Genomic DNA, 68036 nt, shown 5'->3' with positions numbered 1-68036 from the left:
AAATTGATTGAAATTGACCTCAGGACACTTTAAGCCTTTAACATTTATTTAGGGAAGTCAATCAATGTGCTAATGCACTTACCAACTTGGGTTCTATGCAATTCTAATATTATTATTTTGTATGATATTTTACTGCCAATGATGATTAACTCATTATCTTTTGACAAAGTTGAGGACTCTTTTAAAGTAGAACAACATATGTTTAATATTATTCCTTGCTTTCATCAATATATATATTATTCCTCTCGTTACCCCCCCCCCCCCCCCCAAAAAAAAAAAAAACATTGATTGAAATGAAGAGTCATAGTGCGATAAGATGTTTAGTAAGTGTCCTATAAAAAATAGAAAGATATATAGTAACATTTATAACTGAAATGAGGAGTCATTGTGTGATGAGATATAGTAACTTAGTCTAAGTGGTATGGCTAAGATATATGGTAAATTAGAAAGTGGTATGGCAAGTGGTAGTAATGCCCTATCGTGAGTTAATATCATATTTTGACTCTCTTTTTTAAACAATAAAATTTGGAATTCGGAGTATCTATTGTACAATTGCAATGTCTTGTTCTTTATATTAAAAAAAGCAAGATTTGAAATTTTGAATACATTACCTACATTGCCTTATTATTTTTTATATATATTTTTTTTCCTATTAAGATACAATAGAATTTAAAACCCATGACGCACATTTCTTAATTATTACTAAATTTATTATCGGATTAAGATGCCAATAAGTTTTTTTTAGGTATAAATGTGTTACGTAATTTATACTCCGGTTGTGCCAATTAACTAAATCATTAAACCAAGATTATTTAATCTAATTATCAATATGGCTATGGTTAAACAACAAAAACTATTGTTTAAACAACACAACCAAACAGGCCAACCTTTCCAAGTACAAACTCTCACCTAAATGCCTGTGGCCCTTTTGATAAAATTAATGGAAAGTAACTTTGGCTAAAATTGACCTCAAGACGCTTTAAGCCTTTAACATCTATTTAGGGAAGTCAATCAATGTGCTAATGCACTTACCAACTTGGGTTCTATGCAATTCTAATATTATTATTTTGTATGATATTTTACTGCCAATGGTGACTAACTCATTATCTTTTGACAAAGTTGAGAACTCTTTTATATTAGAACAACATATGTTTAATATTATTCCTCCCCCCCCCCCCCCCCCCAAAAAAAAACATTGATTGAAATGATGAGTCATAGTGCAATAAGATGTTTAGTAAGTGTCCTATAAAAAAATAGAAAGATATATAGTAACATTTATAACTGAAATGAGGAGTCATTATGCGATGAGATATAGTAACTTAGTCTAAGTGGTATGGCTAAGATATATAGTAACTTAGAAAGTGGTATGGCAAGTGGTAGTAATGCCTTATCGTGAGTTTTTTTTTTTGAGATTCTTGTTCTTATTTTTAGAGAGAGTTTCAACCTATGGCGTCCGCTCCTGATGATAGCTCTTTATCATCAGACCAAGACACCAATCAATTTTTGGTATAGGCGGGGATCGAACCCCAGATCTCTTATACAACCATCAGAGACTTTACCAGTTGAGCTAACTGGAACCCACTGCCTTATCGTGAGTTAATATCATATTTTGACTCTCTTTTTTAAACAATAAAATTTGGAATTTGGAGCATCTATTGTACAATTGCAATGTCTTGTTCTTTATATTAAAAAAAGCAAGATTTGAAATTTTAAATACGTTATCTACATTGCCTTATTATTTTTTATATATATATTTTTTTCCTATTAAGATACAATAGAATTTAAAACCCATGATGCACATTTCTTAATTATTACTAAATTTATTATCAGATTAAGATGCCAATAAGTTTTTTTTAGGTATAAATGTGTTACGTAATTTATACTCTGGTTGTGCCAATTAACTAAATCACTAAACCTAGATTATTTAATCTAATTATCAATATGGCTATGGTTAAACAACAAAAAATGTTGTTTAAACAACACAACCAAACAGGCCAACCTTTCCAAGTACAAACTCTCACCTAAATGCCTGTGGCCCTTTTGATAAAATTAATGGAAAATAACATTGGCCGAAATTGACCTCAGGATGCTTTAAGCCTTTAACATCTATTTAGGGAAGTCAATCAATGTGCTAATTCACTTACCAACTTGGGTTCTATGCAATTCTAATATTATTATTTTGTATGATATTTTACTGCCAATGGTGACTAACTCATTATCTTTTGACAAAGTTGAGAAGTCTTTTATAGTAGAACAACATATGTTTAATATTATTCCTCTCCCCCCCCCCCCCCCCCAAAAAAAAACATTGATTGAAATGATGAGTCATAGTGCAATAAGATGTTTAGTAAGTGTCCTATAAAAAAAATAGAAAGATATATAGTAACATTTATAACTGAAACGAGGAGTCATTGTGTGATGAGATATAGTAACTTAGTCTAAGTGGTATGGCTAAGATATATGGTAACTTAGAAAGTGGTAGTAATGCCCTATCGTGGGTTAATATCATATTTTGACTCTCTTTTTTAAATAATAAAATTTGGAATTCGGAGCATCTATTGTACAATTGCAATGTCTTGTACTTTATATTAAAAAAAGCAAGATTTGAAATTAAAATACATTATCTACATTGGTTTATTTTATATATATATATATATATATATATATATGTGTGTGTGTGTGTGTGTGTGTGTATATATATATATTTTCCTATTAAGATACAATAGAATTTAAAACCTATGACACACATTTCTTAATTATTACTAAATTTATTATTAGATTAAGATGCTAATAAGTTTTTTTAGGTATAAATGTATTAGGTAATTTATACTCAGGTTGTGCCAATTAACTAAATCATTAAACCTAGATTATTTAATCTAATTATCAATATGGCTATGGCTAATGCTGTCAAACACAAAATTGCATAATTAAATAACAACGTAAATAAAATTACACGCAATATGGTAGCGCTGGAAAAACCAATTGGAAAAATTCTGATTTAAAACTCTTATGAGGGCTTAACCACCGACTAAAAGGAAAACATATCCATTATATAGAATTGGAGTTTACAAATAGAAGAATTCTATTTTAATTTGCTACTTCATATAGAACTTACTGACAGTAGCTCCTAATCCATGAACTCCTTTATAAGGTTGTGTTTGAATTATCATTATTTTTAAACCTTCTACATCGCCAATTGACAAGATGATGACTAGATATCTTCCATCATAGCCAACTAAAAAAATGTCTTGTCAACTAAAATGTTCTAGAGAGAGAGAGCTCCAAACACGAGTTTTTTCACAACATTCAAAATCTCAAACTAAAAAATTGGTTTGAAGTTCTTCACAGCTAAAAAGTTCTATATCAAGATAAACAAATAAAGTATATGTGTCTTTTAAATAACATCTAAAAGAACAATCTAACACTCGAGATTATAACTAATGGGGGAGTCCTCTGCATCTAGTCTTTATCGTCATCATTTGAAGGACTTTTTAAATACTTAAAAGTCCTCTGCACTTCCATGTATTAGCTTTTTAATTATTTTGAATATTTCAAGCCAAGTGAGTCTAGACACCTTTGAAACCACTACATGTATCTCTTTACTAGAAGGTTGTGATTGCTCTTGATTTTTCTTAGCTGTGAAGTAATTTTTTAGAGAATAACTAATATTTGCAATAACTTCAATTACTAGATCTTTGCAGAACTTGTTAATTCCAAATGTTGACATAGTTGTTATGCAATAGGAGAATTCATCTCATTTTTGTCTCTGTTTATTTTTAAAACACAAACAATAAAAATCTATAGCTAATTAAAAAACTCATGAACGTAATATCACTCTAAAAACTCAGAAACTAATCAATTTAACCGAATAATAACATGGATAACTAAGAAGCAATCCTGATTAGCACATATTAATTTGTACATAAAAATATCCGGCTTTATCAACTAAAACAATGTAATATTGGTAAATGCATGGCAATGTGCTTCGTAAATCTACAATGTGTTGCCAATAGAGTGGTCCCTGCACCATCCCAATGTTCCATGCAACTTTAAATGCCAAGGACTGGCTAATCACATTTTACTTATCAAAAGAGTAAGATTTCTAAATCCAATGTGAGATAAGGGCCAAAAAAAAAAAACAGTTAATCAATCATTGGACTTTATGACCAAGATAACAAACAGTTTGAAAATTGTTTCCAGAATGACTTTTAGATATATAGAGAAGAACCCCAATTGAGCTTTGCAATGAAAAATGAGAATTGACCACAAAAACCACAAAGATGTATCATTAAAAGATATGCCCAAAATGGTTCCAGAGACTATCTCTTGCTAAAAGGAAAGCAAAATTCTACTTTCTATAGAACTTTGAATTACAGAATTTCCACTATTAGAACATAATTTACACTATTAGAGAATCCAAAAAAACACTAACTTCCACTTAGGCCACTTTACAATAAAGATGGCATTCTATTTTCCTCCGAATATCTTAGAAAGAGTGACAATAATTCAATCCACTAATAATAGGGACAACTAAGCTCAAAGATTACGCTATCCTTTTATCCAAAAATTAGAATAAATGTCATTCATTAGCTAGAAGGCACACTTCTATTCAGCAAATGTCAAATGCCATAGACAAAAGGCACACTTGAGTAAATTATTAAAGTTTAGATTTTTTTTCATTCTTTTACTTCTAAAGTGGAAAAACTATACATGTCCGCTCGCGCACGCGTGCACACATATATGTTAAACAACTTCACTGCGTGAACAAGCTAAAAAGTACTTTGATAAGTTTGATTTACTTTTAGAGGCTGAAAAAAAAAATCCTAATCTCTTGATTTTATTTGTTCAAAAAACGTATTATTCTATGTGAAAAAATAGTGGTCTGATAATGTTATACTAGGGCTGCATGTAATCACCAAATTTCAAGGATGATTAGATTAGAATGCACTTTTGTGAAGATTGCATCTTGTTATGATTGATCCAAATGGGTTTAAAATTTCAAACCCTGTGGTGGCTCCAGAAATTCTTTTCAGGGTGGTCATTAAAAAAAATTAATAATAATAAAACTTGAATATATTAACATTACAAAATAAAAACATATGCAAATATATAAAGTTTTAAAATTTCATTTCACAAGTTTTCATATTTTTAAATCATTGTGTGATATGATAGTTTCACTATTAATGTTATCAGCTACATCTTTTTCAATGTACACAACCAAGAAATTATTAAGTTATTGACCTCTCATTCAATTACTAATATGTTGCCTAAATAAGTACTAATATAAACAAAATGAATTATCTTTTTGAAAATATATATCACATAAATCCAACATATTCGACTAAAGACAAAAATGAGCACTAAAAAACTAGCTATTTAAAAATTGTGCATTTTTTATATATAAAAATTTAGCGATTTTAAAATATGTCATTTAAAAACACAATTTTAAAAATCACAATTAAACATTTGATTTGAGATTTTAGGCTAATTTGTTTGTTTGGACAATTTTTGAGAAATGCTATGTCCACAACATTTTTACAACACTTTCATAACAAAGCTTAGGTGGTAAGTTTTTACTGGTTCTAATTTGAACTTACCATTGAAATCATTTTTTTTACCAATAATAACCTGTTATTTAGGATTTGTTACAAAAATATTGTGAACATTGCATTTTTTGCAATTTTTTTGTTCAACATTCAATGGACCAAAATTTTAGAGAGGTTGAATTTTATTTTTGATGGGCTCAATTTTTATTAAAGGTGTTCAAGTTTTTTTTTTTTTTTTTTTTTTTTTTTTTTTTTTTTTTTTTTTTTTTTTTTTAAGGATAGTCAAGTTTTTTTCTAGGGTGGTTAAAAATCCATATTAATTTAAAACTCAAAATTTTTTAAGGTATATTAAAATAAAATAAAATTGGTTCTGTGACTACCCTTATTAGAGCATTCTCATCAACACTCTCAAATGCAATGAATGCTAAATTTTAGTATCAAAAGATCAAAAAGCATACTCCATCAAAGCTCCTAAATCCTATTTATTTTGCAATCCAGCTATAGTGGGCTGCTAAAAAAATTATTTGTTTAATAAAGAGAGAGACAGAGGAGAGAGAGAGGAAAAATAAAAAATGAATAAAAAATAATAAAGAAAGAATATTTAAATGGAGTGTTAAAAAAAATAGAAGTTTTGATGGAAGGATATTGTTGAAAGTTCAATAAGTGTATAAAACACCTTGAACGTTTAGACTCTCAATTTACAAATTACCAATTCAAGCTTAATATCAAACAATTAATGTGCGGAAAATGAATGTAAGCTTAATACAGAATTGATAAACAATCTAAACCACATAAATTCACATCCATAGCAGAAATTAAATAGAAAAGATTAAGGGAAGAGAGATGCAAACACAAGGACAACACTTGATGTGTTATCGAAGAGGAAACCGAAGCCCTCGGCGTAAAACCTCTCCGCCGCCCTCCAAGTGGTAAACAATCCACTAAAGAATGTAGTTGGAATACATAAACAGCAGAAGACCCTCCAAGCCTAATCTACCCAATGTACCTAAACCCTCCAAGCTCCTATTCCAACGAGGTTACGCCGAACCTATTTCTTCTTTAACTTGCCGGATTCCGCTACTTGACCATAGCATCTACCAATATGAAATTGGTTCCTTCTTAACTGCTTCCCAAACACCAAATGGCCTCCTCACAGATATGGGTATGGTGAGAAAAGGTTTTGGTAATGTACCTCTCAAGGATTTGACAATGGAGAGGAAGAGAGTAGAGGAATTTGAAGAGTCTCTATATGAAAATTGTGGATGAATCAATCTTGTTTTTCTCTAGGGTTTTTCTCTCAAAATTCTCTCTAGAAGCTCTCTCAAAATCGTGGGTATAAGGGTATATATATAGTAGGGTGAGAAGGAATGTGAAAAGTCAGTTTTTCCCAAATAGGGTGTTTTGGCGACTTGACCTCGCGACTGGGTTGAGTCGCGAGTTCAAGCCGTGAGCTAACGGCCTGGCCAGCCTGGGACTTTTGTCCTGTAGTGCAACAGCTGGCACGACTCTTCAGCTTCTGGCATGCTTGGCACGTGTGCAACTATCTGGCGGCTTACAAGCTGCGAGCCACCCGCGAGATCCAGTCACGAGTCCCTGCTTTGCACAATCTTGAGCATTTCTTCACACACTACCCTTACATGATTCCCACCTAAATACAGGGTTACTAATTGCTAAAATACAAGCAAATTTGGTACGGAATAAAGCCAACAAGATGGTTGATAAAATTCAACCTTACAATTGTAAAATGATGTGTTATATATTATAAAATTAGTTTTTGAGATGGTAAATGCTAAATTTTTTAGAAGTGTTGATGGGAATGCTCTTACTTAGCGCTACCCCTGACCTGCCCAAGCTACAACCTGTATTGGCATCTTTTGATAGATGGAGCAACAGATAATAATTTTCAGGCTTTACAGAAATGTTATACTAATTTAATAAAACATTTTGTGTATCAATCATTGTTGAAGAAAAAGACAAACACAAATAATGACATTAATCCAAACACATCAAAGAATAATAGCTTTAACCTTTTCAAAAAAAAAAAAAAAAGATTTAACAAATTTCCTTGTTTCTTTTGTTTGGGTATCATATAATTTCATCACATGACTTTAGCTGCATATACGATGGGCTACCATAGACTAATAGACATGTCCAAAGGAGGTTATTTGAGTATGTTATGAACTTGGTAGTGTGCACGCAAAGCTGCCATGAGCACGCTAGCGGGCCTAAAAGAGGTTATTTGGACATATCGGCTTATTTGTTACGTACGATATAAAAAATATAGTTTTTTTTTTTTTTTATTATAGATTTTATGTTAAATGTATGACCAAAATCCAAAAACTAAAAACTAACTTATTTAAAAATTTTAAAAAAATTGAAACAAAGAGCAAAGAGCTAAAATTATCTCCCCATCTAATTGGGACTTTCCTACCTAAGAATTTTGTAAACCTTGGATTTAGATGGCACATATAATAACTAGTCATGTCAAATCTTATGGTAAGCTTTTTCAAACAATCAAGATAAACTCAATTGTATATTAGAGATAAGTATATCTTGTTGGAAAGCTTGTCATGTTTTACTCCCATTCGATTGTGAAGTGGACTTTGAGCTATAAATGAGTTAGAATTATCTCTATTTCCACTACAAAACACGTGGGTCTTAGGCCGCTTTTTTAAAGCCGCGTTTGCAAAAATGTAGCTACAGACAAGCTAAAGCCACATTTTTAAAAAATGCGGCTTAAAGAAACAACAAAGGCCGCGTTTTAAACATGCGGCCATAGAACGCGTCTAAAGCCACATTTTCTTGAGCTATAGCCGCATTTTTTGGGGTGGAGCTATTGCCGCATTTAAAACATGCGGCTATAGGACCTGCATATTTCTTCTTCTTTTTTTAATCTTAACTATGGCCGCGTTTAGAAAATGCGGCTCTAGCTTGCCTAAAGCCGCATTTTATAAGCGCGGCTTTAAATTTAGTCTGAAGCCGCGTGTTTAAAACACAGCTTTAGTTTAGGATCGGGTTGCGTTTCTTAAACATGGCTTCATATTTTGCCTATAGTCGCAGGTTAAAAACGTGGCTTTAGGCTTTGTATAAATACTAAACTAAAAAATTTCAACCCTAGCCCCTCCAATAGCACATCAGCCTCCATCTCTCAAAGCCCGATCTTAGCCTTCTGCTGTTTCACACTCATTCTCTCTTTCTCAAAGACCTGTCTTAGACTCTCACCTGTCTCTCATCCTTCTCATCAAGCTCTCACCTCCGATTCATCCATCATCCTCACCGTTTCATCATCATCCTCATCGCTGCCACCGAAGCTCACGCTCCATTGCACCGAAGCTCACACACCATTGCCGACCCGATTCATCATCCTTCTCACCCATCTTCAAAGCCCAACTTTGTTCATCCATCATCCTCACTGAAGCTCTCTGTTCAATCAGCCATCATTGACCCACACAGGCCGCGCCTAATCGTCGATCTGTTACCCAAGCCCCATCGCCGATCTTTCTCCACTCTTCTACGGGTACTTTCTCTTAGCTTTTCCCTTTTTCTCAATTTGCATTTGGGTCTTTGTGTGTGTTTGTTTATGTTGTTCTTGATTCTGCTTTGGGGTTATTGAAAAGATCCTAAATTTTTTGAAGTTTCGTTTGTGATTGGTGATTTTTGATGGTCTGGGTTGAGGAAAAAGATTGAGGATTTGGGTTGGAGTCATGCAACCCTTTTGTTTGGTTACTGAGAAAATGTTCCCGTCATCTATTCATGAGTCATGACCCTATTCTTCTCTCTGTGTGTTTATATATTTTTAATTATATAGAAGTTTTATTTATTCAACATAATATATAGTTAAATACTGTACTATAATGAGGGGTCGTATGAGACACTGTTAGTAGTCTGTTACAAAGTTTGTATTTTGAGCTCTTTACGGACTTCAAGATTGGATTTTTATTAATGGGTTTTGGTTTTTTGCTCTGGTTTTTCAGACTGAAAAGGCATTTTTGAAGCAGCCCAAGGTGTTTCTAAGGTACTGTTAAATGGGTTTTCTTTTGTTGCAGTCATTTGTTTATTTGATCTGATTTTTGATTATGTTGGGAATGTGTTTGTTCTTTTTTTAGCCCAAAGAAATCTGGGAAGGCCAAGAGGCTTGGAAAGGGTGGAAATCGCTACTGGAAGAACATTGGGTTGAATTTCAAGACACCCAGAGAGGCAATTGAAGGTTTGCTTGCTTTGACATATTTAGTTTTGCAATTTTTTTTTTTTTTTTGTTGGGCACTAATTTTAGCTGTGAATTAATCTATAACTAAAGTTATTATGATTTCTTTTCCTAATGTTGCATTTTGCTATATAATGTCTGGTATCTGCCTATGTTTAAGCCAAAAGGTCCACACTTGTTGGTATATCTAAGGTCCTTGATGTTTTTATTCAAAATAAAATTTAATTGGTTTTGGACTTGGCCTTGCGTGTAGAAAATTTCCAATGCTTGGCATTTGGTTTAATGCCATTGCTTTATGTTGAACAACTAGGATCCGACTCATTAAGAGGTTTTCCGAGATGGGTACTAATTCAAGGTTGGGAATTCTTCATGTTTTGTATCGCTAAGCTAAATAGTTGTTTAGCTACCACTTAGAGTCGGTGCACTATATATAAGTCTTCCTTGATGCTGTGGTGCCCCACAAAAATTTATAATCATATATATATATATATATATATATAAAATAAAATAAAATAAAATAAAATAAAAGATAAAGACACTCAATATAAACTTGATTGAGCATGTGAAAATTCATACCCTTTAGAGGCTAGCTAGATGATAGACACATTGATTACTTTAGCTTACCTAAAAGACCTCAGTCCGTGGTTTTTCATGAATTTGCCTCACATAATAAGATGAGGCCAAATATGAATTGTGTGTGATGTTGGTGAGCAATGAGCATCTTTGCTATGCCATTTCTTAAAATTGAGACCAAATGATAACCATTTCCTGAAATTTTTTATAAAACAAAAAAGCCCAAGAAATCATCAAAAAAGGGAGTTATTATTTAATTAAGTAATTAATTTAATTCTTATCCAATTTTCAGACATATATAGTACTCCAATCTAGAAAGTTTTTGTCAAAATCCTTTACATGACAATGATAGGAAATGGGCATTAAAGTTGTTACCATTATAATTGACAAGTGAGCATAATAGGTGCAGCCACTCTATGGACTTAGGCTATATATGTATGGGGCCTATAGGGCCTCGGCCACTCCAAACCAGCTATGGCCAATATGATGTTTTTCATGGGTTTGTTTATAAGTGAAGTATATGCTTGCTAAATTGTTTAGGGAGATACAAGAATTGGGTATTCTATGGAATTTGTATTGCTTTTTATGAGTTTGTTTCCAAGTGACGTTATAGACTCTTCCTAGTTGGTTAGAATTATAAAAAAAGAAAAGACGAGTATGCTTGGTTGTTTAGGAAGAAACATGAATTGGATATTCTATGGAATTTGCATTGCTTTTGAGTTTGTGGTGCTTTTGATGAGTTTGTTTCCTAGTGAAGTTCAAGTGTTCTTAGGTGATTAGAATGATAAAAGAGGAAAGGAAATAGTTTGCTAAGTTGGTGAAGGACATGATACAAGTACAGCCCCATAGTTTGCTGTTAATGAAATATGGCTTTAGGGTGATATATGATACAAGTACCACAAGCAACTTGATCTGAGGCAAAGGTGAATTATGTATGAACCTCGGATGTGCCTTGTTTCTTCATGATCTAATCTCTAATGTAGAGATTGACATTTGTGCTCATATCTTTCATGTTCTGCGCAAAACGGTTCTACGAACTGAGTCAAGGATATGCGTTCCTTTTTGCTATCTCATTTCTAGGATTTTAAAGCTCAAAGGGATTCACACAACAGAAGATGAGTCTCCCTACACAAAACCGAGTACAATCAACATGCGTACATTCAATGCTAGCATTGGTCATAGTCGGAAGAAAATTAAAACGGAAACTTCCGCTTCTCATAGTGGTTCGCGCTCTAGCTCATTCTCCTTTGATGAAAAACTCGACAACATTGTGGCATCTATCCACGAGTTGAGCACCAAGATGTCTGGACTCACATCTATCTTACACCATCACAACATTTGATGGGATATGAAGTTCACCTCTCTCCAAACTCAATTAGATCAGATTTAAAGAAAGCTAGAAGAAGATAAGGACTAGCTATTCCATGATAAAAAAAGGGGAGATGATGTTCATAGGGGGAATACAATGAAAGGAGGAGAAATAGCTTGATCAAAGGGGGAGAAGATTATCAAAGGGGGAGATTTCAGCAAGCAGGCCTATGTTCAATATTTCTGTTTAATATTTTGCTTCATATTAGCATATGTTATTTCAGTATTTTGTAATTTGTACCCATGTTGCTTTTGTAAGCTTTTAGAGTTTGTTTCCATGTGATTTGTAGGCTTTTATGGTTTGTACTATGCTTATGCAGCCTTTATGCTTTGTAGCCTAGTACTTCTAGCTAAATGTTATGCATTTTCTTTAAGTACTCTCACTCTTGTGCCCTAGTAGGATCTTGTTCCGAGATGCATATACTTCATGTATTGTGCATTGGTTGAGTGTTGGACATGCAAGTGATTTGCATTGAGCTTATTATCTTGTATGTCTGGATGTTCATTCCAAGTGTGAATGAGCATTGTGGTCACTATCTTATAGTGATTGCTTGTACGGTCAAGCCATGGTTTATTACTTTATTCCATTTTGCTTGATCGCATTGTGCTTGCCTTATATGCATTACAAGTTTTTCTACATACAATGATAATATTGTGTTGTTGTGTTTTAGGAGATACTTGGTCATATGATTCAAGAGCTAGACAGATTCAAGAGCTAGACAGATTCTAGAGTTAGGTGTGAGTGAGTTTTGTTCAACTGTTCCCAACTCACATGTTAAGTCTAGAGTTTGTTTTAGGGTTTTGTCACGAAATAGCCAAAGGGGGAGATTGTAAGGTTGAATTTTATCAACCATCATGTTTGCTTAATTTGAAAGTTCAAAAACGTGTATAAACACCCTTGAATGTTTAGACCCCTAATTTACAAATTAACAAATTCAAGCTTTATGTCAAACAACTAGTGTGCGGAAAATGAACATAAGCTATAAACAGAATTGGAAAACAATCTAAGCCAATTATAAATCACATCCACAGCAGAAAATAAAAGGCAAAGATAAAGGGAAGAGAGATGCAAACACAAGGACAACACACGATGTGTTATCGAAGAGGAAACCGAAGCCCTCGGCGTAAAACCTCTCCGCCGCCCTCCAAGCGGTCAATAATCCACTAGAAAATGTAGTTGGGATACGTAAAATCTCTCACACACTACCCTTACATGATTCCCACCTAAATACAAGGTTTCTAAGTGCTATATTACAAGAAAATTTGTCATGGAATAAAGCCAACACATGGTTGATTAAATTCAACCTTACATAATTTCGTGCCAAATTTGCTTGTATTTTAGCAATTAGTAACCCTGTATTTAGGTGGGAATTATGTAAAGGTATTATGTGAGAGAGTGTGAAGAAATGCTCAAGATTGTGCAAAGAAGCAGGGACTCGCGACTGGATCTCGCGGGTAGCTCACGGCTTACAAGCCGCCAAAAGTTGCACATGTGCCAAGCATGTAGAGAAGTTGAATCGTCATGCCAACTGTAGCACTACAGGACAAAAAGTCCAGTCTAGCCATTCAGTTACCTCGCTGCTGGAACTCACGGCTCAATCAAGTTGTGAGGCCAAGCCGCCAGCCAGCTCTGTTTTGAAAAACTGACTCTTCGCATTCCACTCTTACCCTAGTATATATACCCCTTATACCCACGAAATGTTGAGAGCTTCTAGAGAGAATTTTGAGAGAGAAACCCTAGAGAAAAACAAGATTGATTCATCCCCAATCTTCATATAGAGACTCTTCAAATTCCTCTACTCTCACCATCTCCATTGTTACATCCTTGAGAGGTACATTACCAAAACCTTTTCTCACCATACCCATATCTGTGAGAAGACCATTTGGTGTTTGGGAAGCAATTAGGAAGGGACCAATTTCATATTGGTTGATGCTATGGGCTATAACGGAATCTGGTAAGCTAAAGAAGAAATAGGTTTGGCGTAACCTCGTTGGAGTAGTAACTTGGAGGGCTTAGGTACACTGGGTAGATTAGGCTTGGAGGGTCTTCTGCTATTTATGTATCCCAACTACATTCTTTAGTGGATTATTTACCGCTTGGAGGGCGGCAGAGAGGTTTTACGCTGAAGACTTCGGTTTCCTCTTCGATAACACATTGTTGTGTTGTCCTTGTGTTTGCATCTCTCTTCCCTTAATCTTTGCCATTTAATTTCTGTTGTGGATGTGATTTTATTTGCTTGAGATTGTTTATCAATTTTGTTATATGCTTATGTTCATATTCCGCACATTAATTGTTTGATAATAAGCTTAAATTTATAATTTGAAAATTGGGGGTCTAAACGTTCATAGTATTTTATACACTTATTGAACATTCAAAAATAAAAAATAAACAAATAAAAGATGAAGATGTTTTATGGGCTTCTTGGAGACGAAAGAGATAAGCTCAATTTGATTTTAAACTCCAACCCACTACCCCACCAAGCCCACATCTCTGATGTGTTAAAAAAAAAAAAAAAATTGGAGAAAAAGATAAATTATGGTTTTCATAGGAAGGGTTTTATCAAGGAGGCTAAGAGGTGTTTTTCCTTGGAGTTAGAGCACGTACAATTGAGGAGGCAATCGAATTGTTCAAGGTATGATTTCTCACCATTAGAAACAAAGAATTAAAAGTTTATAAGGTTATCTTGGAATCAATTGTGATGTTAGATTGTTCATAAGTTTGATTTTGGTCCTAAAATTCTACTTATATTTTACAGTTAGATTTGCCGTTGTGTATCAATGAACAAAGGCATGACTATTACGTTTTCATTAGGATATTTTTATATAATCCTAGATTGAGCCACGGAATTTCAAGAATCCAAGATTTTGGCTTAAGTCTTCCTTCAGTTTTTTACACACACACACACACATATATATATATATATATATATATATATATTTATTTATTTATTTATAATAAGTCAATGATGTTGCCACCGTTTCATTGAGATTATGCTAGTAAAACCATTGAGGCTATATATTAAAGTTTGGAATTGGCTTCTGTGGGAGTATGGTTCTCACTTTGTTCTCTGTGGGTCCCTAGAATAGGTATATATATTGCCATCAGGTTTTCTATTAGATTTGTATATATTAGGTCCTTTTAGTTTTGCCACGTTTCTTTGATTATATATGTTAGGATGAATTAACGTTTTCTTTGGGGTTGTATATTAAATCCTAGGTCAATGATATTTTGGCTACTGCCTTCCTCATGGCAAAATGAGTTTCGATTAATGCAAGGGAATATTATTGGTTAGAATATCATTGGTTAGAGAAAATTTAATTTAGTGTTAAAGTGTTATTAGTTCAGCAAAATATAATCCTAGTGAGTCCATTTGTATAGTTCTATAAGCTTTATATTTTGTAGAGGATATTAAGTATATTTCCATGATTGATTATATGTCCTTAAATTATTTGATTATTGAGTAAAAATATTTGAAAATTGTCCTAGGTGATATCTAAAGATTTTAGAGGAATTGTTAAGAAAAAGTTCTTTTGGAATAGCTTTTGGAGGTAAGTAACCTTATCCTAATTGGTTTTATTTTGCTTATACTACTATATTTTAACTACTAAAATTTGATTATAATTGTTACTATTTTATTTAATTGTTTTAGCTACATTGATTTAAAGTAAAGAATAAAGAATTATCACAAATATATTGAGTACTAAGTATATAGTTATATATATATATATATATATATATATATATATGTATGTATTTGAATGAGATATATATTTTTGTTCGAGCTATGATTTGATAAATATGATTTTAGACAATCTGACTATATTTTGACTCTGTTACATAGAATTTTTATTTCTATTGTATTACTGATTTCAAGTAAAAGATTATTACAACTATATTTTAATACTGAGTATATGATTTTTACATACATGCTTGAATAAGATATATTTTTGTTAGAAACTATGATTTCATGTATATGATTATGAACAATCTGACTATGAATTGATTCTGATACCCAGCCAATGGGGGTTATTCATTGGTACTCTGATACCCAAACCAATGGGGGTTATTCATTGGTATTCTGATGTCTAGTCACGGGGATATAGCGTGACAATATTCATAAGATTGTTGAGAATATAAATTACGTTTGAGTATTTGAACCATTTTGATTCCTTAAAACTACATATGTGATTTTGGAAATGTTGAGTATTTAACTATTTTTAGTCACTTAAACTGCTTATGTATTTTTGGAACCTATTGTAAGTTATAGCTTTTGATATATGGAAAACTGACTAATTACTAAACCATCTATGATATATATTTGTAAGGTTAAAGTACGTGAACTATTTGCAACTTATTATTTTAAGACTATGAAACTTCTTAGTTATTCTTGAAAACCCATAGTATATTATAACTTTTGAAAACTCATATTACATCTTATTACTTTACAGATCTATTGCTTGATAAAACTTATTAAGATTTTGATTACTTATTGAGGTGTCAGCTCACCCTTTTTTCCCCTCTAGTTTCAGATTGTGAAAAATACCAAGTTTTGGGAGTTTTGACGTTGTGTTGTGAGCAGGAAAAGAAACTTAGTGATTTTGGGATTGGATGGTCTTCTAATAGTTTTATATTTATTAGCCAATTGGCATTATGTACATGAGGTTTGGATTTTGTTCCTATTAAATTATTGGAGATCTATTTATAAAGAAATTGTTGAGGTATTTTGGACTTATTGATTTTAATTTTTGAGAATAAATTTTAGTTGCTAAGAAAGCCTTGCACACTTGTAGAGTGCTTACTTTATAAGTGTGTGGCAGTTGTCACGTGTTTATCTTTGTAGTTGGGTTCGGGGGGTGACATCATCTTTAGACACGAGTTTTATGACTAGTTTTTTTTTTTTTTTTTGTTCTTCAAACAATAATATCTAAACCTCTTCGAATATCTAATTATTTCTTCAAGAATATGTAGTCCCCCCGCCATTTTGATAATTAGTTAAAGAGCCCAACCTTGAGACTTTTTAATCTCTTTAAGCATGAACTCAAGGAACAACACACGTATGACAAAGAACATAGGCTCGAACCTAATAAGTCAAGTGGAAGGGAATGAGCTCAAAGGACCTAGGGCTAGTTACTCTAATATGAAGAATTGTTACCCTTGTTGTGAGAATCAAGGGTTACATGCCCATAATCTTAGTCATAATGGAGGCAGGGTATGCCCCCTCATTATAGGTCCATTATGTCTTGACAACAAAATGTCTAAAATCCAAGAATTCCAGTAGAGCGTGCCTTTAAAATAGAAATCCTAATCAAGAATAGTTGTTAACAAAAAAAAATTTTAGGCCAATGCCAAGTGGACAGTCATTTTATCCATTTATTTACACACTTAAAATTTATTATTCTGAATAGCAAAAAGTTCCACACCGCACAAAAAAAAAAAAAAGTATTTATTTAGTTAATTGTACTCTAGTTGAAAACTCTATTACCAAAGTTACAGAAATACAGAAAGTTTTTTATTTTATTTTATTTTTTATTTATTTTTATTTAAGTTACAAAAAGTTTAAATTACTATTTTGATTAAAATTCTATAACTACAATTTTTTTTAATAGAATGTTTAAACTTTTAGTAGTATTTTGAAACTTTTTAATTACATTCGTAGTTATTAAGGTGATTTTTTATTTGACTATTTATTGTTCATTTTGATGATATTTGCAAAAATTTTGCTTTATTTTACATAAGATTTATTATTATTATTATTATTATTATTATTATTATTTTCCATAAGGAAGGATTTAGTCATATTGAGGGTCACCCCATTAAGAATTTTACTAACCCATATAGACATATTAATAGTAAATAAATAAAATGTAGTAGCACACACAATTTGCACGATTTGCATCCTATACCTCTTGAGATTTTCTTTGTTTGTTTGTTATATTATCTTCTTGTTTAAGAAGAAGAGTCCAATTTCAAGATCTACTCCTACATGCTCCCCCCCTCAGACCTGAGGCATCTATCATTCTTTGGGCTATCTAGCTTGCTAAAGTTGAAAAATGGCCATGCATAATCATTGAAAGAAACGCAAAAATTGTTTTGATCCTTTATCGTCCTTGCTAACCATCCCAAGGTTAGGAGAGATTGTAATTTATCAGCTCACGCTGCTTTAAAGCTCTCCCTTTCATCTTCTAAGTCATTTTTTTTAATAACCTCAGTCTTTCAAATGTCTTAAGGACAATTTGTGAAGTTGACTATGTGCCTTGTATCTGTTTGATATATATATATATATATATATATATATATATATATATATATATATATATTTATTGAAGTTAATCAAAAAAAAAAAAAAAGCCCAATTTTGTTGGGTCACAGCCTGTGTTCTTCAATTGTGATTGTAATTTTGTTACAGAATGATAGGCCACAAACTGAATGACCCTTTGTGATAGAAATTAATTAATTAATTAGCCAAGTTATTAATTAATCAATTTATCATGCAAACGCATGGTAGCACAAACAAATCACCAATAAACTAAATACGCAGCAGAAAATAAATAACACGGTGATTTGTTTACGAATGGAGAAAACCTAACGGCAAAAACCCCACTGGGTGATTTTCAGGTCACCACTCCCAAAACTCCACTATTATCACAACAAGCGGTTACAAGTAAAGGAATCCAAGTACCTTACCAACCTACAGTTGAACCGTTACCCCAATACTCAATTGGACTTGTCCTGTAGTGACAGTTCCCCTTTCAGATGCACGACTCCCAGTACGTGACTAACCAATTGCGCGGATCCCAGTACGTGACTTCAATCACCAACTAAGAAGGTTGTTGGTTGCAAAGTTCTTCAGTTCATCCACAAGATGAAGATTAAGAAGATGCTTAGTCACAAAACCTTAAGGTGCACATACACAGCAACTTCTTCAAGAGAAAGAGATGAACTAGGGCAAAAACTTCGTCTCCGGTCACAATTTGCTTGAACAGAGTTTGCTCAAAGTTTGTGCAACTTGTGAACACTTTGACGGCCCTTAAACTGATCCTTTTATATGTCTAGGTTTAGGAGAAAAGAAGACCCAAAGACACATTCACGGATCCCAAGAAAGTCATATTGAAATTCTGAAAATCTTAAACCTCGGCAAATAGCAAGTGTCGAGCAAGTATCGAGCACACCAAATGAAGAACAGCTTCCTTAAGCTCGATAGATGCAGCTGTCAAGCTTTAATGATTTTGCACTCTGAACTTGTTTTCTTGAACAAACTTGAAAGTTTCAATACTTGATCTTGAAACAAGGTTTCTTGAAATATTTAAAACATCCTAAATCTACCCAAATACAAGTAAAGTGCATTTTGTCAAAGGATAAGCCAATTACATAAAATCATGACATATGTTCTTAACAAGTGAAACACATATGTCCTAATAATCTCCCTCTTTGGCAATCCGTGACAAAACCACAACAAACAAATAAACATATGAGAGAAGTCATAAATCACTCAACTCATATTCATTTGTTGAATACAATAAAATCTATCCTAACACAAACTCTTGAAAAACTTTGCAAGAAGAGAGTTTATGGCAAGTGGACTTTTGACAACCTATATTTCTGAAACACTTTAAACAAAACTCATCAAGGCATCTTTGTGTGAAACAGAAATAATAGATTGCATACAAGTATAAGAAACATGTGTATAAAGAGAGAAAAGAAGCAACACATGAAAGGGTAGGTGAAAGAAAAACATACATCAATATAAATAAAGAGATAAGTACAATGTATGTCTAGAAATGGTCACAAGACCTCATGTACAAGAGTAATGTATCTAAAAAGAAATAAAAGAAAAGATACATACTATCCTCACTACATCCCTCAAAAATGTATCAACACTCCCCCTAACAAAATGATCCTATACTAACTCTCCCCCTAAGATGGACTACTCTCATACCAAAACTACTCCCCCTTTTTGTCACGAATGACAAAGGGTAAGAGTGTCAAGAAGACATCTCATTGGCAGAGCTAGCATCTCCATCATCATCATCGGAAGCATCATCGTCATCGCCATCATCATCATCCTCATCCTCAGAAGCAGAAGCCACGGGAGAAGGTGGTGAAGGAGTAGCCTCAGGTGCAAAGCCACCCATAGACGCCTATCGTCGTGCAATACGACCGACACGAACGTTCACCTGATACAACTCCGTAGAGAGTGTATCAAGGCGAGCATCCATGCGCTACAGCTACGCCATGATATCTCCTAGAGACACATCGCTCGAAGAAGAAGGAGGAGCCAATGTGGATGGAGCTGAACAGGATGGAGCGGAACGGGAGGAAGGAGTTGTTGAATCCGATTGTCGCGACCGAAGTTGGGCCTCGCTACGTTTAACGGTAATGTAATCTATGGCACATATTACGGTAAAGTGGTCGAAAGAGGGACAAGGAACCAAAAAATGGCGTAGAATCCTTGTGATAGTAGAAGGAAAGATGAGCTTATCACGGGTCGCCGAATCTAGATGAACATTTATAATAGACAGAATAAAATGAGAAGGGAAGTCTATGGTAAGATGCTTAAGAAGAGACAACAAAAACTGAGCACGAGGCTTAGTGATGGAGTTATAGTGAGAGAGGGGATGCAAAACAAAAGTCATCACCATGTTCATGAATCTAGGACCTTTAGCAAAAGCTCAACATGGTGTAAAAAGACGCTCACCCCAAGCAGTAGGGCACTCACAGAAAGCAGACTTGAGCTCATCCCTAGACACAGTCCTCAAACGCTCACAACCAGGATAGTCAGGAAACTCTATCCTAGGAACCCAAAGCACATCCGCAACCAACTGCGGTGTGATAGGAATGTGCGTACCTCGAACGCGAGTGAAGAAAAGAGGTACTGACCGATCAATCCCGCGCATGTTGGAGTAGAACTCCTGGATAAGCACGAGAGGACAGGTGACCGGGACGTCACATAGTGACTCCCATCCCCTACTGTGAATGACAGAGGGAAGGTCAGTGTCTGCAAAATCCGTCAAGATGACTTGGTGTTCTGAATGAATGCCTCGTCTAGAAAAGTTCTCCGAAAATGCCTTAAAGGCATCATCATCACGGAACTGGATATGAGATAAGGTAGGATCAGACGAAGAAGAAGCACCAGAACGAAGAGGGTTCCGGGCTGGAGTGGATTTACGCTTAGGTGCCATAGACACGACTAACGTAAACTAACAGAGAGGAAGAGAAAGAAAGACAATCAGAAAAGTCCCAAATAGTTTTAAATATGTCAAATATATTGAAAAGAAGTATGTATGCATGGGAAATGCATGAACATGTGATATGCAAAGGAAATTGCATCATGGGCTCAGCCCAATCCAAACCCATCAGCACACAAACATATAGCACACATCTAAATGCATGGCAATACCATTATAATGCTAATGTGATGCAATGTATGAGGTTTTAAACACATTTAAGTGAAAACCAAACCCAAAATTTCAATGAAATCTAATCAATTTTGAAAAACCCCAAAAATTTCCAAAAACCCCAAATCCTAGGTTTCAAAACATGAAATGCATGAATGAGAAATGATTAGAAGCTTACCAAGTGAGGAAAAAACTTGAAAAACCTTGTAAAATCCTTAAGAACCAAGATAGGAGTGAGATTGGAGTGTTTTTGGGAGAGAAACAGAGAAGTATCAAGAGAGAGATCGATGGAAATAAGATCCGGATCGCGCAGAGGCTTTATATAGGAAAGCCAGTAAATCTCGACAGATGCAAGTATCGACAGGTATCGAGGGATCTGTCGAGAAGGTGTCAAGGAAATACTCGTCAATAGCTGAGGTGTCGAGGAGGTATCGAGGATTAACACACCAGAATTAAGAACAGATACTCGATCGATCCACCAGGTATCAAGAAACTATCGAGCATACAGACCCAATCTCGATAGATCCACCAGGTATCGAGGTACAAGTGAGATTGCGATAAGAAAAAGCTTAAGGAAGCTCGACAGATAGCCAGCTATCGAGGAGGTATCGAGGAGGTGTCGAGCCAGCTTTTAAAAACAGTTTTTCGAGATGTGAAAAACACAAACATGAATGCAATTAAACATGCAACTTAACCAACGATCCAATCAACATATTAAGCTCTCAAAATCATCTCTCAAATGAAAATTTAAGCACATGGATCTCCACAAACACACACACACTAAACAAGTCTAACCAATTTTATATTTCAAAAACAAGTCTAGACAGTTTAGTGAGCATACATTAATACATATAAAACCTTGTGATGACCAATCACATTGTACCTACACATGTATCAAGAATAGCAAAGAGTATTGCGTATTGTGTGTGAAAGACATTGCAAGATTTGCATAAGTGTATGCATGTTATGACGATTTGAGATATGAGAAAATCACTTTAACTTACACACAATCATAACTGCTTGATGGGGACTATCACCTTTGAGGTACATCCTATAACTCCCACATCTCCTAGAATACACGCTTGCAATCATTTTTAAAGCATTTTTGATCTTTTTGCTTTTGATTTTTCTTTTAAACATATCATGCATGGGCTTATTAGAGAGAGAAAAGAAATACCCAATGATATTTGACATTCAAATTTTGCTATGCTTAAGCACACAAATGTCATTGACACTGCACTTTTGCTATGTCGAAGCATACAAGTGTCTTATTATGATTGGTGAGCAACAGTGGTGAGATGGTTATTTATGTCTTTCTCTCAGGATTTTTTAGTCCTTCCCATCAAAAAGAGTGATATGCATGTTAAGTTTAAGAGACAACTTAATCGTACTCATCACAAACACGAGCCACAAAACTCATTTGCTTAGTTATGCATAGAGATGCTCATCTAAGCTACAAATGATACAAAGTTTAGAAGACTTTGTTTCAATGGCCATCCAAGGTACAGAAATTCCAAAGTACACAAAACACACACTGTTTTTATATTTTTCTGATTTTTCAATTTTTTATTATTTTTTTTATTTTTATAAAGAAAAACAAAACAAAACAAAAACTGAAAAATAACCAAACAAAAACATATTAAACAAACAAAGCATAAAAGCTAGACTGACTCAAAACATGAAAGCAAAACACATAAGTAATGCACACACAAAAACAAGAAGAGAGAGAGGAAAGTGACAGAATCACTTGGAGCCATTTTCCTTCCACACCTTGGAAGAACCTTTCCGTCTAGCAAACCCTTGAACCGGCGGTGAAGGGGAAGAATTAAAACCGTTCAAGTTCGAAAGGAACATGAGGGCTTTGAGAAGATCACCAAGGGGAGTGAGAGAGGATTAAAGCTGATTCTGGTTCTCAGATGCTATCATGCCGTTGCTCTATTGAGTGGTAAGCCACTTGTAGCAATTTGGTCGAGTATGACCGGCAGCTCCATAATGATGACAGAGATGCTACTTCTTTTGTTTAGGCTTTTAAGAGTTAGCCTTCTTAGCCCTAGGGTTTTTAACATCTTTCTTCTCAAGTTTAGGGGGTGCTCTTAAGATAGATTTACCCTTGTCTAAGTTCTTACTAGCTAATTCAGTTTTAATCTCATTGTTCTCAGTTTTAACATTATTAGTAGAAGGAACAAAAACAGTAGTACTAGAAAAAGCAGTATTAGAAGAAGAAAGTCCATACCCTAAACCTGTTTGATCTGAAGCAGATTTCTGAATGCTTAGCATCTCATCCAGCTTTGCACTTGAAGTCCTCTCCAATTGAGCTCTGACTTGAAACAGTTCCGCTTCAAGCTTCTTGGTCTTCTCAGCCAAGATATTGTTCTCGAATCTCAGTGCTCCAATAGTCTGATTCACTTTATCAAACTTTGTGGAAAGCTCCTCACGGTCAAGTTCCACATCACTGAGCTTCTTGGTGGTTAGCCTATATAATTTCTCATGCTTCTCAGAAAGCTTATACAGCTTCTTATAGGCAGTATGGATGTCATCTTGATCATCCATCTTCTCAAACTTAGATTCCACCAGTTCCTCTTCTTCAACCACATCTTCAACAATCTCATCAGTAGGATTGACCGTGGCCATGAAGGCATTTAAGATTCCGTCATCCTCATTGTCGGAATCATCCTCAAGCTCAATGTTGCTCAAGGTAACAGCAAGTGCCTTGCTCTTCCTAATGCTCTTGAGGTATGTAGGACACTCATGCTTCATGTGACCGAACCCTTGACACCCAAAGCATTTAGGTCCTAAGGGAACAGTGTACTGACCACCTTTCTTAGCATCCTTCTTCCCTTTGTCTTGGCCTTTAAACTGAGAAGAATGGATTACCTGCAGTCCTTGTCGAAACCCTTTCCATTAGCATTCTTCATGAACTTCTTGAACTGCCTGGTGATGTAGGACTTCATCTTGGAATCTTCATCATCAGAAGATTCATCTGTTTCACTGCTCTTGGCCTTCAATGCCATACTCTTGCTTTTACCCGACTTGCCTATTCTTGTTAACCCTAGCCCGTAGGTCTGCAACTTTCCAACCAGCTCAGTCAGAGGAATCTTGTCAATATCCTTTGATTCCTCTATTGCTGTAATCTTGGCATGAAATATCTCAGGCAGAGATCTGAGCACTTTCCTCACAATCTTGGATTCAGGAATGGTTTCCCCAAGATTGAAGGTTGAGTTCACTATGTCCTTTAGCTTGGCATAGAACTCATCGAAAGACTCATCCTCCTCCATCTTTATCTCTTCAAAGCTTGTAGTGAGCCTCTGAAGTTTTGAGTCCTTGACAGCCTTTGTACCCTCACAGGTTGTCTGGAAAATGGTCCAAGCCTCCTTGGCAGTTTCAGTGGAGGATATCTTCTTGAACTCCTCATTGGTGACAGCATTGAACAATGCATTCAAAGCTCTGTTGTTGAAGTTTGCCGCCTTAATCTTGGCATCATCCCAGTCAGCTAACGCTTCAGTAGGCTTAGTCCAGCCTATCTCCACAGCTTGCCACACTTTCTCATCTAAAGACTACAAGAAAGCTCTCATACGTACTTTCCAGTATGCATAATTAGTACCATCAAATAAAGGAGGTATGATTAATGACTATCCTCTATTCATGACAAATGGGGGTCAATGGATCAACACAACAAAGATTAAACCCTAATCAGAGTGTGCCTGCTCTGATACCACTTGATAGGCCATAAACTGAATGACCCCTTGTGATAGAAATTAATTAATTAATTAGCCAAGTTATTAATTAATCAATTTATCTTGCAAACGCGTGGTAGCACAAACAAATCACCAATAAACTAAATACGCAGTGGAAAATAAATAACACAGTGATTTGTTTACGAATGGGTAAAACCTAACAGCAAAAACCCCACCAGGTGATTTTCAGGTCACCACTCCCGAAACTCTACTATTATCACAACAAGCGATTACAAGTAAAGGAATCCAAGTACCTTACCAACCTACAGTTGAACCCTTACCCCAATACCCAATTGGACTTGTTCTGTAGTGACAGTTCCCCTTTCAGATGCACGACTCCCAATACGTGACTAACCAATTGCGCGGATCCCAGTACGCGACTTCAATCATCAACTAAGAAGGTTGTTGATTGCAAAGTTCTTCAGTTCATCCACACGATGAAGATCAGGAAGATGTTTGGTCACAAAACCCTAAGGTGCACATACACAGCAACTTCTTCAAGAGAAAGAGATGAACTAGGCCAAGAACTTCGTCTCCGGTCACAATTTGCTTGAATAGAGTTTGCTCAAAGCTTGTGCAACTTGTGAACACTTTGACGGCCCTTAAACTGATCCTTTTATATGTCTAGGTTTAGGAGAAAAGAAGACCCAAAGACACATTCATGGATCCCAAGAAAATCATATTGAAATTCTGAAAATCTTAAACCTCGACAGATAGCAGGTGTCGAGCAGGTGTCGAGCACACCGAATGAAGAACAGCTTCCTTAAGCTCAATAGATGCAGCTGTCGAGCTTTAATGATTTTGCACTCTGAACTTGTTTTCTTGAACAGACTTGAAAGCTTCAATACTTGATCTTGAAACAAGGTTTCTTGAAATATTTAAAACATCCTAAATCTACCCAAATACAAGTAAAGTGCGTTTTGTCAAAGGATAAGCCAATTACATAAAATCATGACATATGTTCTTAACAAGTGAAACACATATGTCCTAACACAGAAAAGTAGGCAGGGCAGTATGGCAGGGACATGAAGTTTGGCGGTTACCTAACAAAACATTTATATTGCTTATCCTTAGCCATAGCCAGTATTAAAAGTGCTGGCATCAACCATGAATGGCAAATATAATGATAAGTTACCCTACATTTGCACCAATGAACTCTATGCCCTACATATTTAAGACACTTTGACACTATATATCCGTGAAACCAACCTTCTTTCCCTACCAACATTGCAGTTTCAGCTTTAGGTACAAATTAGTATGGGTGTGAACAGTGCTGCATGAGTTCTTAGTTAATGCAGTTAATGTATTCCCAAATAACTCGATCTACACAATATATTTTGTTATTTTAGTGGCAGTTTGAATAACATGGTATCTGTGGAAATTAATTTGATATATTAATATGATGGTTAGTTTCATGCCCATCATTATTATTATTAGTATTATTGAAATGGTTTTAACTGTAAGAATTTTTTATGTTATTATGTGTTTTTATATAATATCAAGTAGATCCAAAAATGTAAATAAGATTTATTTCATAATTCTGTACGGCGTTCACGTGTTATTAGATTATAGTAATTATTAATACAAATTGAAGGTTGATGAAAGCACAATTGGTTTACAGGGTTTGATATTGCCGATGAACCACCTAGGAGATTTTCCTTGGAGCAATGGATCAAGCTATATCTTCAAGCAATTGTTTTTATTGCAGGTTTTGCTTTTCTATCATGTATTTTCCACTGATTGGATATTTTTGTCGCTCTTAAATCAGCATTTATATTATTTTGAATTTGGTCCCCATCTGGACTGTACCTCATGCATCATATTTTCACTACAAAATTTATTGATGAAACCATGTAGTGCAGAGAAAAAAAAAATAGAATGACACTTGGCACGACCTCATGCACTCCCGCATTAGGTCTAACTTTTTTTTTATTATTATCAAATATTGATTGTATTGATTTTGCGCTACTGCAATGGAGTATACAAATATTAATCTTATAGAATATTAATCTTTATCGTGTTGTTCAATTGGTCCATGCATCACACGGGTTAGCAACCAGTAATAGTCATAATAACTACAATAGCATTAATAACTACAACGGGCACCAAGTCATTCCCCCAAAAAAAAAAATAGAGTAACTGGATACACCAGCTACTTTTGCACCAAGTCTAGTCCTATCAAACTGCTTCACGTGAATATGTACGCAAACTTTCTCACAATACCCTCATCAACCCCCAATTCTAGTCATATCAAACCGAATCACGTGAATACAGTTCAAATGACTAATGCGGCTAACTTTTCCACTGCTACGCGACAGCTTTTGATAATTTCACCATGCTCACTGAGATAGAAACACATTCATGTGACTCATTACGCACACTTCTGCACTACACTGCATGGACCTACCACTGTTGCACCAAGACTAGTCATGTAAACCACATTAGACACACCACACACGCCAACAGTAAATGTCTTCAATCTAAAGAAAAATAAAGGAGGATGTAGAGCTAAATTAAATGCCTTCAATCTGAGAAGAGTGAGAGATAGAAAGTGAGATAGAAACTGGCAGTGTACGTGAGTGTGTGGGTCTTAAAGTGTAGGATTTTTAATTTACATATTTATCCACATTACTTGAAAACTTGTAGGTGGGTATGATGAGGGTATTTTGGGCAATGTATTAGTGAGAGTTAGAGTTGCATTTTTACCGGATTGTCCTTTAGTTTTGTCTCTACTTAAACATAAGGATGTAGGGGCATTTTTGAACTAAAATATAAGGAATCCAAACAGGGAAAGCCCTTTTAATAATGGTATAGATAACAGTGAGCTCAAGATAATAAACACCGTGACAGTAAACACCGTGGAGTTTAATGTTTTGTGAAGGACCAAACACAATTAAACAGATATAACAGTGAGCTCAAGCCACCAACATCAAAGTTCTGAGAGCAAAGTGATGCTTTTAACCTCTAAATGTTTATAAGACGCGATTGTTTGACAACTTAGTTTTAGGGTTCAAGGTGGCTTTACCATGTGCAATCTCTTCTAACCAACAGTTATGGATTATGGGAAGAGCATTTTGACTGGCATCCTTGAAAATGACTAATGATAATAAACACCTTGATGTTTAATGTTTTGTGAAGGACCAAGCACAATTAAACAAATATAACAGTGAGCTCAAGCCACCAACATCAAAGGTATAACAAATTTCAAAGTCAGTTCTAGTTGGGCTTCACTTCAGACTAACAAGTCTTTGATTTAACTACCATAATCGAAAGAGTGTGACCACGATGTTTGATCGAACAATCGAGTTAATATGTATTCCAAATCTGCAGTGTCACATTAATTGGCTACAATTACAAGAGATATTTCAGTGTTTCAGGCTATAGGACTGCATAATTTGTAAGAGTGATGGTTCTGAGAGCAAAGTGATGCTTTTAATGTTTAATGTTTAGTGACCAAAGATAATAAACACCGTGATGTTTAAACACCACGATGTTTAAACACCTTGAAAATGACCAAAGAAAATAAACACCGTGATGTTTAATGTTTTGTGAAAGACTAAACACAATTAATAAATTATATAGCGAAATTTCAGTGTGAAAGACCAAACACAATTAATATAGCAAAGTTTCAAGATGACCAAGTTCGAACTTTGAAGGCACGTCACCAACCCACCACTGTAGCACCAACTGTAGTCATATCAAACTCCTTCAATGAACCACATGTGCCAATAGACACGGCTATTCAGCCAAGTCATGTTCGCAATTCTGCACATGCTACTCAACAGCTCAACATTGTTTCACACCCACACTCACGTGAATACACAGTTGTGCAATTGGATGCACAGATGTCCCATTTACATCTAATGTTGCAACTACTGCCCACCTTTGATGTGACATTAGGAACATTTAAAATCTTGTTCATATAGTGTCCACCTTTGATATGACATTGGGAACATTTAAAATCCTGTTCATATAGTGTTTTTCCAGCCTGTATTGACATGACAAGTTCTAATAACTGAAATTGTAATGCTTGGACCATGAAATGAGGTTATAAATGCACCACAATAATGATCTTCTTTCTACCCCACTAACTTCATAGATTGACTAAGCTATGAGTCGCAACACCTCAACATCAAATCGTACAATGCAAAACAAGTTTGGATCTAATTCAACAAATGGATCATCATAAGTTCCAACAGATCAACAACTACAGACATACACAGACCACAATAGAGGGAAATGGGTTGGAAAGAAGAGAGATTTCGTTAATATGCCAACATACACTTACGAGAGTCTTGAAAGCGTCATGCACATTATGGTCGGCAAACCTACAAAACTAAGTACAGATACCACTGCAATAGAGTTCACCATAGCAGAACCACCATGGTCAACCCTATATGAGAAGAGTTGTGAGTTGGAGGTGTATTGTCGATGGCACGGGTTATGAGTTCCTAAGGCACGCTTAGCCGAGTTACCTAGAGATGAACCTACCAACATACTTGCTTGTCTTGAGCAAGAGAACAATCAAATGCAAAATCGACTAGACCGTTTTCACGTAATCCAAAAAGCTAGGAAGCATCTAAAGGGGAAAGCGCAAGAGCGAGCCATCAAGTCTATTAATGAAATTACTGCGTTAGATGATGAAAAAGGTATTTCAAACTTCTCAGATTCAAGCAATGATGATTTCCAAAAATTTCTACCTACAAACATTAGACTTTGTTGTTAATGTCTACACATTCTGTGCAATACAGAATATTGTTGTTAATGTCTGACAAATGATGATTATGTACGTTCAACTTTTGCAACTCTAAAGATTAATTGTTCATTAGTTTTGGCTAAGTTTATATCAAATTAGTTTCTCATTTTTCCCTGCTGTTCTTTGTTGCTACATATGATTCTTGTGCTTTGGTTGGACAATGTCCTATGCTTTGTAATGTAGGAAAAACCTTAGGAAGTGAAATGCCTCTAGTTAGATATGTCAATGTTTCCAATATTCTGTCTGTGTAATTTGAAATGTTACACACATAACACTCATCACCCAAATTAGATTTATTGCACATTACTTGTAGGAAAATTTAATAAATTCAATACATACAGACTCATCCAAACCACACAGACCAACCACACATATGATTCAATAATACAAATAATTCATTTATATGAATTGTTTGAGTCGCTGTATCATATACCGTGTATCTTAGTTCTGCTAGTGTACTACTTTATATAGATACATTACATACAGACTTATCCAAACCAGACTAACCACTCATTCACTGAAAATCCATATGGCTCACACAACACACTGTCACAACGATATTTGGTTTACTTAGAAATAGGGTAAAAGCCTGATCAGCCTCTAAAGCCTGATCAGCCTCCAAAGCTCCCTAATGTTGCAATTGTGATGATCGGAAGCCATTGATGTAAACCTTAGAAGCATAGTTTTCTTCGTGTAATTTTACATTGATGTTGAGAAAATGTAACTAAAATTTTGTACCCGCAAAGACTCCCTAAAAAGTTTGTAAGGGAATGTAGAGATAAACTCTCCAATGTTGCTACACTCACTCCTCGTAATAGTAGCATTTGGCAAGTGAGGTTGGAGAAGGCTAACATAGCTTGACGCTATTCAGCCAAGTCATGTTCGCAGTTCTGCATATGCTGCTCAACAGCTCGGCAGTGTTGAACCCTATCTAGTCATATTATCCACGCTCACGGGAATACACAGATATGTAACATTTTGCAATGCATTGTTTTCAAGGATGTAGAGGATCCCTCAAAAGTTTAAGCAAAATTTTGGGGGTGAGCTGTCCACATTGCTACACTGATGTTTGCAGTTCTGCATGTGTTGCTCTATAGCTCGGCACTGTTAAACCCAAACCACAAGTACCCATCCATACTTACGTGAATACATAGATGTGCAACCCTTTGCAATGCACCTTTTTCGAGGAGGCAGAGCATCCTTGAAAAGTTTAAGTATCAATTTTAGGGGTGAGCTGTCCACCATTGCTGCACTGATGTTCGCAGTGCTGCATGTGCTGCTCAACAGCTTCGCACTGTTGAACCCTGTCCAGTCATATCACCTACATGCCCGTCAACACAAAGATATGCATCCTTTTGCAATGCACCGTTTTCAAGGATGCAGAGCATCCTTGAAAAGTTTATGATACATTTAACACAGCTCGACACTGTCTCGTCAAGTCATGTCAGATGAAGCACAGGAATGTTGAATAGTCTTCACGTAAATAAATACGCAACATTTTTTGTAGTATACATCACCAGCTTGCTGTTGTAGCCATATCAAACAGCAACCTCAGCGAACCACATGCACCAACAGACACTATTGTTCAGCCAAGTCATGTTCATAGTTTTGCATATGCTGCTCAACAGCTCGCCACTGAAGAATACAATGTCGAGTCATATCATCTTTATTTACGTGAATACTTACCTTTACATATAGTCACATCCACGTGAATACTTTCCCTTGCAAAACTCCTATATAAAGTCTCATTTACATCTACCTTTGCAAAACATCTACACATACCGATCTGAAGTCACATTTTCCAATGTCAATGCGTAATTGGATTCTACCTTGTTTTCCAGATAACTATAGGATGGAGAGAGATTCCCATGAGAGGGAATACAATGCTGGACTGCGGCAGGAGTGAGAGTTCCGCGTGAACGAGTCCAACGCTCTGCACGATGATCTCGTGCGACTCGAAGCGCCTTTTGTTGACTGTATCTCTCTCACACAGCCACAACGAAACATGCACCAATATGACCATACCGTGGCTAAAATTTATAAATAAATAAATAAATAAATAAAAGAGAGAGAGAACAATCTTATGATACTCCATAGGTGTAGGTATCACATGCTACAACTTTTAGAAGAGCTGGCCGTCGCAACCAACAGGCAACTCACCCTGGCGGAATATAACAATGTCCTCAACTATGACTACTTGTCAGAATGAATGCCTATGTGGTGTGTGTATTATGTCTACGGGTTAAGTTAATAATGTTAGCAGCGTTACTGTTCGATATGCAATGCATGCATATTGGTGGCATCGTGTAAGAATATTTAAGTTTTCTGTGTTATGCCATAGGTGCATATTGAAAAACATCATGTGTGGGAATATTTAACTTTTATGCGTTAAGTGGGAATAATCAAGATTATGAATAACGTGCATGCTCCTTACAATCAATAATAAGGTTTACATAGTACAAATGTAACAATAGTGACATACATACATCTAAAACATAGTTAAGGAAAATAGTTCTCCAACAAAGTCTAATTATACCACAACACGATTACTCTTCATTTGACATCTCCACATCTGACTGATAAATGGGATCAGCAAGAAGTGATTGCATGTATTATGCGTGCTCGTACAACTTACACTCCACTGACTCTGGAATCTCAGCTTGGGTTCGATATCGATTAAGATGTATCTTCATTCGATTATGTTCTTCTTTTATGCGGTTCAATGCTTTACGAAGTTTGTCAATCGTGTCTCTTGGCATCTGCGATGCGAGTCGCTGAGGCACTGGCAACTTATAACCAACCAACTCATCATAAAACATTTCCTATTCATGGAGTAACCAAGCCCACTCCTATCTCATGGTATTGTGAACCCTTGCACTATTTCGTAGATTCGAATTGATTGGATAGCTGAACTCATCTTCCAATACCCAGCAACGACCCATAGTAGTGAACACATCACAAGGCCTATAGATGAAAGGGTTGCCAGAACCAGACATTGACGCTGAATATAATAACATCAAATGATCAAGTTAACAGTGTGCATCAACTATTGGTAAATAATGTAATGCTGCATAAGATGGTACACGACAAAGACATTCATAAATTTGTGTACTATTACATGCTAAAATGAAATACTAACACTCACATTTGACCATAAACATTAGATGTTGTTGTTAATGTCTACATGTTGTGTACAATACAAAATGTTGTTGTTAATGTCTACATGTTGTGTGCAATACAAAATGTTGTTGTTAATATCTGACCAATGATGATTATGTACATTCAACTTTTGCAAATCTAAAGATTTCATTTTTTGTCAATAAAATTTACACCACCAAAGACCCAATATAACCCAATGTACACACATAACACTCATCACCCAAAAAAATGTACACATATAACACTCATCACCCAAAATCACACCAATGTACTCACTTCACACTCATTCAACCAAAAATAATAAAAATTCAGTAGAATATCAAATGAAAATACCATTGCCATAAAATTCTGGTGTGAGTTTTTTACCTGAGGGTGACACAAATTTTAGTTGAGTCTGGAAGTAGTTGTGGATCTGTGGAGCAAAGTGGAATTCAATTCGGACAAAAAACAAGACACTCTAAATGGGAGGAGAAGTGAAGTTATAATACGAGAATAACTTGATTTTATGGAGTGTGAGTTTGCATTATAACTCGACATTAAAGTAATTGAGTTATATTAAAACAAATGAACAGGCTACGCCTGACACCAAGATAGTCTGAAACAGCTATAACATGAGTATAACTCAATAACTATATAGTCGGTTATATAACTCGATTTTAAGAAAATCGAGTTATTCAGGGATTAAAAAAAAAGAAAATGCCATGCTGGCTAGTATTATCGAGTTACAAAAGAGGGACATGTCCCTAATTAGTTTGACAAAGAGGGCAAAAGACTGGATTTTTTGCGCGAAAAGGGCATTTGCCCATTTTGGCCTCCTCATTGGTTGATCCATTTGATCCTTAAGCATGGTTTGGATCAACTGCATTTAACTTTTGTGGGTATGAATGGCTACAGTCCATATATATATATATATATATATATATATATATATATACATACACAAGCTAACTTTCATGAGTTTCTATGCTTGGTCAACTTTGTACAAGTTGTATAAATATATAAAAGTTTCTTTGTTTTGGCTGTACTTAGTAATTAGCACAAGTTTAATTATCACTATCTATATGGTCAAATGTTTAAGCTATGAGTGAAAGAAAGGACAGGACAACCCACTACTATGCTTCTTTTAACAGTAGCCCAATCCAAAGGTAAGAGACTAACAAACAATTCCTTAACAAAAGATATATATTACTATACCAAGAGACGAGTAGTTAATTATTTTAATCCTCCTTTGGTGGAAAAAAAAAGGTTTTAAGAGACCTAGCTAGAGCTTTAGAAATGGAAGTGAATCCAAATGACTAGTAGTATTATTAAATTATTCACTTTATTTATTGGTTGAGTAGCTCTTGTTTTTAGTTTTAAGACATCTCAACTTCTCATTATGTTGACCCAATTTTCTTTTCCCACTACTTCTCATTTTTATTGATTTTATAATGTACATTTTTTTTATGCCAACAAACCAACAGATCCAGGCCCTTGCTCTATGGAAGGTCTTGTATTGCCAATGAATCAGTAATTGGATCACCAGTTGGTAGATTTGAGAAATGGCCCAAGGAATGGCTGGTCCATGAGAAACCCATAATGTGGATTACCTCTTCCAAGCCCAGATCAAAACGACAACCATAGATTAAGCCTATTAAGAAGAAGCCCTTTCCTTTATAACCCATAATGTGGATTCTGGACTACAAGAAATCAAATCCTCCTTGTGCTCAGTGAAGAAAATTTATGAGAAAAGAGGGATTATCACTCTCTGAATAGCTCAAAATACATCATTCTTTTTTGGATAATTTGATAATTATGATGGGTGAAAATACCAAGAAATACCAACTAGTTGAGTTATATATAATTTTTTTTTTACGAATAACTCAAAAACTTAAATGGAATCCAATGCACTAAAAAATAATTAAAATTTTAAGAGAAATGTCCTTAACTCCATGGAAAACACCATCTAAATTTTATGGTGTTTGATACAATGAAAAACAAGTCCAATAAAATGGAAGACATTTTCCTCAACCTCTGGGTACTATTACCTAGGGAGGTGCCATTAAACCAACACAGAAATTGGCACATTTTCCTCTTTTAAGTGTGGAAAATGTTTTCTCAAATGTCGCATACCCAACAAACCATCACAAATAAATTCCAAAATAAACGTTTTCTATTTTATTTTCAAGGTCACAACAAAATATGTATATAAAAAAAATGAGTCATTTTTTTTTTTTAAATAATAGCATTTTACCAAAACCAATGGAACCTATAACATTTATCAAATATATTTCAAGATTTTTTTTTTTTTTTTTTTTTTTTTTTGCTTTAAAGATTATAATTATTGCTTCTTTTTCTTTTTTTTTTTTTTTTTTTTTTTTTTTTTTTTGCTTTAAAGTAAAAAAAAAAAAAAAAAAAAAAAAAAAAAAAAAAAAAGAAGCAATAATTATAATTACAAAAAATATTTTCTTACGCTCATAAAAAAAAAGAAGCAATAATTATAATTACAAAAAATATTTTCTTACGCTCATATACTTGGTACATACTACATACAACATCCAAAATTTCATACGTGATATACACATTTTTCTAATGTCCACTTTTAAAATGTGAAATGGGTATAAGAAAAAACGACATACGATCACTGAATGTAAAAGAGAATCGATAAGTTTACTTGAGATTAACAAAACCATATATATATAGGCAATGCAAGAAGATTCATAGCTCCAACCAAACTCCTGCTACCCCCCATATGGTGTTCTGCCTCTACGGCTATAAAGTACCAACAACATCATTACATTCTTGAATGTTGGTTTCTCTACCATTGACTAAGTATATATAGACTATATAGCTACTAACACTATGGGTACAGGTAAAAGGATTCGTGAACGAGCAGTTATTCATTTATTTTGGGAAAAAAATAAAAACATTTGAGAACTTCCAACAGAAACTGCTCCTCCAAAATGCTACCTTCCAAATTATTCAAGTCACTGTCACTTTTCTGAGTGCTTTTCCCAGATTCTATAAGTTGTCCACACAAATCAGTGTCTTGGCGGGTACGTACGTACAACTACTACTATGGATGAGTGTCAAACCAATTGCAGTGACTACGAGTGTGGAGGGGACCCCAAATTTGAGATGTTTCCAAAAAGATAAGTTGTAGGTAAGATGTGGAGCACGGCGAGCTTGCTCACACACTATCAAGTTGGCAGCTGAGCCCAGTAGCGATCGATAGGTTCCCAGCCACTGTGCTAACCCAAGATAACATGAGCCAAGCCTTATGCTCGTAGCTTAAAGAAATTTCACCTGCTGCTGCTGCCACCCGGGCTCCAAGCAACAGAACTGAGATAATGTTAAAGTTGTTAAGAGCATTCCCATCAAGGGAGGCAAAAATGCTAAAAGCTAAATTTTAGCACCAATACACAAAAAAAAAACCCACTCCATCAAAGATTTCAAATGTCAAAAATTTTGACACAGCTACAGTGAGCTGTTATCAATAACAGCTCACTGTAGCATAAATCTTAAACCAAAAATTATTTTTTTATTCCCAACGGTAACTTGTGTCTTTCTTTTTTATTTTTCTATTCTTTCTTCTCTCTCCTCTCTCACTTTCCTCTTCAGTCTTCTCTCTTTCCCATAGCTTTTGTTCCTCTCTGGTTCACGATTTGAGCTCCACTTTGCCAAACGCCACTAGACATGAAATCCATTTCGCCTTCAGAGTGTTGCCATCGATATGGAGGTAGAGCTTGATGGCGGGGTGATTTGATTCTGTGGGTCTGGGTTCATGGGTCTAGGTTTTGTGGTTTGATTTCATGGGTCTGGGTTCTATGTTTTGATTTCAGCGGGGTGATTTGATTTGGTGACTTGGTGGGTTTGTGGGTCTTTGACTGGCGTGGGCATCAGTGTTAAGGGGAGATCAGCATGGGTCATTGGCTAAGAGTTTGGCGTGGGTCATCGAGTTGATCATCGTGGGTCTCTGATCGATGTGGTGGTCGTTGAAATTGTGGTTTGGTTGTGATTGTGATCGGCGTGGGTCTAGATTGTGGGTTTGTGATTTGGAATTCTAATCGGCTGGGTCTGGGTTGTGGGTTTTTAATTTGGAATTGTGATCAGCAGGTGGTTTTATTTTTTATTTTTGTTTTTGATGGTGGTGGCTTGCAGCGGCTAGCCATGGGTGTGGCCGTGTGGGTTTGCAAAGAAAGGGGTGGGTTTTCAAAGAAAGGCAGATACACAGATACGAAGAGAGAGAAAGAAACATATAGAGAATAAAAAATAATATTTAAATGAAGCGCTAAAAAAAATAGAATCTTTGATGTATGATGTATTATAAAATGAGGTGTTAAAAGTTAAAAAATAGTATTTTGAGATGGTAAATGCTAAAAGTTTTGCCTCCCTTGATGGGAATGCTCTAAGAGACATTTATCTAGGTTTAGTATACTATAGTACTATATATATTGGTGCTGTAAGTATAGCTAGTACTACACTCTAGGGATATATAGGGGTTAGTTTATAGATAGTTTAGTATTAGTCTCTCTTTATATATAAGTATATATAGATGCAGCCTCTTGTTGTAGAGAATACAATCGTGTCTAGTGTCTTTTTGCAACAAGTTTCACCCTATTGTAGATGTAAACCTTTAAAGTTGAACTTGAATCACATTAATTTAGTATCCACTCTTTATTCTCTTTTCTCTCATATAATCTGAACAACAATTTTAATAAGCATGATGATGAGGTTAAAAACGGTAAAATTGTATCATGTGTTTTTTTTTTTTTTTTTGGTTCGCTAAATATTTTTGACATTATATGCAATAGTAATGCAAATCACTACTTTAAATAAACAAGAAAAACCCATTATTAAGAAGAACTCGTTTACCTCCATTATTTTATGTTAATATTCACAATTGATATGAAAATGTCCACATTTTAACATATAAAAGTTGATGTAAAAAACGAGTGTAAGAGTATCATTGCCTTATTAAGAACTTGTTTTCTAGCACACTATAAATGTAATGTTGGGTGCATAAAGCACATGGTCCAGCCCACAAAGTAAAAGCCCACATATGGGTTTGTATTTTTATTCTGTGGCCAACTAGTATTCCTAGTTCAAGTGGATTTTGTATTTGTGTGATACAAGGATGGGGTGGCAGCTAGGGTTATTTAGATAAGCATTATATGTGATTGTTTTTAAAGAAAAAAGAAATAGGGAGCCTCATATTGAAGAATAGAGAAAAAGGATTGCCGCCTTTGAGAGAGATAATTAGTGTGTGTGTGTGTGAGAGAGAGCAAAGAAAAACAAGAGAGATTTTTCTTTAGCCGTGAGACATTCACAAAAAATTATTGTAATTGATTTGATAATAGTGAAATTATCCGGAGTTTATCCCGTGGTTTTTCCCTTCAAAGAGAAAGGGTTTTCCACGTAAATATTTGTGTTCTTGTGTATGATTACTATTTTGGATTACTAATATTTGTGATAATATTATTTGGGACCTAACAAGTGGTATCAGAGCCAGGTTAGAATGGAAGCGATGGCCAGAGAAGAAGGCAAGGGTTCAGGAATTGAGAAATTTGATGGAACAGACTTCACGTATTGGAGGATGCAGATTGAAGATTATCTCTATGGGAAGAAATTGCATCTACCTCTTTTGGGGACAAAACCTGAAACTATGAAGGATGAAGACTGAAACCTTCTTGATAGGCAAGTATTGGGAGTTATTCGATTAACTTTGTCAAGATCAGTTGCGCATAATTTTGTGAAAGAAAAGACTACAGTGGATTTGATGAAGGCTTTGTCTAGCATGTATGAAAAGTCGTCGGCTAACAATAAGGTGTATCTAATGAAGAAGTTATTTAATCTGAAGAAGGCGAAAAGCACTCTTGTAGCGTAGCATCTAAATGAGTTTAATACAATCACAAATCAATTATTCACGGTGGGAATTGAATTTGATGATGAGGTTCGTGCATTGATACTTTTGGCTTCTTTACCAAACAATTGGGAAGCCATGAGAATGATGGTGAGTAATTTTGCAGGAAAAAGCAAACTCAAATATGATGATATTCGAGATTTGATTTTAAGTGAAGAGGTTCGCAGGAGAGATGCAAATATAGACAATGCACAAGATCAAGCTTTTGTCACGGAGAACAAGAGTAGAGGTAGAAGCAGAGGACCTAATGATTGGAAATTTAATGGTAGGTCACAATCGAGAGATAGATCTTAGTTCAAGGAAACTAGTGAATGCTTCCATTGTGGGAAAAGGGGTCACTTAAGAAGAGATTTTTGGCATTGGAACAAGGAACAAAATAAAGAAAAATATGAAAAGAATAATAGTGAGAAAAATACTACAGTTGCTGTGATTTATGAGGATGTTGTGGTGCTCTCTATTGAAGAGCAAAAGTGTGAGCATGTTGCTAATAATGATGTTAAGTGGGTTGTTGATTCTACATTAGCCCCCCCCCCCCCCCCCCCCAAACCATATTATCCCTACGAAGGGGTTGTTTACCACGTACAAAGTAGGAGACTTTGGTACAGTGAAGATGGGTAATTCTAGTTACTCAAAGATTGTGGGAATTGGTGATGTGTGCATTGAAACTAATGTTGGTAGTGTTAGGTTCTAAAGTCTTAGGATTTTATGTATTTAGAACTCTAATTTGTATTGTTGGCAAACCATGATCAAAACAATGTGTTTAGAAGTGTTTTAGTCTAGCTCAAAGTTGTGCTTTTATATAAAGTTGGAATCGAGTTAAAGCAAGAAAGCATTGTGCCTTTCGGCCTAGCTCGATCAATCGAAAAATAGGCTCGATCGATCGAAGCTCGGGCAGAATGATTTTCTGCAGATTTTTCCAACTCAGCCTTAAGTGTTTTAAAACGTTTTTAGGGTTTCTTATTTGTCCTAAGTATAAAAGGCAAACCCTAGCCACGGTTTAGTGTTGCTCATAATTGCGGTTTGTGTAAATCTCTTGTGAGATCTAGAGGAGCTTTCCTTTACACAAACTTAGGGTTTTCAAGAAGAAGATTTATCTACGCCTTGATGATCAATTCAGTTGCTGCCATTGAAGCTTAAAGAAAACACAAGCGGGTGTGCTTGTATTTGGTGGTAAATCCAAGAAAGAAGGAGTCCGTGGATTCGGAGTTTGCACGTGGTCGTGTCAGTAAGTTCTACTGGTTGGTAACAATAAGAAGTCGAGCGTGGGAGCTTGTAAGTCTTATTGTATAAACTTCAATTCTTTCAAGATAGTGGATTCAAGTTTACCTTGAGGATAGCTAGATCAAATCCTTCCCAGGTTTTTACTGGTTTGATTTCTTGGGTAATCATATCTTTGTGTTATTTATTTTTCCATTACTTTGCATGATATGATCTTTATGATTGTGATAACCTAGATTTGTTAATTTGGACTAAGTAACAACTTCGCTAATTATCTAGGTTAATTCAATTGTGTTTTAAGGGCTCTAAAAACTATCAAGTGGTATCAGAGCGGGTAGCTCTTTTGTTGTTGATCCTTTAATCACTGAGCTGATCCTTGACCCCTGTTGTCATGGAACACGGATACTCTCTAGTTATTCCTCCTCACTTTGATGGGAATAATTATGCTTATTGGAAAGTAAGGATGAAAGCATTCCTAAAATCCATTGATGAGAGAGTGTGGAACTCCGTTGAATACGGATGGGAGAAGCCCACAACTCCTGTTAGTGAGTGGGAAACTTCTCAAAAAGAAGCAGCTGCGTTTAATAGCAAGACTATGAATGCGATCTTTAACGCTATTTCTATGGAAAAATTTAAGAGAATCTCTAATATTGAGGTTGCTCATACTGCTTGGAATATCCTCCAGACTATGCATGAAGGCACAAAGGCTATCAAAATCAATAAATTGCAGCAATTGACTTCTAAATTTGAAAGCATTAGGATGTCTGATTATGAATCTTTTGATGAATTCTATGCTAAATTGAATGATATTATTAATTATGCTTTTAACTTGGGTGAAATTTATGATCAACCTAAAATTGTTAGGAAGATTCTTAGATATTTAACTGAAGACTTTAGACCCAAGGTGACTGCCATTACTAAAAGCAAGGATGTGGACTCCATTCCTGTTGATGAACTTGTAGGATCTCTTCAATCTTATGAGTTGGATCTACCCAAAACTACCAAATCTAAATCAATGGCTCTTAAGTCAGTTGATGATGTTGAAGGTGGTAGATTTGATGATGAGCTCTCTGCTACAGAAATTGCCTACCTTTCCAAGAACTTTAGAAACTTTCTTAGGAATAGTAATAGAAAGGCAAGAGGCACAAACGCTGCTGAACCTAGAAATTTTAGGAAGCATGATCCCACTAAGGTTAACAATAATGATAAACCTAGAGAAAAAGTAGGTCAATCTTCCAATAATTCTTTGGGCTCTCAGTGTTTTGGATGTCAAGGGTATGGACACATGAAATCTGAATGTCCTACCTATTTGAAGTCTAAGGGTAAGGCTATGGTTGTAACTCTTAGTGATGGTGAAGTTTCTAATAATGAGTCTGATTGTGATGAGGATGGAAACTTCATTGCTTTCACCACTACTGCTGTAGTCGATGAGAGCATATTTGTTGAAGAGAACCCTTCTGATGGGGAACTCTCTGAAAATGCAGATCTTCAAGAGGCCTATAATAAACTTTGCAAAGTTGCTGCAAAGGATGCTATGAATGTTGAACTTGACCTGAAGAAAATTGAATCTCTTGAACTTGAAAAGAAGAATTTGCTTGTTAAACTGTTTGATGCTAATGAACTTTTGAACAATGTGAAAACTGAAAACATGCTTTTGCTTGATAAAGTTAAATCTTTAGAACTTGATTTATCTATTGCTAGATCTGCTAGTTCTAAACTTGTTCAAATGCTGAGTGTTCAAAAGTCTTCTTTTGACAAAACTGGATTAGGTTATGTTGAAAGCATCTCTGTGTCTGCTCCCCATTCCACAAAGTTTGTTCCTTCATCTTCTTCTTCTAAACCTTCCATGAGTGAGATAGTGAGTGAAACTGTCAAACCCCCTGTGAGTGAGGTTGTTAAACCCTTAGAAGGTTCATCATCTAGGAAGATTAAGGTTGATCTGAAAGAGTCTAAGTCTAAGAAGCCTACCCTATCTAAGGACAAGACACATGATAAGCCTGCATGGGTTTGTCACTTTTGTGGAAAGTCTGGACACATTCGTCCAAACTGTTATAAGCTGCAAGCTACTAAGAGAGTAAACAAACCAAAAGTACCTGTGCCTCAAGCACAAGATCCTATGATACTTATTGGTGAATTGGTAAAGACTTTAAACCTTTATTCCAATCCTGGAGTTGGTAATCATTCTCATGTGAATAAGAACTCCAATGCTCATGGTGCATCTAAAAGGTTTTGGATGCAAAAGACTCGAACTAACTGAATCTTTCTGACATGGTCCTTGTGCTTCATTGCTCTATCCTTTGTGACCATTGTTCTTTGGTTTTGTTTTTGTTTTTTTTGTTTTTCTTGGATTTGCATTGCATAACATTCATGCATTTCATTCTAGGTGTTTTTTTTTTATAATAATTAAAAAAAAAAAAAAGGAAGCAAATTTTGTTTTGTACTATTCTTCTTGGTTTTTTTGAGAACAAGGTTGGTCAATTTATTTTCACATAACATGTATTTTGTACCTTGTTTAGCTTTGATGAGCTTACTTATTGCACTTTACTAGTTGAAGCTTTGTAGTGCATGTTATGTGGGAAAGATGTTTATGGCTCTTGATTATTCTGTCTTAATCTTGAAGTCACATGTTTTTGAATATTTGACTTGAACTTTTAGAGAAAGCATAAATAACCATCTCACCACTGTTCACTAGACAATCATGAACACCTTAGTGCATATCATAAGATTTTGTGCTCGAGAAAGTGTAGCACATGCACAAAAAGAACATAAGGTGAAGCCTCAGTTTAAATTGCTTAATACTTAAAATTGGTGTGTACTATTAGGTTTGATGCCAAACTCACATGACTTAAAATTGGTATGTATATTATGAGGCATAAATACAAGAAACTTACATGATTGCAAGCTTATGATCTAGGAGATTTTAGAGTTATATGATGTAACTCTTTAGGTGATAGTCTCTTTTAAATTCTTTGTGATGAATTTTGTAGACTTTGTGATTGATTGCTATTCACATATCACCTCACATGTATCTCAAATTTTTCCCAGTTGCACACACTACACAAGTTACTTTTTGCTAAACTTTGTACATGTTATTGTGTGTGTTTATGGTCTAACCAACCAAGTTTTGCAAATACTTTGAATTTTATGCAAAATTAAGTTGTTGCTTGAAAATTTGTGGAGAATGCAAGAAATTTTGTTTTGGGGAATTTGGGCTTAAGATTATTGTTTTTGAAAATCATATCATCTCATTCTCATGCATTATTGTTCTTCAATTTCAATGCTTTGAGTTGATTCTAAATGTCTTTTTCAAAAAACTATGTTTTTCCTCAAATTTGGTGAGCCTCTGCCCATTTCGATCGATCTATTCTGTTTTTCGATCGATCGAAAATTTTTAATTCTGATAAGAGAGAGCCTCTGTCTGTTTCGATCGATCGAAACTGTTTTCCGATCGATCGAAACTCGTGAAACATGTTTTTTTAAAAAGTCAGATTGGACTTTTCAAAGGCACTTTTTCAAAAAGTTTTTCAAACTTTCCTCTCTCTCCGACTTGGCTAAGGCTCCACCATTGATTTTTTGTCGTTTTCCTCCAAGTTTTTTGCAAGGTTTTTGTCCTTGAAGGCCGGTAAGTCTCTTTTGCCCTTCCTTTTGCATTTTATTTCATGTTTTCATGCATTTTTTATGCATTGTTGTGGGTATTTTCAACACTTTCTATATATTGGGATTTTTGATGATTCAAACCTGTTTTGGTGAAATTGATCAATGGGTTTTTGTTCTAGGATGCTATAATGATGATTCTTGTAGTTTAATTTGATCAATTTTGTGGTTTTTGAAAAATTGGAATTTCTAGGGTTTGAAATTGTTCCGAATTGGGGATTTTGTCTAATTGGGTTAAATTGATGAACTTGGCTTGTCAAATTGATGTATTTGGTCATTATTTTTTGAATTCTATCATGTGTGATGATCAATTCGTCAATATTTTTCAAATTGATCAAGTGGTTTTCCAAATTTTGGGGTTTTTGTGTTAATACCTTAATGTTCAAGCCAATTTTGTGAATTTGAACTTTTTGGACGTAATTCACTGCATTAGAACATGCATCATACCATTTAAATTTGTCGTGCATCATATAGATTTTAATTCTATATATTTTTTTGTGCTAACTTGCAGTCTGCCCTTGGTTTTGTGTTTTGTTCTTTTGCTCTATGTTTTGGTCCTTATCTTAGCACCATGCCTAGAAAAACTAGAGCCAATAGGACACCTTCCACTTCCTCTGTGTCTCTCTCTAGGGTTGAGGAGTTTAGGAATGATAAGTGCAGAAAGGCCTTTGAGAATTTGAACCATAAGCGTAAGATTTGGGCTGAGCGAGCTATAGTCTTAGATGAGCTTGATCCGGCCATTAGGGCCAATTTTGAGTCTAGAGGTTGGTTGCCTCTCTTAGAGATAGATCATCCACCCCCGACCGTCCTGATTAGAGAGTTCTTCTCGAACCTCTCTTGCCATGTCTATGATTCCAACACCCTTGTTAGGAGTTGAATATGAGGTGTTGAGTTCACCATTACCCCTTGGGTAGTGGCTGAGGCTCTTGGGGTTCCGGTTGTTCGAGAGCCTGACTATCCCTATGATGAGTCACCCTCATTAGATGTAGTCATGTCATACATCACTGGGTCATTTATCCAGTGGGGTTCTGACCCTCGGATCACGTCCGCTGAGCTTACCGAGACTGCCTATCTTTTCTTTAGGATAGCGTGTCATTCATTGTGGCCTATTTCTCACTTCTACACCATCCCTTTAGAGCGATGTGTGTTTTTGTATGCCTTTGTTTCTGGAGCGTCTATCAGTTTTCCTCACTTGTTCCTTCGCTCTTTGAACGAGGTTCATAGGAGTTCTGCCGTAGGGCATGCGCTTATTCATCCTATTTTCATTCATAGGATTTTGCTCTTTTTAGGTCTAGATGGTTTTCTGTCTGGTGGGCCTATTCATGTTGTTGCTCCCATAGGTGCCACCTTTCTTCGTCAGAGGGCTGCTCACTTGCGAGTTGCTCCTTCACGTCCTAGAGGTGCGTCATCTAGTGGTGTTCCCCCTCCTCCCTCTTCTACTGGTGTTGATGCTGCTGAGACATCAGGTGCTGCTGCTGATGATGATGTTCCTCCACCGACTGCTTCGGATGATTCAGACATTCGTCGCACGTTGGATCATGTCTTGACCGTTCAGGTGGCTCATGGACAGATTTTGGTGGACATGCTCGATGAGATCCGTGCCTTGCGTGCGGAGTTGGCACAGTTTAGACCACCTCCATTTTGATGATGGATTCTGTTTGCCCTTTGGCATTCCGTCACAAAAAGGGGGAGTACTTTGTAGAGTTTTTGCTTTCAGGGGGAGTATATGTTTTGGGTTGGAGCTTGTGGAGTTTAGATTGTATCTAGGTGCTTCACTTTGAACTTTACATTTTTAGCTCTTGCCATGTTTTTGATGGGATATTCATGTTAGGGGGAGTTTTATGTTTTGTTGTTACTTTATATGTTTCTTGTTTCAAACTGCTTATTGATTTATATTTATGAGTTATTCATTGATATATGTCTTTATTTGTGTGTTGTTTGAAATCAAGAAGTTAATTTGTTTACTTGTATTGTTTCCACACATGCGGTTATGCATTTTGTTTAGTGTTTCAGAAAATATACAAGTTGATTCAATTGAGTTGCTGTCTACACTTGCAACTAATGGATAGTAGTTAGGATTGAATTTGTTTTATGAGCATTATTTTGTAAAGGGCTTTTTATTTTGTAAACTTTGAGCTTCTAGTTGTGTTTTGTCACGGATTGCCAAAGGGGGAGTTTGTTAGGTTCTAAAGTCTTAGGATTTTATGTATTTAGAACTCTAATTTGTATTGTTGACAAACCATGATCAAAACAATGTGTTTAGAAGTGTTTTAGTCTAGCTCAAAGTTGTGCTTTTATGTAATGTTGGAATCGAGTTAAAGCAGGAAAACATTGTGCCTTTCGGCCTAGCTCGATCAATCGAAAAACAGGCTCGATCGATCGAAGCTTGGGCAGAATGATTTTCTGCTAATTTTTCCAACTCAGCCCTAAGTGTTTTAAAACGTTTTTAGGGTTTCTTATTTGTCCTAAGTATAAAAGGCAAACTCTAGCCACGTTTTAGTGTTGCTCATAATTGCGGTTTGTGTAAATCTCTTGTGAGATCTAGAGGAGCTTTCCTTTACACAAACTTAGGATTTTCAAGGAGAAGATTTATCTATGCCTTGATAATCAATTCAGTTGCTGCCATTGAAGCTTAAAGAAAACACAAGCGGGTGTGCTTGTATCTGGTGGTGAATCCAAGAAAAAAGGAGTCCGTGGATTCGGAGCTTGCACATGGTCGTGTCAGTAAGTTCTACTGGTTGGTAGCAATAAGAAGTCGAGCGTGGGGGCTTGTAAGTCTTATTGTATGAACTTCAATTCTTTCAAGATAGTGGATTCAAGTTTACCTTGAGGATAGCTAGGTCAAATCCTCCCCAGGTTTTTACTAGTTTGGTTTCCTGGGTGATCATATCTTTGTGTTATTTATCTTTCCGCTACTTTGCATGATATGATCTTTATGATTGTGATAACCTAGATTTGTTAATTTGGACTAAGTAACAACTTGGCTAATTACCTAGGTTAAGGGGTCTAAAAACTATCAAGTAGCACTATGATGTTGAAGGATGTGCTACATGTTCCAGATTTAAGGATGAATGTGTTTTCTACATTGGCTATGGATCGAGCAATTTATTGTAACTACCTTGGTAATGGAAGATGAAAACTTACTAAGGGGTCATTGGTTCTTGCAAGAGGACATGCATGTTGCAGTTTGTATAAGACTCACGTGAAAACCTGTAAGAAGAAGTTCAATGAGATTAAAAATTTTGAGAAGACTCCAAAGATGAGTGTTGAGATTAATGGTGTTGAAACCAAAAGGGTGAAATTCTCATTGCCTAATAGTGCTTCAGAAGTGGAAGTGGTAGGTGATGAAGAATTTGAAGATGCTAAGGCTACATGGGATGATGATGAAGTGCAAGATCATATATGTCTTGAGCAAGGGGAGCAATATTCTCCACTAGAGATTGTTGAACCTCGTGAGAAGAAGACTACTAGAGAACATCGAATTGTTAGCTTCAAGAATAATTGGGATTCTGATGAAGGGGAGCCAAGGGATTGGATTAAAGAAATCCAAGATGAGATTAATTATTTGAGAATGAAAGGGATTGACGTTGATGAGAAGTTCTCAGTGTTGGTGAAGATTTAAGAAGGTCAAGCTTGAAGTCGGCTTGACCGACATGGATCTAAACTGAAGAGCAAGATTGAAGATCTCCTCCCATTGGTGGGCTGGAGGGGGAGATTGTTGGGTGCATAAAGCATTGGTCCAGCCCACATATGGGTTTGTATTTTTATTCCGTGGCCAACTAGTATTCCTAGTTCAAGTGAATTTTGTATTTGTATGATACAAGGATGGTGTGGCGGCTAGGGTTATTTAGATGAGGATTATATGTGATTTTTTTTTTGGTGTGCCGCACAGTGAAAAAAAAAAAAAAAAAAGAAAAAGAAACAGGGAGCCGCATATTGAAGAATAGAGAAAAAGGATTGACGCCTTTGAGAGAGATAATTAGTGTGTGTGTAAGAGTAAAGAAAAACAAGAGAGATTTTTCTTTAGCCATGAAACAAGAGAGACATTCACAAAAAATTATTGTAATTGATTTGATAATAGTGAAATTATTTGGAGTTTGTCCCGTGGTTTTTCCCTTCAAAGAGAAAGGGTTTTCCACATAAATATTTGTGTTCTTGTGTGTGATTGCTATTTTGGATTGCTAATATTTGTAATAATATTATTTGGGACCCAACATGTAATCACCGAAAATTCAAAAATGCCCAATCAAATAATAAATTAAGCTCTGCTCAACACTCATCATTTTCCCCATTCTTTCCAATGGTTGAGATGAGGAGGTTATATATTATAGAAAGTTAAGGAAAATGTTAATGTTATTATTAATTTTATCACGAAAGGCTTATAGATTAACATAACAATGAATATGGTGGATACCACTTTAACAATATATTAAATGTCTAAATTACTTGTCATTGGTGACATATGAGATTATGAAACAAAAGTTGTAGCATCTCTCTATCATCACTCAAAGAGCTACTTGACAAATGAAAGAACAATATAGAAAAGGAAGACATGAATTAGAAAAGAGAGACATGAGCATACCCGTTGGTAGATTTGAAACCAAATTTGACAAGATAAGGATGACAAGGGCTAGAACAGCTATCCCACTAACACGATTAATCCCTGCATAGGGCTTCATGAGGTTCCATAGAGAACTTGGAATTCCAGTTCTGTCAAAGCCCTCAACCGTGATAAACATTCCACAAAAGAAAATTAGAAGGGAATATGAAACCTGCTCAAGGCGGTACATAAGGACAGAATTAATTATATTATAAATCCCAATTACATAGTGATATTACAAATTCAGAAATGACTAATACACACAGTTGAGTGTACACATAGTACACATAGCGCTGCAAATTGCAGCTGTGCGTACACTACTAGAGTAGAGTACGTGTAATAAACACTACCATTACAAATTTATTGTATAAATTTAAAAAATTGATGAGATAAATAAATAAAAAGTTAATTAAAGGTAATGTCTATTGATAGGCTAAGAATGTATTGACCCCTTGTGATGAATTAATTGATTAATTAGCCAAGTTTATCAATTAATCAAATTAACATGCAATATGCATCGTAGCACAAACAAATCACCAATTAAAACTAAGTATGCAGTAGAAAATAAATTGACACGATGATTTGTTTACGAATGGGGAAAATACGAATGGGGAAAACCTACGTGGCAAAAACCCCACCGGATGATTTTAAGGTCACCACTCTCGAGAATCCACTATTATCAAAACAAGCGGTTACAAGTAAAGGAATCCCAGTACCTTATACCAACCTACAGTTGAACCCTAATCCCAATACTCAATTGGACTTAGTGACAATCTCTCGTTTCAATGCATAGCTCCCAGTATGTGACTAACCAATAGATGCGCGGATCCCAATATGTGACTTAATCACCAACTTGAGAAGAATGTTGGCTGCAAAGTTTTTCAGTTCTTTACACGATAAAGATCACAAAACTCCTTGGTCACAAAACCCTACGGTGTACAAAACACAGCAGCTTCTTCAAGAACTAGGGCAAACTAGGTTTCCGGTCATACTTTTCTTCACACTTGTGGAATTGTGCTCTTGTGCAACTTGTGTAACCTTTTACAGCCCTCAAAATAATACTTATATATGTTTAGGGTTGTGAGAAAAGAAAGCCCAAACATACATTCATGGATTGGATGAAAATCAGCTTGAAAAACTAAAATTCATAAATCTCGATAGATAGCCATCTATCGAGCTAGCTGTCGAGCCACGGGTTTCAGCAGCTTTTAAACCTCGATAGATGCTAGCTGTCAACCTACTTATCGAGCTTTAAAAACCAGCACTTCATTACTTGATTCTTGGACAGACTTGCATGGCTTTAACACTTAAACTTGAAACCTTGTTTCTTGAAGCATTAAACACATCTTAGATCTACCCAATTACAAGTGAAGTGCGTTTTGTCAAATGATTAGTCAATTATACAAAATGTTAACATATGTTCCTAACATTGAATCACATATATCCTAACATCTATTACACACACCCACTTATACATTGTACACACATCTTTTTTTAAAACTAATCACGACCTCAAGTCAAGATTTTAGACATTTCCCAAATTTGTAATAGTAAGAGTCTTCATCCAACTAGCGGTCAATATTGCCTTTTCTAAGCATGGCTGAGCATCCTTGAAATCAAGAACAATAAGAGCTAGTGCAGCAGCAATTGCAATCCAAGACATGTTCTCACCCATAAGCAAAGAAATCAACATTCCTAATGTGATAAGATAAACACAAAATTTCCAAAATATCATTCTCCATCTCAATGATGCATTTAAACTCCTTATAGATTTCGAGGAACCATTTTGAACTATAGGTCTTTCACTCTCACTTGAACGAATTAGGCTTCTAAGAGTTACAAAATATGACAAGTCCACAGTGGCACTTAGGGAGCCATTTGTATTTCCATTGCTCAAATGTGACATTGTGTCTGGTGAAAACCTGTGAGACCTCATTGCATCCTCAACAACAACTTCTGCGGCAGTATCTTCTTCTTCCTTGCACCCAGATAATAAACTCTAATACATGCATACAAGAATTATAGAATTCATAAGAACCCCCACAAACACAACAGGAAGCATTCCCATGAAAAAAAAAATCTAGAAATGAAATGTTGCTCTGAAAAGCTATAAAGAGGTTTTGGGGGTTGCCAATTGGAGTTGCTGAAGACCCAATATTGGCACATGAGGCAAGGACAAGTAAGAATGGAAGAGGTGGAAGATTATGTTACCTTGCAACTTTCTGTCAAAACCATACATGAGGTATCATTGGTGAAAAGAGCACTTGAAATGGCAGATATTACGCAGATTCTACAAAGTAAGTCCTTTGCACCAAAGCAATTCCATGAGAGCAACCTCCCCAAGTACTTAAATGCATCTACTTTCTCAAGACAGACACTAACAGCCATTGTCCCAAAGAGAAGACCAAGGATAGAGAGATCTATTGAATCATATGCTTCATCTGCATATATGACTTGAAAAAGGACCATAAGCATAGCCCCCAGAAGGGACCCTGTAGTCCTCCCAATGGGTAGAAATGGTACATTAGGGAAAACCACCAATATCCAGAAAATTGCAAACCCAATTGAGCCTAGAATCACTTTCACTAGAATAGCCATTGCCATTGAGCTAGCAACTTAATAAGCTATATATTATACAAAACTTGACAGGTCCAAAATATTACTATAATAAAACTGCATGGCTTATATATCCCATAACACTTCTATTGTAAGACTTTTTATGGATCGTCTCTTTCAAACCCTACAAAAATGAGAGCTTTGTATATTGAATACTATGGCTATTTTTTAAAGCTTCAATGGTATGTAGTGTCCTAATGAACCAAGAAAAAGAAAGAAAAATTAAAATCCAACATTAGTACTATACAAAAATTCAGCTTAAAAGTGTTATAACTGATAGGCCAAAAACGAATTGACCCCTTATGATGAATTAATTGATTAATTAGCCAAGTTTATTAATTAATCAAATTAACATGCAATGTACGTGGCAGCACAAACAAATCACCAATTCAACTAAGTATGGAGCGGAAATTAAATTGATACGGTGATTTGTTTACGAATGAGGAAAACCTACACGGCAAAAACTCCACCAGGTGATTTTAAGGTCACCACTCTCGAGAATCCACTATTATCACAACAAGCGGTTACAAGTAAAGGAATCCCAGTACCTTATACCAACATACAGTTGAACCCTTACTCCAATACCCAATTAGACTTGTTCTGTAATGACAATCTCTCCTTGTAATGCACGGCTCCTAGTACGTGACTAACCAATTGCACGGATCCCAGTACGCAACTTCAATCACCAACTAGAGAAGGTTGTTGGCTGCAAAGTTCTTCAATTCATCCAGACGATAAAGATCGAGAAGCCCCTTGGTTACAAAACCCTACGGTGCACAAACATAGCAGCTTTTTCACAAGAAAGATTAACTAGGGCAAATTTTGTCTCCGATTACAATTTGCTAGAACAAACTTTGCTTAACACTTGTGCAACTTGTGTCACCTTTGACGGCCCTTAAAATAATCCTTTTATATGTCTAGGGTTGTGAGAAAAGAAAGCCCAAACACAACAGCTTCTTCACAAGAAAAATGAACTAGGGCAAATTCTGTCTCCAGTCACAATTTGCTTGAACAAACTTTGCTCAGCACTTGAGCAACTTGTGTCACCATTGACGGCCCTTAAAATAATCATTTTATGTCTAGGGTTGTGAGAAAAGAAAGCCCAAACATACAATCACAGATTGAATGAAAAACAGTCCTGAAAAACTGAACTTCATAAACCTGGACAGATGCCTATCTATCGAGCTACTGTCGAGCCACGGGCTGGAACAGCTCTTCAAGGCTCGATAGATGGCTCGCTGTTGAGCTAGCTATTGAGCTTTAATGACAGGCACTTTTCAGCTTAAATCTTGGACAGACTTGCATGGCTTTAACACTTGATCTTGAAACAAGGTTTCTTGAAGTATTAAACACATCCTAGATCTACCCAAATACAAGTAAAGTGTGTTTTGTCAAAGGATTAGCCAATTACATAAAATAGTGACATATGTTCCTAACAAGTGAATCACATATGTCCTAACAATCTCCCCATTTGGCAATTCATGACAAAACCACAACAAACAAATGAACATATGAGAGAAGTCATAAATCACTTAACTCATATTCACTTGTTGAATACAATAAAATCTATCCTAGCACAAACTCTTGAAAAACTTTGCAAGAAGAGAGTCTATGGCAAGAAATACTTTGACAACCTGTATTTCTCAAACACTTTAAACAAAACTCATCAAGGCATCTTTGTGTGAAATAGAAATAATAGATTGCATATAAGTAAAGAAAAGTGGCCATGCAAGAAATAATAGCTTAAATCTATCCTTACATGTGCACAAAGATAGAAAAGAAACAACACATGTAAGGATAGGTGAAAGAAAAAAAACATACATCAATATGTAAAGAATATAAGTGCAATGTATGTCAATAATGGTCACAAGACCCATGTACAAGATATAATGTATCTTAAATAGAAAGAAAAGAAAAGAAATACATCAAGTCCTCACTACATCCCTCAATGTGCACTCTCCCCTAACAAAAATCTCCTATACTAACTCTCCCCCTAACTATGACTACTCTCATAACACAAAACTACTCCCCCTTTTTGTCATGAGTGACAAAGGGTAAGAGTGTCAAGTAATTTTGTCATCGCTGGGTGAGCTAGCATCTCCATCATCCTCATTATCGAAAGCAGTAGCATCATCATCATTAGCATTGCTGGAGCCATCACTCTTATCTACAGAGGCCACAAGAGTGGAAGGCATGGTGTAATCGCCTATATCAGCCTGGCATCGAGCAATACGACCAACACGGGTGTTCACCTGACACAACTCATCACTAAGAGTGTCAAGGTGAGCATCCATACGCTGAAGCTGCGCTATGATGTCCTCGAGTGTCACTCCGCTCGTAGAAGAGGAGGAAGCGGATGTGGATAAAGCAGAAGGAGTCGGAGGAGTTGCTGCACCGGAACGCCTTGAACGAAACTATGCCTCGCTGCGTTTAACGGTATCAGCATCTATAGCACCCATGTCAGAAAAGGGGTCGGAATAGGGAAAACGAACCTCAAAATGGCGTAAAAGCCACGTGATAGCTGAAGGGAAGATGAGCTTATCACGGGTCGCCATATCCCTATATACATCTATGATAGAAAGAATGAAGTGAGAAGGAAAATCTATGGTAAGACCCTCAATAAGAGAAAGGGTGCAAAACAAAAGTCATAACCATGTTCATGAATCTAGGACCTTTAGAAAAGGTCGAACATGAAGTAAACTGACGATCACCCCAATTAGTGGGACGCTCACAGAAAGAAGAAATCATCTTTTCTTTGTACACTGTCCTAAGACGATCACAACTAGGGTAGTCGGGAAACTCAACCTTGGGGACACAGAGCACATCCGCAACAATTTGCGATGTGACAACTATGCGCGTACCTCGAACGGAAGTAATGAAATAAGGTACTGAAGAATTGAATCCATGCATGTTGGAGTAAAACTCCTAGATCAGCACGGATGGACAAGTGACCGAGACGTCACACAGTGGCCCCCATCCCCTACTGTAGATGACAGTGGATAGGTTGGTGTCAGAGAAGTCTGACAAGATGACTTGGCGTTCAAAATGAATGCTTCGTCGAGAAAAGTTCTCAAGAAGTTTGATTTGGCCTTCTTATCATGGAATCAGATAGAGAAAGGAGTAGTGTTAGCAAAAGAGGATGTCCTGGAACGAAAAGGGTTCCGGGACGAAGCAGATTTATGTTTGGGTGCCATAGAAGCATACTAATGTAAATGGAGAGAGGGAGAGAGAGAGAGAGAAGACAATCAGAAAAGTCCCAAAGCAGTTCAAAATATCAAAGAATATATTGAAAAGAAAGAATGTATGCATGGGAATGCATGAACATGTGACTTGCAATATAAAAAGCATCATAGGCTCAGCCCAATCCAAATCTACCAGCACATAATCAGTTGCATACATCTAAATGTATGACAATACTATTATAATGCTCATAAGATGCAATGCATGAAGTTTTTAAGATCAAATCTTCAAAACCCATCCCAAAAATTTCACAAAAACCTCTTTGATTTTGAAAAACCCCAAATTTTGTAGAAATCCCTAAAACTTAGGTTACAAAGCATGAAATGCATGAACATGAGGGATTAGAAACTTACCAAGTGAAGAAAAACTTGAATAAGCTTGAAGAATCCTTAAGAAAGAGGTTGAATGTGAGTGAGAGAGGTTTGGAAGGTGAAGAGGCTAGATAGATCGAGAGAGATCGAGAGAAATGAGATTAGAAATCGCGAGCGCCCTCTATATAGCCCATCAGTAAATCTCGACAGATCGAGAGGTGTCGAGGATCTATCAAGCTTTAAAGGGTTCAACAGAAGCATTTATCAAGCATGTGTCCAAGGCAAAAGGAAGCTCGATGGATCGAGGATCTGTCGAGGAGCTATCGAAGGGACAGAAACTTTCTTGATCGATCCACCTAGCTATCGAGAGGTGTCAAGATTGCAATAAAAAGCAACTATAGAGCTCGATAGATAAGCCAGGTGTCGAGAGGTGTCGAGGATCTATCGAGGTTACTCTAAAACAGTTTTTCAAGAAGGGAAAAACACAGATATGAATGCAATCAAGTATGCAATTCAACCAATGATCCAAACAACATTTTAAACTCTCAAAATCATCTCTCAATAAAAAATATAAGCATTTTGATCCCAAAACACACACATACACACACTAAACAAGTCTAACCAATTTTATATTTCAAAAACAAGTCAAGACAATTTAGTGAGCATACATTAACACATGTAAACCTTGTGATGGCCAAATCACATTGTACCTGCACATGTATCAAGAGTAGCAAAGAATATTGCGCGTTGTGTGTGAAAAATATCGCAAGATTGCATAAGTGTCTACATGTTATGACGATTTGAGATATGAGAAAATTACTTTAACTCACACACAATCATAACTGTTTGATGGGGACTATCACTTTCGAGGTACATCCTATAACTCCCACATCTCCTAGAATACACGCTTGGAATCATATTTAAAGCATTTTATTCTTTTTGCTTTTTATTTTTCTTTGCATATTTTTCTTTTTAAGCATATCATGCATGGGCATATAAGAGATAGAAAAGAAATACCCTATGATGTTAAGCATTTGACATTCCACTTTTGCTATGCCAAAGCATACAAATGTCATTTCATGATTGGAGGGCAACAGTGATGAGATGGTTATTTATGCCTTTCTCTTAGGATTTTCTAATCCTTCCCGTCAAAAAGAGTGATACGAGTATTAAGTACAAGAGATTACTTAATCTTACTCATCACAAACAAGAGTCACAAAGCTCACTTGCTTAGTTGTGCATAGAGATGCTCATCTAAGCTACAAGGACACAAAGTTTAGAAAACTTTGTTTCAATGGTCATCCAAGGTACACAAGTACCAATGTACATAAAACACACACTGTTTTTATATTTTTCTGATTTTTCAATTTTTAAAATTTTTATATGAAAAACAAAATAAACAAAACTGAAAACAAACAAAAACATGTTAAACAAAGCAAGGCATAAAAACTAGACCGACTCAAAACAATAAAGCAAAACACACAAGCAATGCAACAAAAACAAGAATAAGAGAGAGAAAAAGTGACATAATCACTTGAAGCCCTTTTCCTTCCACACCTTAGAAGAACCTTTCCTTTGAGTAAACCCTTGAACTGACAGTGAGAGAGAAGAATTGAAACCGTTCAAGTTCAAAAGGTACATGAGGGCTTTGAGAAGATATCCAAGAGGAGCAAAAAATGATGGAAACTGATTCTGGTTTTCCGATGCGATCATGCGGTTGCTCTGTTGAGTGGCTAACCACTTATAGCAATTAGGTCGAGTATGACCGGCTGCTCCACAGTGATGACAAAGATGCTACATCTTTTGTTTAGGCTTTTGAGAGTTAGCCTTCTTAGCCCTAGGGTTTTTAACTTCTTTCTTATCAAGCTTAAGGGGTGCTCCTAAGATAGATTTATCCTTGTCTAAGTTCTCACTAGCTAATTTAGTTTTAACATATTAACATTATTAGCAGGAGGAACAAAAATAGTAGTACTAGTAGAAGTAATACTAGAGGAAGAGAAATCATACCCTAAACCAGTTCGATCAGAAGCAAGTTTTTGAAGACTGAGCATCTCATCGAGTTTTGCACTTGAAGTCCTCTTCAATTGAGCTCTAACTTGAAACAGCTCTGCTTCAAGCTTCTTAGTCTTCTCAGCCAAGAAATTATTTTAAAACCTCAGTACTCCAATAGTCTAATTGGCTTCATCAAACTTTGTGGAGAGCTCTTCACGATCAAGTTCCACATCACTGAGCTTCTTGGTGGCCAACCTGTAAAGTTTCTCATGCTTCTTAGAAAGTTTGTATAGTTTCTCATAGGCTGTATGGATATCATCTTGATCATCCATCTTCTCGAACTTGGACTCCGCCAATTCCTCTTCTTTGTCCATGTCTTCAATAATCCCCTTAGTAGGATTGACATTGGCAATGAAGGCATTCAGGATTCTGTCATCCCCATTGTCGGAATCATCTTCAAGCTTGGTGTCGCTCAATGTAGCAGCAAGTGCCTTGCTCTTCCCAATGGTCTTGAGATATGTGGGGCACTCTTGTTTCATGTGATCAAAGCCTTGACACCCAAAGCACTTTGGTCCTACAAGAACAGTGTATTGACCGCCATTCCTAGCATCCTTCTTCCCTTTGTCTTGGCTCTTAAACTGAGAAAAACTAGATTGCCTACGGTCCTTGTCAAAGCCCTTTCCATTTGTCTTCTTCATAAACTTCTTGAATTTCCTGGTGATGTAGGACTTCATCTTAGAATCTTCATCATTTGAAGACTCATCCGTGTCACTGCTCTTGACCTTCAATGCCATGCTCTTGCTCTTACCCGATTTACCAATTCTTGTTAAACCTAACTCATAGGTCTGCAGATTACCAACCAGCTCTGTCAAAGGAATCTTGTCAATGTCATTTGATTCTTCTATTGCAATAATCTTGGCATGAAATCTCTCGAGTAGAGATCTGAGCACCTTTCTCATAATCTTGGGTTCAAGAATGGTTTCCCCAAGATTGAAGGTTGAGTTCATTATGTTCTTGAGCTTGGCATAGAACTCATCAAACGACTCATCCTCCTCCATCTTGATCTCTTCAAAGTTTGTAGTGAGCCTCTGAAACTTTGAATCCTTAACAGCCTTGGTTCCGTCATAGGTTGTCTAAAGAATGGTCTATGCTTTCTTAACAGTTTCAGTGAAGGATATCTTCTTGAACTCCTCATTAATGACCGCACTAAATAAGGCATTCAATGCCCTGCTGTTGAAGTTTGCCATCTTGATCTTGGCATCATCCCAATCGGCTGGCACTTCCTTTGGCTTGGTCCAGCCTATCTCCACAGCTTGCCACACTTTCTCATTTAGAGACTGCAAGAAAGCTCTCATGCGCACTTTCTAGTATGCATAGTTAGTGCCATCAAATAAAGAAGGTATAATGAGAGACTGTCCTCTATCCATGACAAACAGGGGTCAATGGGTCACACAGAAAAGATTAAAACCTAATCAGAGTGTGCCTGCTCTGATACCACTTGATAGGCCAAAAACGAATTGATCCCTTGTGATGAATTAATTGATTAATTAGCCAAGTTTATTAATTAATCAAATTAGCATGCAATGTATATGGTAGTACAAACAAATCACCAATTAAACTAAGTATGCAGCGGAAATTAAATTGACACAGTGATTTGTTTACGAATGGGGAAAACCTACATTACAAAAACCCCACTAGATGATTTTAAGGTTACTACTCCCAAGAATCCACTATTATCACAACAAGCGGTTATAAGTAAAAGAATCTCAGTACCTTATACTAACCTACAGTTGAACCCTTACCCCAATACCTAATTGGACTTGTTTAATAGTGACAATCTCTCCTTGTAATGCATGGCTCCCAGTACGCAACTTCAATCACCAACTAGAGAAGGTTGTTGGCTGCAAAGTTCTTCAATTCATCCAGACGATGAAGATCGAAAAGCTCCTTGGTTACAAAACCCTACAGTGCGCAAATACAGCAACTTCTTCACAAGAAAGATGAACTAGGGCAAATTCTGTCTCCGGTCACAATTTGCTTGAACAAACTTTGCTTAGTACTTGTGCAACTTATGTCACCTTTGACCGCCCTTAAAATAATCCTTTTATATGTCTAGAGTTGTGAGAAAAGAAAGCTCAAACATACAATCACGAATTGAATGAAAAACAGTCTTGAAAAACTGAACTTCATAAACCTCGACAGATGCCTATTTATCAAGCTGCTGTCAAGCCACGGGCTGGAACAGTTCTTCAAGGCTCGATAGATGGCTCGCTGTCAAGCTTTAATGACAGGCACTTTTCAACTTGAATCTTGGACAGACTTGCATGGCTTTAACACTTGATCTTGAAACAAGGTTTCTTGAAGTATTAAACAAATCCTAAATCTATACAAATACAAGTAAAGTGCGTTTTGTCAAAGGATTAGCCAATTACATAAAATTGTGACATATATTCCTAACAAGTGAATCACATATGTCCTACCAATAACATATTCAAGGCATCATAGTGAAAACTGAAAACAGCCCAGTGACTTACGATTAAGAAACAACAACCAAATATGTAGCTCTAGTGAAATATGGGGGTTAAATGGCGGACAATGTTTTTGCAGATGCTAGCTGAAAAGATGACCACAAAATGAATCCTATTATCACAGAAACCGAAGTGAAAGATATACGGTATGCTAACGAGTAGTCAATTTTTATTTTTGTCGTTTGTTTCTTCTCAAAAATAAATAAAATGACCCCATGTAATGACAGTGCAATAGTACACCTTAAGAAGGTGCGGTTAGGTTCGTGTATCTATTGCACCGACACTAACCATAAAATGAATCGGGAAAGCACTATTTAGCAAGACAATGACTGTTTATTCATTAACAGTAAAGACTAATATATCTCCATCACCACACGAGAAGGAAGCTTTCCAGAATATTCAGATAGCCACATTCTATTAAACTTTTTGCAACTAATGAAACAGATAGTCACTAAAGGCATTTTAAAAAATAAAATAAAATAAACAACCTTTAAGATATGTGACTTCCATAGCCATCACAGTGAAGTCTCAACCATAAAACCCACATCCAAAATTTCATCATTAGACAGATATATATAATCTGAGTACACACTAATACACTATAGCTATTAGCTATTAGCTATAGCATAGAATGATAGTTGAACATTGGTTACTTTTTTTTTTCTACATCTACCAAAATAATAATTGATAATTGATGAACTTTTTTAGAAACCTTTTGCTTCAGTACCTGAATTTAAAACAAACAAAGAAAAGGTAAAAAAAAAACGTGAACCACAGTTTGGAATGCAAACACGTCTGAGAAGGCTGAACCTCTAAAGGATCTACATGGTTGCTGACTTGCTGTCTTGGCTCATGGGAACAATTTGACTTTCTGTTGGGCATGCACGTGCTTAAGTATTTTTTGTGCAACAAAAGCCAAAAGAGAAATCCTAGGGGCACCAATTTTAGCACAATTTTTTACTACAATTTGTCGAGTTGTGATTAGTAAAGATGTGTCCCTACATGATTCACCAATCACACCCTTACCAATCACAACTCGCTACGTGGCGAGTTATGACATAAAATTATGCTAAAATTAGTATCTCTAGCATTTCTCAAGCCAAAAAGGACGTTTATGACTAAGTCAATAGCGGAGGCCATGGGCCTAGGCCTGAGAAAGTATATTGTGTGCCTGTGAGGTTAGACGGTATAAGATCATTTTCGTTGGTCTCTTCACTACAAAAAATCAGGGTTATCCTAGGTTAGACCGTATAAGATCATTTTAAGCTTATCTTTTTTAAATTCCTTTCTTCAAATTCAAGACCCTACCACTTCTTTTGGTTGTATATACAAAATGAGAAAAGGGAAAGGAATGTTTTTTGTTGTATCTAGAATGAGGGAAGAGAAAGGAAAGAGGATAAAAAGATAAAAGATAAAATCTAGGACCACAATACTGTTTTTAATTTTGTCATGACTTTGATGAAGAAATAATTTTTCTTTTATGTGAAAATGACAAGCTATCAATCAAAATTTATCATATAAATAATTATGAAAAAATATGTGGTATAGTAGAGTTTGTAATTTTAGAACTATTCGAAGAAAAAGAGTAAGGAAAGAGAAAAATAAAAGGTTTCTTTTACCAATTCATTTACTATCATAAGCAAATTTTCAATTTTTGCTACAATTCTTTTACATATTAGATTATGATTGGTTGACTGTTATTTTTATAAGAATTCTCCTTTCTTTTTTTTTCTTTTTTTTTTCTACAAATCACAGTCAGTCATGAGATAAAATTGGGTTAAAAGTTGTGCATATTTTGGTGTTACTAGATTTTTTTTTGTTCTTTAAACTTCATTTGAAGGAAGAAATTAAATGTTTCACCATTTCAGGATGGAAAAAGTTCAGTTTGCACCATTTGGTTAACGGGAGAGAAGAGAAATAAGAAGGAAAATAGTCCAGTTAATGTATGCCCTTAAGGCTTACAATAACAATCCATTTTAGAAAATTTTTTATCGAGAATTGAAAAAGCTTTCAAACTATAAATATATATATATATTACAAAAATTTTATTTCAACACTGAATGAGCACCTGAATAGAAATCTATATTGGGTAATCATAAGTTTATATTGTACTACTGCAATTTAAACTAAGAATTTTCCATTTATATTTTACGATTATTACAATTCACTACAACAAAATGTATTTTTAGTGACGAAAATTAGTGAGGAAATATTTTTCGTCGCTAAAAATACAGCCTTAGCAACAAAATATGAATTTCACCACTAATAATGAAAAAAATTATAACATTTAGTGACAAAAAATAAATTTCGTCGCTATTGTGATCTGAAAAATGGGCACCAGCGGAGGGAAACTTTGGCGCGAGTTTAATTAATCTATAGCGACGAAATATTTTATCGCTAAAAGTTGAAATATTTAGTGACAAAATATTTCGTCACTACAGGTATTGCTGTGGATAGTATTAGTGACGAAAATCATTTCGTCGCTATAAGGAAGAATTAGTGACAAAAAATATTCGTCACTAAAAATAATAATAGTTTTGCACTTCCATGTTTTTAGCGACGAAATCACAATTTGTCACTAAAAGTATGTTTCAGCAACGAAATAGGAATTTTGTCTCTAAAAATCTTAACAAATCCTAGGTCTTTAGTGACGAAATTGAAATTCGTCGCTAAAAGCTTACTACCTTTTGCGACGAAGAGGTAGCAGTAGCAACGGACCAATTCGTCGCTAAAGACCACTATAAATACCCATGTGTGTGTCATTTTTATTTTCTTCCTATTAATCTACAGCCTTCACCTTCGTTCCCAAAAGAACCCAACCCACCCCAATCCCAAAAGAAACCAAGCCTATAAGAACCCAATTCGTTGCTGATAACCGTCGCCGATAAACCCCTGAACCGTTGCTAATAACCCACCTAAACTGACCCCGATAAACCACCTGAACCGTCGCCGATAAGAACGATTCGCAACGATCTGAGCACAAACCCAAACGATTCACAACGATCCCAAACGATTCGCAACAGTCGCCAATTAAGCACACCGCCAATCTGAGCACAAACCCAGCAAACCATTCACAACGATTCACAACCGATGTCGATACTAACCATTCGCAACGATTCCTGAAGTCATTACCGCCATAGCCTTCGATTTCTCTGCATCAACGACGCTTTGATTTCTCCGCATCGGCAACGCTTCGCCTTTCTCCGCATCAGCAACGCTTCGCCTTCCTCCTCACCGGCAACGCTTCGCCTTCCACCACGCCGGCTAAGCTTCGCCTCCCCTTCGCGTCGGTGATGCTTCGCCTCTTTCTTCACCTATCGATTTGTACGTCTCATTTCTCATCCCAACCTTATCATACATTTCTCTTTTTTTTTTTTTTTTCATTGATAATTATTGATGTACTATCTGTTGTTGTGTTCTTGGAATTATTGTTTGTTGTATAAGGTTTATCCTAAAGTTATGTACAAGTCCAGATTGTAAATCATGGGTGACATCTTACCTTAAGCTTATTTTCTGGTTAAATTTGATTAGATTGTTAAAGCTATTTTATTTGACATCTTAAAGCTATTTTATTTGTATATGTAGGATTACACTAGAAGTGCCATGTACTTGTAGATTATCCCTTGATAAACTCAAGTATTCAAGGCCGGTTGGGTGTTCGGGTCCTGACCATACTTATCTTGCCGTGGGTCGAGAAGGGTATTGGTGAGTGAGTCTTTGATTTTTGTTTTTCATGTTCCAAATTTGGATATGTACTTAATTACTAACTGGTTTAATTATGGTACAAGTTTGGTATTGCTTGAAATTGTTTCTATTTCTTATGTTGGTTGGTATTGCTTGATGTTGTTGTATACTTTGGGTGATTACTGTGGTATCAAAATGAATTTTTCCCAAGTACTTGTTTGTTTTGTTTTGGTTATTATTGCTTAATTGATTTTTTGTATGCTTCTTTGTGTGTTTTCTACTTTGAAGGATTCAAAACCAAAACTACAATACAATAAGTTTTTGGGGTTTAGCAGCTTTGGACATTTGTGATAGGTGTATATTATTGTTTGAATGTGTTAAGAAACTATTTCTAGTACCTTATTATTGAGTGTGAAGGGGTTTAAAGAGCCTGTGATTGCTGTGACTTAATGAATTTGTTTTAGGGAGGAGAATTTTTCTTACATCTTGATATTGCTATGTAATTGAGTGTGTGTATAACCTTTGTGGTTTGAGTAGTACTTGTAGATTATCCCTTGTATAATGTGGATTTAATAAAGAGAATGATAAACTCACCTAAACTATTACTAATTAGTTGTATTTGTTAGTGTTAGGTTCTAAATGTTTAGAACAATTGGCAAATCGTGAACATAAACTTGTCTAGATATAGATCTTAGAGTTTATAGGTTTTATTAGACAATGCTCAAGGTGATTCAAGTCAAGATTCAAGAACATACAAGCTGCAAGAAGAAGACTTCATATTCTGCCTGGTTCGATCGATCAAAGAACAAGCTCGATCAATCGAAAGTTGTAACTACAGAATTTTAATTAAACCCAAACAGAAGTTCAAGCTCATTAAGGATTAGGGTTTCTAATCTACTTCTCCTAGTATATAAAGGAAACTCTAAGCACGTTTTTATGTGGCTTTTCAGAGAGAAAAGAATGTGCCTCTTTTTATTTAGAGTTTTGTTCCTAAAAAGCTCTCTTATGTCTTCTACCGATATTATTCCTTGAAGAATCTCAAGATCCGGTATTGTAGAAGTTGCTGCCTTCTCTAGTCATCAAAGGTGTTGATGATCTAAACCTTCAAGGGTGGTCTTGGAGTCACAAACAAGAGAGTTTGTGTTGCTAAACCTTTGAGTGGGATCTCAAAGTCACAAACGTGGGTGTTTGTGTTTTGCAAAGGCCAAAGAAAGAAGGAGTCCATGGATTCGGAACTTGTACGTGGTCGTGTCAATAAGTTCCACTGATAGGTAGCAATAAGAAATCGAGCATGGGGGCTTGTAAGTCTTATTGTATGAACTTCGATTCTTTCTAGTGGATTTTCTTTTTACCTTGAGGATAGCTAGGTTAAATCCTCCCTAAGTTTTTTATCGGTTTGGTTTTCCTGGGTTATCATATCGTTGTGTTATTTATCTTTCCGCTGCTTTACATGATATGATCTTTATGATTGTGATAACCTAGATTTGTTAAATTGGACTAAGTAACAACTTGGCTAATTACCTAGGTTAATTCAATTGTGTTTTTTAAGGGGTCTAAAAACTAACAGTTAGATTTGCATTTGGATTTGAGGATCAAATTCAAGAGATTCACTTGGTTTTGTTTGTGCTTAAGCTTAAGTACTGAGCTAATTTTGGTTGGGATTTTTTTTTTGGTGTGTTATCCATTTCTTAGTAAACTAAAAGTTTCTTTTTTTTTTTCTTCTGTATGTGGGCTAAAGCTAACTAAAAGTTATCTTTCTTTTATCTCCAACTTTCTTTCTCTTTTGTGGCTGAAGAATAAGGTGAAGAACACAAGTTAACTTTGGATTTTTTCTGAAAGTTGTAAACTTAGCTTGAGCAAAGTAAGTAAATTCTAGTTAAAAACTTATAAAACTCTATACTTGTGATGTTGGAAATTGGATTTGTGTTGTATGTTGTATTGGAGTAAGCCGATGGCTTGCATAGTGTTATAAGGTGGTTTAAACTAATATTGGAGGTGTTTTTCATTTCTTACAAATGTGAATGAGTATTGTTGATTAGATGCGATGAATAGTATTTTATTTGATTTCAATACTTATAAGCATTATAGTTGTGATGTTTGTGATTGGTTTTGTAGTGGGTTGTTTTGTTGGAGCAAGCGGGTGGCTTGCATGGTGTTATAAGGTGGTTTAAACTAATATTGGGAGTGTTTTTCATTTCTTGCAAATGTGAATGAGTATTGTTGATTAGATATGATGAATAGTATTTTATTTTATTTAAACACTTGTAAAACTCTATACTTGTGATGTTGGAAATTGGATTTGTGGTGGTATGTTGTATTGGAGCAAGCGGGTGGCTTGCATGGTGTTATAAGGCGGTTTAAATTCATATTGGGAGTGTTTTTAGTTTCTTGCAAATGTGAATGGACTTTGTTGATTAGATATGATGAATAGTACTTTAATTGATTTCAATACTTGTAAACACTCTATACTTGTGATTGGTTTTGTGATGGGTTGTTGTGTTGGAGCAAGCGAGTGGCTTGCATGGTGTTATAAGGTGGTTTAAATTCATATTGGGAGTGTTTTTAATTTCTTTGCAAATGTGAATGGTCCTTGTTGATTAGATGTGATTAATATTACTTAATTGATTTCAATACTTGTAAACACTCTATACTTGTGAGAATTTCTTATAACATAGTTAATACTTTTACTTTACAATTTTAATGTAATATTGTTTTTATATTTGTGCAGATTTCTTATTGGTGGCTTTTAGGAGATTTACTTTTGACATTACTTGAAGACATATGAGGACATCTTCCATTAGTTCTAATTATATTATGCTATACTTTTTGTATTGTTATAAAACATCTTGAGTTATTGTATATGCTGCAAGCAATTATTGTATGGAAGGAGTTTGAATTGGATACTTGTTTTATTTTTTACTTGTGGAATGTATGGATCTTTTTTTTATAAATGTGTTGTTAAAATAAATGTACTATTCAAATGTGAGGTTTTAATAATGTAATAATAGGTTACAGGTTAATATCAAAGCCATGAAAAAAATAAAAACAGAAAATTAGTTTTAGCGACAAATTTTTTCGTCACAAATATAGCAATAAAAAATTGTTTTAGTGACAAAATATTTCGTCGCTTAATGTAACAAAATTTTGTAAGAAATGGTTTTAGTGATGAAAATTTTCGTCGCTATATGTGCCTGGATTTTCTTAAAAATAGTTTTCGTGACGAACTTTTTCGTCACTATATGTACCCGAAAATAGTTTTAGAGACAAAATTATTCGTCACTAAATATGATTTAATAAACTAAAGTGTTTTTAGTGACGAAATATTTTCGTCACTGAATGGTGTTTTTAGCGAGGAAAACATTTAGCGACGAAACGCTTTCGTCACTAAAAGTTTTAAAAAAAAAAAATCAAATCGGACTTTTAGTGACGAAATTTTTCGTCACCAAGACTTTTAGTGACGGGGTTTCAGCGACGAAATGAGTTTCATCGCTAAAAGTCTGATTTCATCACTAAAGGTCCTTAGTGACGAAAAACTAGACTTATAGTGACGAATTTTTTCGTCACTGAAAATACATTTTGTTGTAGTGATTATTTAAATTAAAAAGTCATGGAATTAAGATTTTATTATTAAATATGATGACTATTGATGTGGCTTCTTTCTTGGATCCTGCAACATTGGAAATTAGTGTGATTATCCGCAATGAAAAGGGCGAGGATATGGCTGCTTTGTTGGCAAAGCATTCCACAACAATTGATAGCGACAAGGCTGAATTGCTAGCTTGCAGAAAAGTGATTTGTTTTTCTATTGAAGCTAGGTTCAAGGAACCTATTTGGTAGTGTATTTAGAACAATAGTTTTCAGTGTTTAAACAACATTACATATATTTCCACACATTTTTTCACCCACATATATTTCCAAAAAATACAAACAACGTTACTAGAACAACATTACCAAACGGGCCCTATCAAAGGTGACAATATCTTTGTGATGTAGTCTCTTTCAAGGTTAGACTAGCTTACATCTCGAGGTGGACATATTTTATGTGAGGACCACACAATAATTATCCACTTAATTTGTGTCATGTGTCCACTTAAGTTTTTTTAGTCTTTGTGCTAAGTGAGTTAATGACAGCAAAATATTAAGAATCTAATATTAATGAATTATAAAATTAAAAAAATAGAACTAATCACATATACTCAATAAAAATATCACACAATAAAAATCACCACACGTTCTATCTTATTAAAAATTAGAAAAGAAAAAGATCGTAAGTAGTATTAACTTTTGGTAAGAAATTTAATATGTGACTAATTATGTTTACCTTTTTTAAAAAATAATTTGACTAATTATTTACATTTTATGATAAAAATTGTATTTAATTTTAAATGTATCCATACGTATGCATGTGTTACATGCTATTTTTTAATAATTTGATTAATAATTTATATTTTAAAATAAAATTTGTGTTTAATTTTAAATATATCCATGCATTTGTATGGGTTACATGCTAGTTAAAATAAAAATAAAGTAGCATTAGGATTTGAACTCCAAACTTCTTCTACACAAATGAACTCGTCCACACCAATTAAGAACTCTAGTAGGTCTGTGAACTTACTAATATAGGGTGACAATTTATATGGTTTCAATGGAATCAATTCAAGCTCACAAGTTGGGTTCTTAACATTGAACCAACATGGGAAGCTTTTGTTTAGAATAACAAGAAAGGCACATTTAGATCTACTTTGTATAGCAAATATCTTATCTTAAAATTTGTGTCTCAGAGGGCATTTAAAGGTAGGTTAAGAATCATCACTTCAATCAGTTTTTGAGTCAAGTTAAAGACTAATAGTTATGTAATTTACTTGAGCGATGGTTAAATGAGAATCATGTGAATTTCTACCTGACTTCAACGATTGCTCAATCGAGTCCTAACTTTGCTTGTGCAAGCCTTAGGAACTTTAACTCCTTGATGCAAACTTTAACTCTTTAATGCAATTCATTACACAAACTCTTACCTAACTAGATTATCAAAAAATAAATAAATAAATAACTTATTAACATTAAATTCAACTCTCTTGACACATAATTTTTCATATAGAAGTTGCCAATGCTAAATCCTAACAATAGTAATTGGTATACACATTGTTGGTATACTAAAGTTTTCAACAAACTGAATGATTGATGTTAATTGTGTTTATTAATTTTTAATTTATTTTTTTATAATTTTATTTTCCAACGGGAAAAGTGGGATTTAAACACTGAATACATTCATTAGAAACATCAAAAAGTACTAGTTGAGCTATAAACTATAAGGCTCTAAGCTATCAATTCTTGAATATGGTTAAATGTTATCTTACAACAATGAACATTTCAAATTGACCTCATATAATTAAGTACTATAAAATAAACAGATTATAATTTGTTTGGATTTCTCAAAATATAATAGTGACTAAGGCCAGAATAGTATTACTAGATCGAATTGGGATTTGAATATATAATTATAATAGTTTGAATTCAGAAAGGCTTCTTCTTTCTAAACTCTAACTTGTTCGATA

The 68036-nt window shown here is 35.3% G+C and overlaps 2 protein-coding genes across 2 annotated transcripts; one reads left to right on the top strand and one right to left on the bottom strand.

Moving 5' to 3' along the window:
- The first annotated feature begins 8027 nt into the window (after positions 1 to 8027).
- LOC126700745 (uncharacterized) lies at positions 8028 to 15397 on the top strand. The gene is made up of 5 exons (XM_050398936.1): positions 8028 to 8042; positions 8761 to 9063; positions 9521 to 9561; positions 9653 to 9753; positions 15179 to 15397. The coding sequence occupies exons 1-5, from the start codon at positions 8028 to 8030 to the stop codon at positions 15187 to 15189; spliced, it is 471 nt and encodes a 156-aa protein (XP_050254893.1). The 3' UTR covers positions 15190 to 15397.
- Positions 15398 to 35736: 20339 nt separating this feature from the next.
- Positions 35737 to 50797, bottom strand: LOC126700744 (silicon efflux transporter LSI3-like). Its single transcript, XM_050398935.1, is given in 5 exon segments — positions 35737 to 35946; positions 35948 to 36057; positions 48093 to 48282; positions 49696 to 49850; positions 50330 to 50797. Coding segments are annotated over 5 exon segments (1050 nt in total). The 5' UTR covers positions 50715 to 50797.
- Between the last annotated feature and the right edge of the window lie 17239 nt (positions 50798 to 68036).

Source organism: Quercus robur, chromosome 9 (genome assembly GCF_932294415.1).
Source record: "Quercus robur chromosome 9, dhQueRobu3.1, whole genome shotgun sequence".
Taxonomy (NCBI): Eukaryota; Viridiplantae; Streptophyta; class Magnoliopsida; order Fagales; family Fagaceae; genus Quercus; species Quercus robur.
Note: the sequence above shows the minus strand (reverse complement) of the source record. Positions and strands in the feature narration are given on the sequence as shown.

Excerpts from the sequence above, each read along its gene's own strand:
- LOC126700745 (XM_050398936.1), top strand. Across the intron at positions 9,064-9,520 it reads CTTTCTCCACTCTTCTACGG|ACTGAAAAGGCATTTTTGAA; the intron begins GTACTTTCTCTT and ends CTGGTTTTTCAG. Across the intron at positions 9,562-9,652 it reads CAGCCCAAGGTGTTTCTAAG|CCCAAAGAAATCTGGGAAGG; the intron begins GTACTGTTAAAT and ends TTCTTTTTTTAG.